General features: G+C 52.2%; 2 protein-coding genes across 4 annotated transcripts in view; one reads left to right on the top strand and one right to left on the bottom strand.

Moving 5' to 3' along the window:
• The window catches only part of CTPS1 (CTP synthase 1), an 18576-nt gene extending 7808 nt beyond the window's left edge, over positions 1-10768 (top strand). The window contains exons 8-18 of the mRNA XM_029964602.1: positions 562-694; positions 2091-2179; positions 3040-3134; positions 3650-3712; positions 4285-4328; positions 5088-5184; positions 5435-5490; positions 5575-5671; positions 5957-6101; positions 8040-8130; positions 9235-10768. Of these exons, the coding sequence (XP_029820462.1) occupies positions 562-694; positions 2091-2179; positions 3040-3134; positions 3650-3712; positions 4285-4328; positions 5088-5184; positions 5435-5490; positions 5575-5671; positions 5957-6101; positions 8040-8124 (904 nt within the window). The 3' untranslated portion in view covers positions 8125-8130; positions 9235-10768. The remainder of the gene's footprint in view (positions 1-561; positions 695-2090; positions 2180-3039; positions 3135-3649; positions 3713-4284; positions 4329-5087; positions 5185-5434; positions 5491-5574; positions 5672-5956; positions 6102-8039; positions 8131-9234) is intronic.
• Positions 10769-13675: 2907 nt separating this feature from the next.
• SCMH1 (Scm polycomb group protein homolog 1) lies at positions 13676-68451 on the bottom strand. Of its 3 annotated transcripts, XM_029964604.1 has the most exons (16): positions 68391-68451; positions 67038-67144; positions 64009-64092; positions 61421-61489; positions 55669-55739; positions 54159-54393; positions 51334-51422; positions 50116-50359; positions 31578-31810; positions 30891-31017; positions 29682-29882; positions 28841-29026; positions 22904-23035; positions 17168-17368; positions 16004-16146; positions 13676-14159 (listed from the first exon to the last, which is right to left on the bottom strand). In XM_029964604.1, exons 3-16 carry the CDS (start codon positions 64031-64033, stop codon positions 14034-14036), a joined length of 2082 nt encoding a protein of 693 aa, XP_029820464.1. In that variant the 5' UTR covers positions 64034-64092; positions 67038-67144; positions 68391-68451; the 3' UTR covers positions 13676-14033. The 3 variants fall into 3 exon arrangements, with proteins under 3 accessions (XP_029820464.1, XP_029820466.1, XP_029820465.1); XM_029964606.1 differs by lacking the exon at positions 22904-23035; XM_029964605.1 differs by lacking the exon at positions 55669-55739.
• Between the last annotated feature and the right edge of the window lie 1434 nt (positions 68452-69885).

The following is a 69885-nucleotide window of genomic DNA, read 5'->3' as shown; positions in this document are numbered from 1 at the left end:
GGTTGAAGGTACCTGGCAGTTCTGAGATAAACACTAAACCAACTCTTGGCTGTGGCCAGGAATGCTGTGTAAATCCAGTGCTGCCAGGTGCTGGGGAATGCAGGTGTAGGCAGCACAGCCCCAGGACTCCAGAATTCCTTTCTGTGTTTGCAGCTGCTGAAGTGAACTCAGTCAGCAGCACCGTGGGAAGATCCTATGCAGTACAAACACACATGGAGTTGTGCTTTGATCCCCATCACTGCAGCCTTTGAATGTAATACAGCTCCCTGAAAACACAGTTTGGTTTGGATCTGCTCAAAATGGCTTTTCAGCATAAGGAGAGATGAGTTAATTTATATGTGGCTTTCTGCAACTGCTTTCCTCTGTCATTGCTTTGGTTTTGATCTTGCTTTGATGTGTTTAAATCATAATTATTATAAAAGGTCACTCTTTCAGAGTTGTCAGCTCTGCTGGACAGACTTTGAAGAGCCCAACTCTTTGTTCCTTGAAAAGCTGAACAGAATGTAAGTGAATCTCATCCTGTTTCTGATGGAATAACCCTCGTGTTCTGGTTTGCTGTAGGTATGACCGTCTGCTTGAGACGTGTTCCATTGCACTCGTGGGCAAATACACCAAGTTCTCCGACTCCTATGCGTCTGTCATCAAGGCCCTGGAGCACTCTGCACTGGCCATCAACCACAAACTTGACATTAAGGTGGGGCTGGCTCTCTGTGTGTAGACAAAATTCCCCCCCTCACCCATCTTCCTTCCACCTGCAGCGCTGCACATCCTAATTCAGATACTCACAAACTCAGAGACAGGAAGGGAGAAGTTCCAAATTGTCCCTGGGTTACAGCATCTAAACAGCTGTTGTCAGGCCTAAAATGGCTTCAGAGCAAACCAGCCCCTCGTGCTGTGAGCTGTACGAGGTGTCTGTAATGGATGGAAGCTCCTCAGTGCTCAGGATTGAAGGAAGGCACTGTCTGCTTTAATTTCTGACATTTGTTGCAAGTGAGGCTTTTTAGGGTTTTTGCCATTAACCTTGTGGTACTCACAGCTTTTATATGCTCCTGCCTCAGGCTTTATTAAGGTTTTCATGCTGTTTTGACTGCATAGGTGCTTTTAGGGGTCTTGGTTGTAGCTGAATGCTCTAAAGAGGTGAAACATGTGTCTGTTGCCAGAAATTTTACTTTCATTTAAATATACTTTTTTTAGTGTTCATCAGTCTTATGTTGCCAGTGAGTCATTGAAATAGGTGGTTGCTTTATAACAGCACTGGTCTAGGTTTGGGCTACCTTTCAGCTTCCAAAATCAGTCAGTAGAGGTGAGAAGAAAAACAAGTAGGACTGGTGAAGTGCAAACCCTGCATGAGCAACTGTGGGTAGTCCCTGACACAGCTGTATCTGAGTGGTTCAGGAGGGGAGTGAGTTCTGCAAGCCTTGTATGTGGAGATCTTATGTTAAAGAACTGATTAGCAGTAGTTAGTTAAAGAACTGACTAGCAGCACTGCAACCTCCCCTTCCCAAAAAAACCCCAAAAAACAAGACAACAAAATGGTTGTTTTAAAGGGTTAACAACCTGCCAGAACATCCAGAAGTTGAGGTACTGGAATACTGGAGATGAGACACTGGAAAAATTGCAGGCATTTTTTCCATTTCCATAGCACCCTTTAATTACAGAGGCCTGTGTTTTACCACATCCTATTTCTTCTGCAGTGCTGCTTGAAGAGGATGCATATTTGAGAGAGTGATCCAGTTTTTTCTTGCTGTGTGGTGGTTTGTGTCTGCATGGCCCCATGTTCCCACCTCACTGTGCTCCATTCACACCTCACATTTAACATTAGAGTCTGGGATTCTTGTCACAGCAGAGCTGCAGAGAGGGGAGGAAAGAATCCTGGTTTCTCTTTGTGCATTGGTGGTAGGATGGTGGGGAAAGCAGTTTTGTTGGCTGACAGGTGGGAAATCAGCCCAGAAAAAACACAAGTATCCATTAGGAGACAAATGCAGAGCTCTCCAGGAGGAATGATGCTATCTTAATTTAATGAGAATTCAGGAGATGCTGTACACTCCTGTGGCAGTATCTCATCATTCTGTTTTTGGATTTCTTCCCAGTACATTGACTCTGCTGACCTGGAGCCCGACACGCTGCAGGAGGAGCCCGTGCGGTACCACGAGGCCTGGCAGAAGCTGTGTGGGGCTGAGTAAGGCTCTCCTTCCCTGGCCATTTCCTGGGAGCATGGCTGAGAAACCTGCTGTTGTTGACAGCTTTGGGATCAAGGGCCTCCCTGGAGACTCTTTCCTTAGGCACTGCACCAGCACTGACGTGGCCCCACACACCTCTCCGGGACACTGAGGATAAGATGTTAAATGGAGAATTGTTAAATAAGTGAGGGAGGTGGTGAAAGGCAGCAGGGGGGATGTGCCCAGACTCACTTGCATGATCAGGGGGAAAGAGGGTGAGAGGAAATAAGGAGAAAGGAAAGGTCCTGATAAAGGCTGTAAAAGCCAAAGTGGGAATGGAAGGTGTAAATGAGGTATAAACTACTTTAAAGTGTGAGAAGGTAGGATGCAGAGGAGTGCCAAGAATTAGCACAAGGGGGGCCTGTTGCCCCTCAGGGTTTGAGTGGGATCAGGAGAACAAAGAACCTCCTGCAGAGTTTGGTGTTAGGACAGCCTGACACTCACTGCAGCCAGTGACTTCCTCAGCACAGGCCTGGCTGGGTGGTGTGTCTGCAAACACGTTTGGTGCAGAGCATGAGTCCCACAACATGAACCATTCCAATATGGTAACCTGTGTTGTATTTGGGATCTCTCTTGGGAGGGTAAAATTGGCATTTATAAAATATTTTGCTGACAGTTCAGTGACATTTTATGTGACTGTTCATGTGGAGCCATATGGAAATGGTGCTGCAGCCAGGCCCTGCCATGAAGGCTACTTCAGAGCCCTTTTCAGGAGGGAGGTCTTGCAAGTCCAAGGTTTTATGGGAGGGAAGTGGTACATGGGTTTGGGGGAAGCACACTGGTGAGCCCATGTGATTGGACTCTCTTCATCCTCATGCAGTGGAGTTCTGGTTCCTGGTGGATTTGGTGTTCGAGGAACAGAAGGCAAAATTCAAGCTATTTCCTGGGCAAGAAAACAGAAAAAACCCTTCTTAGGTGAGAAACATGCTTCATCCTCAAGAAGAAATAAAGCAAGGAAGGAGGTTGAATAACAGCAAGAGCTCCCCTGGTTTTCATTGGTGTGCAGTTGTGAGGGGCTGAGTAGGACAGGAATCTGTGCTCAGCTGAACTGGGAATGCAGCCTCATCCCCAGTGAGCTCTGAAGTGGTTGGAGTTGGCTGGGATGGGATGACAAGGAATCTCTGTAATGAGGGGGTGGGAGTCTTGGAGGAAGTTTCAGAGGAGACTGTAGGGATCTTGGCACCAAGAAACTCGTGACTGCATTTCAGTGAAATGGCTGTGGTGAGAGACTGGAACTGAGGTGTGAGTAGGGCGTGGGGAAAGGGAGGGCAGGGGAGCTGGTCAGGGCACAGACCCCAAAATCCCAGTCAAGGTCTGCCTCCTCCAGGTGTTCCTCTGGCTCGGGATGCTCTGTGAAGGTGTGTGTGCTTTGCACTATGGGCTCAGAGGTGCTTGTCCTGATGATCCATGTGCTGCCCTTCCCTCTGCAGGAGTCTGCTTGGGAATGCAGTTGGCCGTGGTGGAGTTTGCTCGCAGTGTTCTTGGCTGGCAAGGTAATGGCACAAAACCCTTCCTGCCTTCTGCTCATTTCTTGGATTGCTTGAGTAATACCTGTGATTGTTTTTTATTTTAAATACCTGTAACTTTTAATGTTTCCCATCTCCTTTGCTAATTCAAAGGAGAAAGAACAATTGCTTTCTGGGCTCCACTGCTTGGACTGGGTGGGTCCCTGTTAACAAAATTCTGTTCACAGAGTGCTAAATTGAGTTCTCAGCCTGACTCTGAGTCTCACCAGGAGTGAGGGTGGGGAAGAGGTGTTTCTTGGAGCATTCTGCTCCCTCCTTCCCTGCCTTTATTTCTGTATTTGAAGCTGTTGAATGTGTGTTTTTCCTGAATGACCCTTATTGTTCATCAGTGACTGCATGAGGTGGGTTGCCCCAAGATTGCAGCCTCTGAAATGGATACCAGGCAGTGCTGACAGTCCCATTCCTGCTGCCTGGGATGAGCTCTGTGCCTGTGAGGGGCTCAGCACGGTTGGGGATGGGAAGCAGCCGAACCTGGGGCAGGTCTCTAAGTGCCTGTTGTGGTGTGAGGGAATTTGTAATTGCTGAATGTTATGTTGCAGATGCGAACTCGACAGAATTTGACCCCAAAACTGCTCATCCAGTGGTGAGTTTATGGTGATTTGCTTGTAATATCCTTATATACTGTGTCAGACTGCTCTGCACATCCCTGGGCACGTTTGTTCAGAGCAGCTGTGGCTGCCCCATCCCTGGAAGTGTCCAAGGCCAGGTTGGACGGGGCTTGGAGCAACCTGGGCTGGTGGAAGGTGTCCCTGCCCATGGCAGGGGATGGAACTGCATGAGCTTTTAAGGTCCCTTTTAACCCAAACTGTTCTATAATAGTCATAATGAATTCCTTGGAACACTGGTGGACAGATTTTTGAGTCTGCATTTCTTAGTCTGCAGACTCTGTGTGCCTCATGCAGTGTCCACCATAATGATTCTTCTGCTAGAATTCAGAGTACTACTAAAAAGGAGAAAGTCCTCAAAAACCAACCTGTGAAGTTATTTATCAAAGTATAAGTGATTGGGGGTTTTGTTTCTGTAATTTGCTGGTGTGTTTAACATGTAGTTCAGTAAATAGCACAGAACTGGTGTGTGGGATCTGGGTAGACTCTGACCTAGGCTGTTTCCTATGGGAAAGCTTCCTGAAAAACCTTCCATATGTTCTATGCAGCCTTTACTAGAGTAACTTGACCAACTCACCTAGTTCTGTTGGTCTGCCTTGTCAAGACAATGTTCCTTGGGGTGGTTTGCTTGTTTTTTGCTTGAATGTTGGTGGGGTTTTTTCCCTTTAATGTTTCAGTCTGCCTGGGACTGTTATTCCTCCCCCATTCCCACCTCCCTCTCCGAATGTTTTTCACAGGTCATAGACATGCCAGAACATAATCCTGGGCAAATGGGTGGGACCATGAGGCTTGGCAAGAGGAGGACACTCTTCCAAACCAAGAATTCAATCATGAGTAAGGCACTTCTTCCCTCTTCTGGAAATGTTTCCTGGGAATGGCGTGCATGTGTGGTGGGTATGGGGAAGTTAGACCTGGGAATGTTAAAGCATCCTTAAATGGCAGGTGTTCAGACTGTTCCAGCAGGGAAATGGAAATGGGGGAATTTAGTCCCCTCCAGAAGTGTCAGGTGCTGATGGATGCTGTTCATATGGATGTGTTCAAACTTGGTATCACTGCTCTAAGGAACATCTTCCTCTTGGTGCAGGGAAGCTGTATGGAGATCATGATTTCTTGGAAGAGAGACACAGACACAGATTTGAGGTAAAAATGCTCTGGTAGGTATTGAGTTTTTCTGTGTGATCCAGACACAAGAGATCATGGCTTTTCTTGCCTCTGCTCTTGTAGGTCAATCCAGAATTGAAAAAGTGCTTTGAAGAACAAGGTCTGAAGTTCGTAGGGCAGGATGAGGAGGGAGAGCGGATGGAAGTGGTTGAGCTGGAAGGTGAGTCCTTAAGCAGCTGGTTTGTGGGTGTGGGATGGACAAGGGAAAGTGGTTGGAGGATAATTGAGCAGGTTTTTTTGTGGGACCAGACCAGACTCTCTCAGAGTGATTCCATCCATGAAATGACAGTAAAAAAAGAATCCCATGTGCTGTCCATTAGAGACAGAAGGCAGGATAGAAGTGACACTTCCCCATCAGCAGGGCTTCAGCATGATCAGCATTTCAGCTGCAGCTCAGCCACAGGCCTGAGAGATGTGACCTGAATGTTTTGTTTGTTCCCCCCAGAGCATCCTTTCTTCGTTGGTGTTCAGTACCACCCCGAGTTCCTCTCCAGGCCCATCAAGCCATCGCCCCCATACTTTGGGCTCCTCTTGGCATCTGCAGGGAGACTCACCCATTACCTACAGAAGGGCTGCAGGCTCTCACCCAGGTGGGTTTAAGAAGGACCCTGCTCAGCCCTGTCACAGGACAGTGCTGCTTCCTGCATAAGAGACTGGAAAATCCTCTTGGCACAGATTTACTGGGGATAACTGGTGGTGTTGCAGCACCTCTTCTTTCCACTCTTTCTTTGAAGGCTCTTGTCTGGTGTGCTGGGGCTGACTGGGGCCACAGAGCTGTCTCTGGCTTCAGGGAGAGGAGACCTGCAGCCTCATGCTGCAGGTCAGGGGTGTTTGGGAAAACTGAGGCAGGGCCTTGTCTTTTAAATGAGTGGAGACCTCGTGGCTTTTCCCCATGTTCCTCATACAAGTCCCAGGTACAGGTTGGTCTGTAAAAACTTGTTCCTGCTGCTGGTTTAAAGAACAGGTCCTGGTGGTTGCAGCTGACTTCTGCTGACTTCAGCTTTCTTCGTTTCAGTTTGCAAAGCAGCTGATGTTTTGAGTAGGTTTAGTGGTGCAGTTACTTGTGCTGCTGCTCCCCAGTGCCTGCAGTTCTGCTCAGCACTTGGGCACTGAGCAACAAACACCCACCACGTGGTGGGGACCCTTCTCCTCCCAGAGAACACTGAGGAGCTGCTGAGTGCTGACAGGCACTAAACAAAAAAAACAGACTGAATGCCAAGGAGAATTAGCACTGACTGTGTCAAACCCAGGCAAGTGCAATGCCCAGAGGAAAGTGTTGCCTCATGTGTTGAGCTGCAGTGCAGCTGCACCACGGGATTCCTGGTTGGTGTTGGCAGCAGGGCAGTCAGGTGAGTGTGTCAGGGGAACTCCAGGGGAGCTTCTTGTGTGATGGTCACTCACTTCAGTGAGGGTTGAAGGATATTTTTATTACCTGCTTTTGCACATTTGAGTTTGAAATGGCTCCTCACAGCAGAGGAGCTGAAGTTTTCTCTGTGCTGCAGCATCCCACTGCTCTGGGAGTCTCTTGTGTTGTGGTCACAAATAGTTTCGTGGCTGGCATGTAATCTAAAAGTATTGGTGGCAGTTCTAGGCCTGTCCTCCCCGTTCTTCCTGTCATCACCTTTTCCAGTGGGTGTCATTGCCCTGGGATGAGGCTCCATGTGACACAGAACCAGGGGACACACTGTACCCCCGAGGAGGGGCCTGGGCTGGAGCAGGGGGGCAGCAGGAGCCTCACGAGGCTCAGCAAGGGTAAATGCAGAGTCCTGCATCCAGGAATCCCTCACAGTGACAGGGGCCAGGACTGGGCAGGGACAGCTCTGCTCACCAGGGACTGGGGAACAGCAAGGGAATGGGAAGCAGCAGTGGGCAAGGGCAGTGAAGGAGGGACAGATGGACAGCATCCTGGGCTGCCTGAGGAGGGATGGATGCATGGACAGCATCCTGGGCTATCAGAGTGAGCACAGCCAGGAGATGGAGAGAAGTGATTGTGTCTCTCTACTTGGCATTTGTTAAGAGACCCCATCAAGAGCATTCTGTACAGTTTGGGATTGCCCAGCACAAGTCAAACATGGATCAGTTGGAGAGGGATTAGCAGAGAGCTTCTGGGAATAGGAAGCTCAGGAGGATGGAGAACTTGGCCAGTGAGCAGAGGCTGAAGGAGCTGGGCTTGCTCAACCTGGAGAAGGGAAGGTTATGGGGGACCCAAGAGCAGCCTGACGACACTGGCCAAAATGTTATCAAAGATGAAAGCAGGATCTTTACAGAATGTGACAGTGATTTAATTAATTTCATTTAGAGTAACTTTGCCTTTCAAAATGCCTGTTACATGTGTAATCATCTTAATTGACAAACCTCAAAACGGGTGCTGACCCAGCCCTGTTTCCTAAGGGGTGGCTACACTGGGAATTGTGTGTGCTCTGCTGTTCCCCCTGAGCTGGCAGCACTCACACCAAGCCCCCTGCCTGCTGGTGCAGCTCTGGGTCCTCAGACACTTGTGCTCTCTCACCCACCCTGTGCCCCTGCAGGGACACCTACAGCGACCGCAGCGGCAGCAGCTCCCCCGACCTGGAGATCACAGAGCTCAAGTTCCCCTCAGTCAATCACGACTGATCCATGGTAATGTTTAATGATCTCAGCCTCTTCCTTGGGGAAAAAATTACTTGCCCAGTCTTTTCTCCTGGCATCTGACTTGCACATTGTTTGGTGGGAGGCTGGCAGGCCGTGGGGTGTGCTGGTGCTCACACCCGTGTTCCAGCTGTGCTGAGGGGTGGGCAGTGCCCCTGGGGAACAGATGGGGGTGGTGTTCCCTTAGCAAACTGACACATAATGAAGTACAAATACACAGGCAGGAGTTTGGGATTAAATTCAGGTTAAGAACCAGAGCACCACTGGAGCACACACTCCTGAAAATGGGGGCAGAACTGAGCAAGGGGTTCCTGGATTTAGGAAGCTCAGTATTTTGGAAGCAGCCTCTCACTGATGTCAAAGAACATCTTGGAAGTAGCTGTTCTGCCCATCTTCTGGGATAGCAGTTCTGTCAGACCAGGGGCTCAAGCTCTGGTCTGTAGTGGCTGCAGATGTGAAAAATGGAGGTACACAATCCAGGGAAGGAGGGGACACTAAAACCTGGCACTCAGACTGCACCAGCAGGACAGGCAGACTTAAATGTCAAGGGAGTTCTCTGTGCAGTAGATGATCTTGGATGTGACCTTCTCCTGCTCTGGCTGGTCTGTGTGCTGGTTTTGGAGGAGTTGAGCAGCATCTGTGGACATGCCTGTGGGGTGAGAGGAGGCTCCACTGCTGAGTGCCAGGGGACCCTCCTCCCCCTTCCCTTGGTCTGACGGGCACGTCCAAACTGCAGAGGGAAAGCAGGGTCGGCCCCTGTCTGGCACAGGAGTGCTCCCCACCCCTGGGCACAGGACTGGGACTGGATGCTGGGATCACTGCGTGCTGGGCTCTTCCACAGCCTGGTATAACACTTAAGAGCTGAAAAATTCTCCCTGTAAATTTTTATCCTGAAGACACTGTGAACCTTTGGCTCCCTGACAGCATCCTATGTGCTCTGGAGGCTTGGGGGCTGTCCCCAGATGAAGCTGTAGGAGAGGGGCAGTGGCAGTGTGGGGTATCCCCAGGGACATGGCTCAGCCTGACTCCAGTGCTGTGCAGCTCCAGCCTGTGGCTCTCTCCTGTCAGTAACTCCTGCTCCTTTTCCCTCTCCAGGTGTGTCCTTGCTGCAGAGAGGAGTCTCCATTCGGTTTTCCAGGCGTTCTTACAGCAATAGCTTCAACACCCTCAGCTTTGGGCTTTCCTGACTTAAGGGTTTATAATTTTCATTCTGAGATCCTGTCCCTTATTTCCTCAGCTCTTCTGTCCTTCCTTTATTTTCCATGTAGATCCTGGTTATTTGTGGAGGAGAGTTCACACAGGCTCCTCCAGACTTCTTCAGTTCCTTCAGTTTGCACCAGCTTGGAGATCAAAGCAAACTGGGGCATGGGGTTCGATGTGGGGGGAATCCCATGGCACACGCCCTTCCCAGCACAGGGAATGCTGGCATCAGGGTGCCTTGGACACTGACAGTGGAGTTGCTTTCTCCAGCCTTTCTGCTTCCTCCTCACTCTTTGCTTACTAGTGAAATTATGTGGATGGCACAAGTTTTTGGGGTTTGGCTCAGTGCCTGAGCCAGGCTGCGCTGCAGAGGAGGGCTCTGGGCTGGGCAGGCTCATTCAGCCTTTTTGAGGTTTTTTGGGGGGGAAAGAAGGATGATTTATTCTTTTTTGGTTTTTTTTTCAGTAGTATTTACAAACCTTTGGCACTGGTGCTCTCAGTGCATTCATTGCCACAATGAATTTGTAATCAGGAAACTTCTCCTGGAACAGTGTTACTCTGGAACACGATCAGCTCTGCCTGACGTGTCACTGCAGGGATGTGAGTAACTGGGATCAAGTTGGGGGGGTGGAAAGCAAAGCTGCCAGGAAAGCCCTGACCCGAGGGGTCCATGCTCCTGGAGCTGCTCCTTGGGTTGGGACCCTCCCACCCCTTGCATCAAGGGGGAGGTGAGAACAGTGAACCACTGAACCACTTCCACTGCTGCCTTGAGCTGCTCCTGTTGTCCCTGGCCTTGGACACAACAGTTCCTGGTGCTTTTTCATGGATTGGAAGCAGAGCCTTCCACTGCCTTTTTGTACAGTCGGAGCCGTGTGTCCTGTGCTCCCGCCATTCCCGAGGGCTGTTCCTGAGGGAGGGTGTTCCCCATCCCCATGCCCGGCTCTGGGGCTGGGTGATGCTGTGCAGTGCTGAGGGATGGACTCCCTGGTTCCCTGAGGAAGGAAGGAATGAAGTGTCTGCACTGTCTGAGGTGTCACACGCTCAGAACTCGGCAGGGCCCGGGAGTCTGGGGAGAGCTGCACAGTCAGACCTGGCTGAGCCACGTAACCAAACCCTGTCCTGTCCCTCCTCAGTGATCTCCTCCCCAGCCCCCCTTGCTTTAGTCCTCAGTTGTTTTCAGTATTCCCTGTAAAGCTGCTGTGAGCCCAGAGAGCTTTGAGCATTCCTCATGTGCCAATTCCAGCTGTTCTGGAGGAATGATTGAGTTTGATGCTCTGGTACTGCCCAGCCCCTGCCCTTGGCGTGGGGCAGGGTGAGATTGTTCCTCAGCTGCAGCACAACTGTGTTTCCTTTCTCCCAAGATGTTTTTGTTTTGGCCAAAACTGTGCCACTTACTTGGTCATTAAATGCTCATTTGTAACAAACTGAACCAGGAGCCCCGAGCTCGTTCTGTTCCTGCCCTGCTCGGAGGGAGGGAGGGAAGGAGGGAAGGGACTGAGGGACAACTCAGTTTTAAATGAGTCCTCTCTAAGTCAGGGAAAATTTGTGAGCTGCACTCACAGTGGTTCTAGATGTGGATTTCCAAAGGCTGGCTGAAATCATCTCCCCCCAGCAGCAGAGAAACCTGGGCTGAGCCTGCAGGTGCTGCAGGGCAGAGGAGTCACTTCCTAATGGAAGAACAAGGCTGCAACTCCCCGGGAGGGTTTGTCCCTCCTTGCTCCACAGCTGGGGTTGTTGGCCAGAACCCCCTCAGGGCTCCTGCTGTGGGGGTGTGGGGAGGGTCGGCCCCATGGCAGCCCCCGGGGCACGGGCAGTGTACCCAGGGAGGTGAAGGCTCTGCTTTGGTGCCCACCCTGAACTGCTGCATTTTAGCTCCTGTGCTAGGCAGGCAACAAAAACGAGCATTGAAAGTTGAAGATGCAGTGAAATGTTGCAAATAAATTTGGCCTCTGCAGGGCTTGTTTCAAGGGCTTGAGTTTGATGGCTGTGGGACCTGGCCAAGGCACCGCTGTGCCCCAACAGCACCGTCCCTTTCAGCCCCAAACGTGGATGGGTCCAGCTGCCACCCGGGCTCTGCTGCTGCGGGGCCGTGGGGGACCCTGCACTGTGACAGCAGCCCCAGGGGTGAGTCTGGGCCAGAGGCACCTCAACAGGGACCCCGCGGTGCCCAGTAAGCCCTGAGGCTGCAGGAGAGACCCGGGGCTTCTGCCCCCTCACCTGGGGCTGGACCAGCCAAGACATTCCAGCACCCACCTCGCTGCCCTCCCTGGGGCTGGGTGTCCTCCCTCCCTCCCTCCAGCAGCCCCTCCGGGCTGTTCCAGGCGCAGCTCGAGCTGGGACACAAACCCCGGCTCAGCACATGGGGTGAGACCCCCCCGGCCGCGGTGCTGTGGGGGAGCAGCCCCTGGTGTGGGGCCGGGCCGGGCCCGCCTTCGGCTCTGCCCTCCCGTGGGAACGGGCAGCCCCGAGAGGCGCCACAGGGTCTGGGCCGGACCTGGCCCCCAGGGTGGGGTCCCGGGCCACGGCACTGCTTCTTTTGGGGAGCAAGGTGGGGGCTCAGAGCTCATCGTCCCCCCCTTCTCCTCCCTCCCCGTCTGGCTGCAGGGGCTGTTTGCCCACCCCGGTGCCTCAGGGCTGAGCTGTGCTGGCAGCGATGGGTTCAACACCCCCTTCAAGCTCCAGACAGGGACAAGGAGTCACAGAAGCCTCTGTCAGCACGGGCAGCACCGCGAAGAGCAAGAGGGGGGTCAGGCTGGGGGCGGGAGGGCGGCAGAGATCGGGAGGCGCGATGGATGTCAATCCCATCCGCTTCCTCAGCCCCGGAGGACGGGCAGGGAGGGCAGGGCAAGGCAGGCAGGGAGCCGCGGGTCTGTCCTGCACCAGCACCCGCTGCCTGTCCCTGTGCTCCCCCCTTGGCAGGTGCCTGTGGGAGCCACTGCAGGGCCCAGCCCAGCGCTCAGTGCACAAACAGCGGGGAGGAACTTGGTATCCTTTTATTTATAAACAGATCAACGTAAAATAAGTGCAGAGGAAAGCACTGGCTGACCCTGCCAGGCCCCGGGTGCAGCAGGACCAGTGCGGGTCACACGGAGGGGTGTCCCAGGCCCAGCACGGGCTACGCTCTGTGACAAAAAGCCTTTTGCCTTCTCATTACTTTGGGTGTTGGGGTATTTTTTTTATTTTTTAAATTTTTTTTTTTTGCAACTTTGCCCCTTAGGGGTAAACCTGACCCAGTGCAAGAGCCTGGAGGGTTGGTCCCCGCGGGGGCCCGTCCTGCTGCTGGCCAGGGCCCTCGAGGCTGGCCGGGGGCGCTGAGCCGTGGCTCTGGATGCAGAGGGTGAGCTGAGGGCAGGAGGAAGAAGTGCTCGGAGTGGAGATCCCGTCCCAGCCCTTTGGTCACTGCAGGGGAATGTGGCACGGGTGGGTCTGTGTGGGGACACAGCGGGGTCAGCCCCCGCCTGCCCCACCAGCCCTGCCCCGGCTCGGCCGCTCAGGGGTCTGGGCAGCCCCTGCCCCACAGGCAGCCCCGAGCTGGCACCGCTGCCCCCGGGACGGTGCTGGCACAGCCGGTGGCCTCCACACTCCTCGTGCAGCTGCAGGAACGTGTCTGGGACCGCGGGAACCGCTCAAGTGCCATCAAAAATAAATACATTAAACTGCCTGAGACCAAGAGGGGCCCCGGGCAGGACAAAGCCCTCACAGGAAGAGCAACATCGGGACGGGTCACCACCCCGGGATCCTCTGGGCAGACCCAACACCCTCTCACACGCTGAGCTGGGACGGACCAAAACTCTAGAGGAGCGGGAGTGCCCCTGGGAAGACAAACCTTGGCAGCTCTGGCTAAAAATCACCAAGAGTTGCGAGTTCAACATAGGTAGAAAAATCATCTCATCGTTTTAAACACACAACTCCTTAGTAAAAAAAAAAAATTCCAAAAGAGAAAATTAAAAAAAAAATAAAAGGCGAGAAGTATCAGCCGAGTCCTGCAGCATCCAGGCAGCCTCCAACACGTGCCAGGGGCACCCAGCCCTGCTCCTTGGCTCTCCCAGCTCACTCCACGCTCCCAGCCAGTGCCGTGTGGCCTTTCCAGTCTGGAATAAATATGAAAGCTTCCATCCCTGGCCTGGCGTGCCCAGCTGGAGCCGGGTCTGAAGCCAGGGGTAGGCAGAGCTGAGGGGGGTGAGTGGCCCCCGGGCTCCCCCCGCTGTGGAAGGCGGGGCCGGGGCAGTGGATGCTCCGAGCTCACCGTGGTGCCGCAGGGCACAGTCGGGGCACGGCCCCGCTGCAGCCCCCCCAGTGCCTGCCCCGAGCAGGCGAGAGGGAGGAGGTGGTGCCAGTCCCCACGGACTGCCCAGAGCTGCTGCTCCATCCCGGGGAAGCAGGACCAGGAGCCCACGAAGGAGTGCTGGGAGAGACCCTCTGCTTCCAACAGGGCGCCCACGGCTCGAGTCTGGCGTGAAGCCCAACTGCGCCGGGCTCCTCCCGCTGGGGCGGGGGCAGCGGGACCCGGGAGGGCCGGGCTATCGGCGAGGTGTCCGTCTGTCTCCTGGGGGGGCCGGGCTGTCAGCGAGGTGTCCGTCTGTCTGTCTGTCTGCGGTGTAAATGGGGTGTGTGCATGCGAACCTGTCGGCAGGTGAGCGCGGGTGGGGGTGGCCAGGAGCGGAGCTTCCAGGATCTGTCCTGCCAATGTCCTCTCAGAACTTGCCTTGCTTTAGCTTGTCGATGTGGTAAGTGAGCTTCAGGGCTGGCCCCAGCTTCAGCCCCATGTACTTCATCATCATGTCGCTCCGCAGCAGGAGCAGGGCCTTCCCGTCGATCTCCTGCAAGGGGGAACCAACAGCGCTTGTGACGCCCCTTGGAAGCCCCTCCCTGCTCGCTGAGCCAGGACAACAGGCAGCAGCGGGGCTGGGTGTCAGCCCTGCTCAGCAACATCCCAGCAGGGACATCTCAGCATGGACAGCACTGCATCCACCCTGCTCCAGCACAGGCCTCAGCCCCAGACCCCACGTGCAGCGGGGAATCTGCTGGGTGATCAACATCCAGGAGCCTTGACCAGAGGGGCAGCAAATCCTGAAGGAGGTGGGGAGGGAGGAAAAGGGAGGTTTTGCTGACAGGGGAATGATGGAGGCAGGGGAGCAGTGGCTCGTTCCAGGGCACTTCACCCCAGCACAGGAGCAATGGTGACAACAACCCTGCCATGACACACAGCCCTGAGTCACGGATGGAGATGGAGGTGAAGGAACAGACCCTGAAACTCAAAGTCTGCACTCTGTGACTGGATATCATGAAAAAATTTCTTCCCTGAAAGGGTGGTCAGGTACTGGCACAGCTGCCCAGGGCAGTGGTGAAATCACCATCCCTGAAAGTGTTCAAAACCCTGTGGATGTGGCACTTGGGGACATGGTTTAGTGGTGACCTTGGCAGGGCTGGGGTCTTATTGGACTCTATGAGCTCAGAGGCTCTTCCAACCTGAATGATTCTGGGTTTCTATTCTGTGTTTCTGGAGTTCACAGCACAGTCCCAGCCACTGGCAGAGAGTGGTGAAGCTCCTCATCCCCAGCAGGGCTGATTCCAACACAGCAGCTTCCAAAGCAGCTGATGCTTTACAGCAGAGTCCAGGTGTGTCCCACCTGAGGCTCAGGAAGGGATGGATCATGAGCTCAGAAAAACTAGAGAACAGCTCTGTCCTTGGCATCTGGAAGTGGAAGTCTCCCAGTCCTTTTCAGTGCTCCTTTCCATCACCCAGTCCAGGATGGGGCCAGAGCTTTGCACTGGACAGTTTTCCACGAAAAAATGTTAATGGACTTATAAAAGAAAAATAAAAATCACCACCTCAAACAACAGAATGTCCTGCCCTATGTCAATGCCCAGTTAGGTTTCAGCCTGATGAGATCTCCAGGGATCTCCAGTACCAGGTTTGATCTGGTTTTCCCTTCTGCAGATAAAAGCAAGGTTCTCCCCAGGACTTCCAATCCAGGGCACCTCCCACCCTTGGCAGCTTTTGCATAATTAAAACAAACATTTTTCAATTACTGGTGGTTCTAAAATAGAGCTAATTAAAAAAAGGAGTGTTGTGTCAGCACAGCCCAGAGCAGGATGCAGTGCTGGGTTTTTGCTCCCAGGGCTCTTCCGACTTCCCAAGCAGCACCAGATAGAACATGGACTCAATCAAAACACAGAGGGAAGACAGTTCTGGCAGGAATCAGGACATGGAGCTGCCAAACCTCTTGTAGCTTTAATGGTACAAACTCCATGCTGTGTCTGCAGCTGTTTTACACTTACAGATGTGCACAAGGAGCAGAGCCTTAGGGGACTCCCTGCTATAGGAAACAGAGTTGAGCAGCGATGCACTCCATGAATCCCACTTGGAATGTGCTTCTTGACAGGAGAAATTTGCCATGAGGTGAGTATTAGGCTCCAGGGTGAGCAGGGTTTGTGTTTTCAGCACTGGGATTCAAAGCTGCCAGGTCTGCCCCTGAAGGGGTCTGAGTGAGGATCCCAATCCCGGACAGGGGATGAGCACGATTTATGAGGATATTTTTATTAAGCACAGAACTCCAGCTGGTCCAAAGTGCTGCCATTTTCTGACTCTCCTGCGTTTTCCTTGTGTGCTGATTCCCCCCCCACGTGACACACACGTTTGCCCACAGCCAGAGGCACTCACGTGCTTTCGGAAGAGGTCTGCGTGGGGGCCCAGCTGCGGGTCGGACTCGCGGATGAACTGCATCACCTCCTCCACCGACCAGGACGAGGGGTCGCGGCCGCTCAGCCGGGACACGTCCCGGGGGCCCAGGTACCTGTCGGAGCCTGCGGGTGCAGACAGGGCTGTTAGTCCAGTGGCCACAGTAACTGACCCTCAACCTACCACTCAGCCTCCTCTCCCACAGCAAGGGCAGAGACACAGCAAGGATCACATCCCAGTCAGGCCCCCCATCCTTGCAGTGCAGGTCTGGCACAGAAGCCGTATTCCCTCTCCTTTTCAGGGCAGCCTTCTATACTGAGCCCTTTTCCTCTCTCTCAACTCCAATTTCCCCTTTTTTGCCCCCCCATTCTCACTCCTCCTCGCCTATCAGCTGACAGCTCCCACCTCTGCAGAACACCCTCCCCACTCCCACGTCTCTCCTCACACACAGTTCCTCCTCCACTCCCAACACCTTTAGCACATTTAACACAGCAAAGCTGGTTTATGTTTTCATTTTCTGACAGGTTGAGCCCACAGGTGACATCCTGTGGTCCCAAAGCACGGTCCGAGCTGACACAAGTCCTGTTCCCAACGTTCTGGCATCAGCACAGCCCCTTGTCCCAGCTCTGCCCTCACACGCAGGTGGGGGGAGGCACCAGCAGCCTGAGCTTTTGAGAGGCTTTTATTGACACCATGCACCCAAAATCACACTTTTTGCAACCTGATATGCTGATGTGCTGTACTGACCAGCTCAGCTCTCCTGCCCCTCTCCCTCCACACAGAGGTGCTGTTCACACATCCCACCCTCCCAGCCTCCCCCTCAGCTCCAGCCTCTCCAGGCAGCTCTCGACTCCCCGGCCATTCCCGATCCATCCTCACGGACCCAGATGCCCATCTGTCACTTGGACACAGTTCAGCTCCTGCCTGCTCCTTCCTCTCCACTGACCTCCAGGTCCCCCCAGTCACCAGCCACAGGAGCAGTGTCACTGTCCACACTGCCCCCCGCCCAGGTGCCACCACACCTCACAGAGCTGGGGGGCTGTGCAGAGCCCAGGCTGGTACTTGCTGAAGTCAGAAAGGTGTAACTGGAATTAGGAAGGTCCTCTATTGCCACTGTGCAGCTGCAGGGCTGTTCTGAGCTCTTACCCCCAGAGCTAGGCCTGCGCAGGGCAGAGGTGCCCTGGCTGAGGCTCGAGGGTTGGTGCAGGTGCCTGTATCCTGGCAGGCGACAGTCTCTGGAGCTCCTGCTGTGGCTGGAGGAATTGACAGAGTTCAAGGCAGAGTCCATAGGGTCCAGGCGAGGCTCCAAGGGCCCTGGGAGGCCATCTCCCAGGACAAAGGTTTCACCTGGAACGCACCAAGCTGCAGTCAGTGCACCCGAACCCCACGGCCCAACGCTCCTGCTCGGGGACAGAACTGCAGCACTCACTGGCTCTGACCCCTCTCGCTGGTCTCCTCCACAGCACAGGGATCAAACCAGGCACTGCCTGGTGTTCACCTGGCAAACGCCAGTCCAACTAGTGGGCAGTGACAATGGCTGGTGCCCAGACTGAGGCAGCAGCTCCTCTGCTCGTGCCACCACCAGCTCTGGCCCAGCCCTGTGCTCCAATGGCCCTGGACCCCTCCGTGGCAGGGCAGGCCTGCTCCATCTGGATGCCAACAGACACAGGACTCACACATAGCCCTGAGCAGGGAGGGAAGGGGAGGTTCCCTGGGGGATCACACACTGCACACCCTCAGCATCAGCGTGCAAGGGACTGGCCCCGGCGGTTGGGATTGGGGTGTGGGACACGCGGGATCCCGGAGGGCAGCACCACATGCAGGGCAGGAGGGGCTGCACTGTCATGGCCAGGCAATGCTCCCATGCCATGCTGGTCCTCCAGCCCCAAAAGCAACATGCTGGTGACCAGCTGCTCATCCCTCCTGACCTCCTGCCCTTTTCCAGCCTAACCACGTCGGAGACCAATTCCCTGTGCTGGCACGTGCCCAGGGGGGACTGGGCTGAGGGTCCTCCCCAGGCAGGGTCCCAGGGCAACAGCAGCTTCCTCACCTTCCTCACCATTGAATTTCCAGCTGTTGGTGGCACTATTGGGATGGAAAGGCTGAGGAGACTATCCAGGGTTGTATCTGAGCCAGCAAGACCTGCCTCTGCTGTTACACTGTGACAGCATCACCTCAGGGCCACGTGTCTGTAGGTTTTACTATGGCACAACCAAGTCTCAGCCCACCTGGCCCTTGAGCCTCCTGAGTCATACCTGCATTCTTTCCTAGGAATTACCTGGCAAGTTCCTGCACCAAGGAGGAAAGCAGCTCCCACACTGAGGGGCAGGGCCAGCGCACTCTGGGGCCAGCACCCCCGGCCAAGGCTGGGGCTGGGGCTGGGGCTGCAGCTCCCCTACCAGGGTCTGCAGAGACCCTGAGAGCAGCTCACAGCCCTGAGCTGCTGCCACTCCAACACACAGCAGGTGACAAGGGGCAAGAAACCTGAGCCACTGCTCTGGCTAGGCCCTGGGTTTGCTCCCTGGGGCTTCCCAGACCACAGGAGCAGGAGGTGAGAAGCAGCACAGCAAAGCTGTGCTGAGCTGGGTTGGTGGTGAGGGTGCAGAGTCGATACTGCAGCCTGAGAGACCCAAAAGCTGTTGAGATTTTCCCAAATTCCCTGCTGACATGGTAGTGCCAGGCTCCAGTGAAGGGAGGTGCAGAGCCCGAGCCTAACCCTGAGTGCTGCTGACACAGGGTCCCACCCGACTGGAGAAGCTCTCCTGAAGGCACCTTATTTGCTGTGGTTTCTATAAACTATGGGACTGTTCTGTGAGCTGGGGTCCTCTGGTCTCAGTGTTCTGCTGTCTGTGTTTGAGTAGAGATCCCAGAGCCAGTTCAGCTGGAAATACCCAGCCCTGACCTTCCAGAGCTTCAGCTCATAAGGCTATGGATTGGGAACCCTCTTGTCTGGCTGTTGGCCAGTTTGGTGAGGCCAGTGGGAGATTATCACCTGGGTAACTGCTGTTTTTCCACCTCGGGGGCTTTGTCACTCTGCACTTGAGGCACTGCTGCCTTTTTTTGCTTTTAGGTCTCTGGGACATGCCTAAAAACAGCAGCACAGCCCTGCACTCTCACTAGAAACTGCTGGTGGTAAGACTGTACCCCCCTCCGGTGACCTGTCCTGTGTCACTCACTTCCCACATGGGCAGGTGTGTTCTCACCTGCTCTCAGTGCATAAAGGGTGGTTTTCTGACTCATGGTTTTTCCCAAATAACTGTGAACCCCTCCTGCACTCCCAGCATCCCATTTCAGCTCCAGGCTGGACACAAAGCCAGCACAGAGTGGCTGCTCTGGCCCTGGGGTGGGTGGAGATCCCCTGCCCAGCCAGATCCACCACTGGCTGTCCCTTACACCAGGGGGTCTCCACTGGAGCTGCTTCTGAGGAACTACACTTGGTCTCCTCTTCAATGGGACAGTTCTGCTTAAACCCTAAATGACTTCCCATTAAACATCTGGGAGAGGGTGCTGTCTGACTGCCAAGGAAGGGCAGAAGCAAGAGAGGGGGCAGTGGGCACAGCCCTGTGCACTGCCACAGGACAGGTTGTGGGCATGGGAACAGCTCCATGCTGCACATCTCCAGCCTCCAAGGAAACACAGCCCCCCTCCCCCCGAGGTGACACACAGGGACACTCACCCAGATGTGCTGGGTCAGGCACACGTGTCTCTAACTGCTCCCCAGGACCCCAAAGCTCTCCTCACTGCCAGCAGAAGGCCCAGCTTGGGGGGTTGGGGGAGCACATGCACAGGTTCATGTTGGTGCCATGCTGAGGATCCAAAACTCAACCCCAGAAAATACTTCACTCAACAGTCAACACACTGTTGTTATCCTGATGGGAATGTGATGCATTCTGCAAATATGTGATCCTGTTCTCACAGGAACTGTGATCACACACCCAGAGGCCATGGGTGAGGCCAGGCCTGGGGGCACCACGTTGCTTTGCCAGGAGGTGGAAGTGAAGGTGCACACTGACCCCCAGGTTCCCTATCCCAGCTCAGGGCAGTGCTTGGCTGGGCTGTGAACTTTGCAGCAGAGCTGGAGGCTTCCTGGCAGGGGCAATGCAAGAGAGATTGAGGGTCTTCCTAAAAATACAAGTACACAGAGAACTGCTGAGATGAACTGACACCTCTAGGAAGGGGAGAGGAAGATGAGGCAAGAGGGCAATGATTACTGTCCCTGTGAGTCATCTGCAGCAGTAAACAACATGCTCCTGGGCATGGGCAGGGCAAGACTGTGCTCAGGTACTATCCAGGATCCTTCACCCTCCACAGCCAGCGTTGAAGGAGGGAGGAGGTGGTTGATTCTTAGGCAGATTTCCCTACACCAACTGCTAGAGTTAACTAAAGGCTGGCAGTTGGCACATTGTAGGGAAACACACCACAATTAGTGGCGGAGAGGCAGGGAGCAGATAATTAAAGTTTAATTAAACAAATAGTGCTACAGACTCAACAGTGCCATTTTACTGCTAAAACACAGGAGTTTGGCCACAAGCACAAATCTGATTTGCACAACTACTGAACACCCACTGCTTCCAGCAAATGCTGGGCTGTGAAGGCAGGTCCCCACTGGGCTGGGACTGCAGCGTTTCAGCAAAAAGCAACACAAATGCCACTGGATGCAAGAGGAAAAACAATGTAAGAGGTGAGATCCCCTCCTCGTCTCTCTGCTTTGCCAAAGGCATGGTGAATGGGATATCCCACTGCTGCTCACAGCCTTCCATTTGGCAAACTGGGAAGTGTTCAGGGGCTGCTGTCTGTCACTCTGCTGAAGCCAGAGTTAAGCTCCATGAAAAGATGTACTCTCTTGCTCAAGAAATATTCAATATCCAAGCATTTCAGGCGCATATTCTTAAAATATATCCTCTGAAATGCAAGTATTCCTGCCTGCACTTCAATTTCCTGGTGGAGGAGGACGTATTCATTTCAGCTTTTAGCTATGGGATAAGAATGAATTTCTAGATGGAATCTGGAACTGCACCTCATTCCTCCCTGCTTGGACCAAGCACAGAACCAGCCCGAGCCGCTGCAGGAAGGTCACACACCGACAGGATCACCCCCCTCACACACAGACACACTTTCTGCCCACTTGTCTGTGTTTTTCTGGAAGAGGCTGGAGTGTATTGCATCCAGATGGCACAACCCATTCAAAGGCCAAGGGATAAGTGAACAGACTTTGAAGCAGACCAAGAATCAATCTTGTAGACAACCTAATGTAGATTCTTCCTTGGAATTACCCATTATGGAAGCCTTCTCTATTCGCTGACAATACAGAGTGTGCAATATTCACCACCCAGCTAAGGCACCTGAACCTTTGGAGCAGACCAGCACTTCCAGAACAGGCTGAACTGTGTGTCCCACCTGCTGGGGGAGGAGGAGGAGCTGGGTCATACTAATAGTACCTCAGCTGATGGATCAGAGGGGAATGGCAAAGAGACCAGCATGGATGTGTATTTGGAGGTGAGAAACAGGGGGCCTCAGGGAACAGTTTCTGACTTGTCAGTGTGCTGGAAGAGATGAGACAGTCCCCACATATCACCTTGGGTTTCATTTCAGCTCTGTGACAAACCTACAGTTGTTCTTACTGTAGATACCGAGGCCACTAAAAACTGTCCACCACAGAATCACAGACTGGTTTGGGTTGGAAGGGACTTTAAAGCTCATCTCATTCCACTCCCCTGCCATGGGCAGGGACACCTTCCACTAGCCCAGGTTGCTCCAAGCCCCGTCCAAACCGGCCTTGGACACTCCAGGGATGGGGCAGCCCCAGCTTCTCTGGGCAACAGGGTGCAAGTTCAGAGCAGCTGTGCTTAGTGACAGGGTCACAGGACACAGTGATGGATGGAGACCAAAATCACCCACAGTGATGGCAGGCTGGGCACTCACACCTGGGATCAGCAACCCCTGCAGAGCCAGGGAGATGGGAATTCTAAAGGGACAGCAACAGAGCACGAAGCCATTGAACTGTGAGCCCACCCAGGAGTCTCCAGCACTTTTTCAGGGATATATTACAAAGAACTGTGATTAACACCTTGGCAGATTTCACCATCCATTAATTAAAAGGCATCAGTAAGATTAAATCTCCAGTCTGCATTATGGAGGGTTTGCAATTCAGAACAAAAGTGGAAGTATTTTTACTGAAGGTTGCTCAGTTCAGGGAGTCCTCCAGCTACTTGGACCTCCTGGAAATGTCCCACCTGCACATGCAAGGGATACCTGTGGATCAGACAGCAAAGAGGACATTCCAGCAGCTGCTGTTGGGAACATGTGGGCCCAGCACAACAGTGGTATCCCAAGGGACTCTGTGGGAAGCAGCAGCAGGATGTGAATGATCTGGCTGAGCCAGTGGAGCACATGCCAGTGAGACCCCCCAGTTCTTTCAGGGAGGACTGTGAGGAACAAGATGAGATCCTGGGAAAGGGCAGTAGGTTCCTGGCTGTCCAGCTGCACATCAGCATCTGTACAACACACCCCAGCAAACACTGAGGGAACAAGCCAGGGCAGATTGACTGGAGCAGCTGGGCAGTTTAAGGATGTTAACACCATGCACGGCCACGGAAGCCAAACCACGGGTGATTAAACCCCAAATTACACGGTATGAGAGGATGACTATCAGGGTTAGAAGGAATTCCCACTGCATTCCACATGCCTTATGCATCCGTGTGGGGAACCTGTCTCACCACAGAGCAGTTCCCTTCCCTCTGGAACACCAGGCACAACCCATGCCAGGGACAAGCAAAGCAGCTCCCTGAAGCCATGGCTCAGTCTGGCATGGCAGAGGTGACCCTGCTGAGCCAGGACAGGGCACTGTGAACAGCCAGCTTTGGGAAGAGACGCTGTGCTCACCTTCCAAAGGGTGACGGTCATTCTTTGGTAACTTGGGGGAGAGAGGAGCAGTGTATGGAGGGGAATCTTGGGAATAGCGCTTTGTACCCCGGCCTGGTCCCTGCAGAGAGCCGTCTAACGAACTGCTTCTGTCTAGGAAAAGAGAACAAGCCCTATTTAGGAGTGGAGATGTCCTGGGAAATTCAGTCTTGCCAGAGTCCCTTGAGCTCTGCGTGCACCGCCAGCCCTGCTCAGGCTGCAACTCAGAACATCTGAGAGGGCTCAACAAGTGTTATCAGAGAAAAAGGGTGGCGAGAAACCTAACAAAGAATCTTAGCCATATTTTGCCATATTTTACCCCAAATATCACCCCTAGTTGACTTAATTCCATTTCTCGTCATTCTACCCCTTGGCTCATCCCACACAATTCCTGCTCATCTCACTGTTCACCTTTCAGATGCACGTAACACTTGGACAATTGGCAAACAACCCTGGGATGACTTACACACTCTCTGTGCCATACACAGTGCTGGATTAAACCCCACTCCAGTTTGCAATCTTCCCCCCAGTGCACCCCCAGCTGTGGCTGCTGCTCCTTTCCAAGCACACCCCAAGGATGGGGCTCTCTGTGCCGCGCGGGGCACGCGGGATGTCGGGATGGGCTGGGACAGCTCCTCGTACACACAGTGTCGGTGGGTGGATGGACACAGAATGGAAGTGCCAACACTGATGGGGACAGAGCCAGGTGAGCGACACAGGGGGTGGCAGACCATGTCCCAGCTGAGGTGACCCTCCACTGCCCCCTGCCCACATGGGCCACCGGCTCCCAGGCCCCTTCCAGTGAGCCCCCAGCACTGCACGCTGGGCACAGAGGGGTGGAATGGCACAGACACATGCCAGGAGCCACCACCAGCCCAGAGCAGCCCCCAGAGCTGGCACAGGGTGCGGGAGGGGGGACAGGCACGGCGGGGACCGACACCAAGGGGATGCATCACACCCAACACACGGAGGGACAGGCGGGTGGGAAGCACCAGACAGGCACAGTTGAGCTGATTAAGGTGAAACACAATGGTAGAGAACAGGACCTGTTGTATCAATATCCTTCAGGGAAAGGAAAGACAAGCTGCTTGCCCTGGGACTCCATGTGAGTATGACCAAAAATCACTGTGACATTGTTAAAAAGACAAATTCCATCCTCAGGACAAGTCCCTGTAAGAAACATTTACTGCCCAGCAGAGATGGGAACAAATGCTCTTGGTAATGTCTCTGGATATCCCTGTGTCACCCAACCTTCTTCACCCCACAGCCACAGAACCACAACACGAGGTGATACTTTGGAAAGGTTTCATCAAGTTTTGGTTTGGGTTATTTTTTTAAAGTAGTTGATGTTAAAAGTCATGCAAACACAGAAGGTCAGGCTGTAGAAGACAATTCAGCAATCAGAAGTGAGGTTGGTGTAAATTCATGAAAGGATAAATCAAAAATAGAATTTTGGTTTTAAAGGACAAATTTTAAGAAAATAAAGAAATGGAGTAACATCCAGAGCTGCACTCAGCAGATTATTGGGGCAAAAAAGAAAATACCTTCAGTTCAAAGGTGACATAAATGTCATGAATGTGAATCATCAGAGAGAGAATAATCTGAGAGGGAAGGAACCCCAAATCTCAGTGGACAAACGCTCACTTTGAGAAGGATGCCAAGAACAAGCAGATCATTTAGTAGGATAAAAAGGCCCTGCTCAGCACAGAGCTGTGCACCTCAGAGCATGGGGAGTGCAGGGAGGAAGGGAGGCTTTGAACTCATCCTGTGTTTTGAGACAGTGCAAAGGCAAAGACAGGCCTGTGCTTCAGCTACAGAAGGAACGAGCACAGGGGAACAGAGTGAGGGGACTCTGTGCACAAAGGTAAGGGTGAAGAGAAAAGGAAAGCAGGTTGTCCTTGCCTGCAGATGATGGGACAGCTGCGAGGGGCATTTCACATCCCTGACTCGGGAGCCTGGTGGGAGAAAGAGAAGCCCACCTGCCCATGCTTGCATGGTGCTGTGGGCCACCCCAAGGCCATGGGATGGACACCTTCACAGGCAGTCAGAGTCACTCACCTCATCCTGTCAGGCCAAAGTCACTCCAGGCTCCCACTCTGGGACACTGTGCCTTGCACTGATGGCACTGGCACCTCCTCCCTGGCTGCAGAGCACACCTACACACCTGGCTCAGGTGTTGCTCCATCTGTGACACCCACCTGCACTCAGTGTATTTCAAGCTGAAAGAGGGTAGATTTAGACTGAATATCAGGAAGAAATTCTTCCCTGTGAGGGTTGGGAGGCCCTGGCACAGGTTGCCCAGAGAAGCTGTGGCTGCCCCATCCCTGGAAGTGTCCAAGGCCAGGCTGGATGGGGCCTGGAGCAACCTGGGCTAGTGGAGGGTGTCCCTGCCCATGGCAGGGGGTGGAATGAGAAGAGCCTTAATGTCCCTTTCAACCCAAACCATTCTGGGATTTACTTCCATCTGCAGCCAGGCTGAACACTGGGGCAGGGCTCAAAGGATAAGAGAAACAGGACAGGAATGAAAATGTCCACCACTGACTAAGTCAACTGAATGTTCTCAAACCAGGGACATGAGGGCGCAGAGGAAGCCAATGATGGTGCACCTGAAACTCTGCAAACTCAGCAAATTGTAACAGAACTCAGCGACACACTACTCAGAGTGACTGGAAACATGGTGCCAACATTTGAAACAGAAGGTGAATGATTTTGGCAACAAAATGCCCATGTGTGACCTCAGCAGCACCGCAAGGCTTGTGGCAGGCTCTGAAGGAAAGGGCAGGGAAAGTCCAGCAGACTGACCCAACAGCTTCCCTACTATGGGGAAATCCTGATCTGTCACATGAGGGAACAGAGGTCAGTCTCATTTCCCTGGAATTCAGCAGATGTCAGATACAGAAAGCCACTGGCTGAGACTGAGAACATGAATTACCAGAAGCCTTGTTCTATGCACAGAAATCTGATTTGAGAGGAAAGGCAGTTGGCAGCACTCAGTGACACATGAGGCTGGGGAGCAACTGCCAATGAATCTGCTTGAAGATCATTCTTGAACCCAGCGTCATTTAGTATTTTTATTTAAACCTTTGGCGGAAATTTTAGAGATTTACTGATGAAATCTGCTGATGTCTTCCCATGTCAGGCCAGACAACGTAGCATTTGAAATTAAGCAGAATGAAGAACCAGTCAAGAGGTAAATCCAGCAGCCAAATGAAGATGTGCACTTGAAACACTGTCCCATGAGCTGGGAACCAGCAGGTGACAACAGTGGATGAGAAGAACAAGGTATGTAACCAGGACAGGCTGGTCATCATTTGTTACAAGGACACACTGACTGAAAGTGGTTGTAGAGAGATTTCTTGTGACCATGGTGGTGCCAGTGCTGTGGTACCAGGTCCCCACGAGCTCCTCCCCAGAGGGCTGGGTGGTACTCTGGTCACCCCATGAAGTCAAACCAACACTGGCTGAGGAGAGCAGAGAGCAGCCAAAAGGTGAGTTCCCCAGAGGGTTACAACTGCTTTCCAACTACTTCCAGAAGAAAGAGATCCAAGTTGAGCTAAAAGACAATGTTAAGACCGGGAGACACAAATACCAAGTTGCCCAAGAATAAATTTTGGCTGGAAACTACAATATAGTTTCTAAATATTCAGCAAAAAACCTTGGAGCGGCTTCTAGTGGAAGAGTAAAATCTGTAACTCCAGAGTTAGTCAAAGCAACCCCACGTGCTGTGGTGCCTGTAACAGCAGGACCCAGGGCTCAGGGGGCCAGAAGGTCCCTCCAGTCCTGTGTTTTCAGATGGCTCCAGGGCAGATCTACCCATTCAGAACATTTCCCAGCCCAGGCACAGCAACTGAATCCTTGCAAACTACTGTTCCTGATGTACAACTTGACCTGTTTCCATGACCATGCCTCACTTGGTAAGACAGAATGGCAGAACACAGCTGACCCAAGGGCTGCTGCAGACCTTCCTTCTGCCCCAAGCACACACACCAATTCTCCACAGCAGCCCCAGGGGTGCTCCTGGAAAGCCAGTTTGTTCTGGGAACTGAAAGTAGCTCCCAGCCCTACCCAGTGGCTGTTTACTGGAAGAACCAGCCCCATCCAATACATTCCCATCCTGCAGAGGAAGCAAGGCAGGACATGCAGAGCTGAAGGTGAGACCACGGCACCTTGACACTTGGCATGGTTTCAGGATGTACAACTGCACTCTCATTCCTCCATGACCAGCCCAAACCTCCCAAAATCGCCGGTACTGTTCCTCTGCCCTCACCAGAAGCCACTGGAACATGTAGATAGTTATGTTTATCATCTTCTTTCAGGTGCCTGAGAAAGGTGTTAGATGACCAGATGACCAAGGAGCTCTGAGACGTCAGTATGAACTGCAGGACTAGGTGCTGTCACTTCTCTAGACTGTGGTTAATTTTTCTTTAACCCCTGCAACCATTCAAGAGTTCAGGATGGGCAGGTCTCAGCATTGTGTCAGAACTGGTGCTCTGCTTGAGCTTCCCTGAATTCTGACTTACACTTCTCCACCCTGCCTGGCAGCCCAGCTCTTGGCAGAGCCACCACTGACCTCTCTGGGAGGCTGGAAACCCTGTGTGTGAGCTACAGGACACTCTCATCCATGCCCACACCTGAGTCCTCTCCCTCCCACTCTGGTTTTGCTCTATCTCTCAACGACAGGGTATCTCCACACTGAAACATGGAGATTTCTCCTATTTGAGGGTTCCCCAAGGGGCAACCTCCACTCCCAGTAACTGATCATGCTGCTCCTGTCCTTGCATTTCCTACAGCTCCTCACAGCACAGCACAGCACAGCTCCCTGCTCCTGGCACTGCTGGCTCCAGCATGGCTCTACTCAGACATGGAGGAAGCAGAGGATCATCCTCGCTCTCTAGACTCTCTCTAAAGATCCTCTTGCTCATCCCCTCCCCGAGGCTGCTTTGTGAGGTGCAATGAACAAAGCACTGTGGCATTTGGCTGTTGCCCCTACACCTCATGTTTAGCAACTTCTTCCTAAGTGCTCATCCTTTTACATTCCAAACTCTTGCTTTTCTTGTCAGAGCCATAATTATCCAAAGGATTAACTTTGGAAAGACCTCAAAGAACACAATAGCTATTTGCTGACTGGGGAGGCAGAAAGCAAGACAGGAAAGGAGATGAGCACTTGTCAGCCACCTAAGAGGGTGCAGACAGCTTTGATCCTCTCCACAACCGGCATTCCTAGAGCAGGAGCTCCCCCAGAACCCCCAGAAAGCCTGGAGGGGCAGCCAAGCACCAGGATTGCTGCCACTACCCAGCACTGTGGGGGGAGCTACTGGGCTTGTTTTGGCTTAAGAGCAGTTTTGCAGTCTGATGACCTGCACTGTGGCATAAACTGTCTAGCTGGGGCGTGCCAGTCAGTGCAGCAGAGCATCAGCCATGGCAAGGACAACAAAACCACCTCTGCCTCGGATTGCTGCACGAGCATCACCCGTGAAGGGCCACGCTGTCACCGAGGGCTGGCTGCACTGGCAGCGGGTCCACGGCCAGTGTGGCTCTAATTCATTCCTGATTCCAGTTCACCTGCTGCACCTTATCACTCTCATGCACTCGCTCACCTTATTCCTCACTGTATGAAGTCACCATAATCAGATTACAGGGAGCAGGGAGAACTGGGGGATGAGGAGAGGAGGGAAGACAAGGAGACAGCACGGATGAGCGGAAACCTAGAGCGGAGATGGAAATCAAACTGACAGGCAGAAAATGCAGCTGGATTCCTGCAAGAGCCCTGCGGGCATGTGCACGACACTGGGTGTGATGTAATGAACCCTATGAGAGGGCTCTGGAACACAGCCCTGCCTCCAGAGATAGAGATAAAATCTGGGTTAAGACATGGAGCACTGGGGGTCCCTACAGCGCCGCCCCCGCCCCAGCTCCTACCTGGTAGATACCTGTCGTGGTCGTACTCGTGTGAGCGCTGCATGTGGCTGTTCTGAGAGAAAGGCTGGTTCCCAAAGAGGTTGTCACTGCGCAGATTGTGGCACAGCTTCTCCAGGAAGCGGAGGACGTAGGTGATACTGTTTACTGCTGGCAGGTTCAGAGTGTGCTGTTCCCGATCAAACACAGCTGGAGACAGAAACAAACAGAGCCCAACACGTGAACCCCCCGCCGAGGCAGAGGCTACGCCCAGGGCCGCACAGCTCCTGGATCTCGGCATCGCTGGGCTAGTCTGGAGCCAACAACAGCCACTGCCTGGGGCTGGCACAGCGCCGGGACAGGCCGGGACCAGCCTGCTGCTCCCAGCACCGGGCGGGCGGCAGCGCGGGGGAGCCACGGTCCAGGGAACCGAAAGGATTCCAGGAGGGGCCTGCACTCCCAGACCCGGCTACACACGGGCTTAAAAGGACCATTAAAAACCCAAAAACTGGGGTAGTTCTTTTCTTTCCATGAGGAGCTGTGAGAATCCCCCCCGTTGTGCCTCCTCCCGGGGCCGGGGCAGCGCAGGGGACGGTCGGTGGGGCAGGATGGTGCCCAGGCTGATGCCAGGGCTGCTCACTGCCTGCTCCCACAGCTGTGCCCGCAGGCCATGGGAACTGCCCTGCTCTGAGTCAGCCACCAGCTGCTGCTTCACTGACACAGATGTGTGGCAAGAAAGAGAAGACAGAACTCTTCTGTCTGCCCCTGGCCTGTGGCTGCACCAGGCTCCAGGACAGACGTCTTCCAACGAGAGAACTCTTGCAACGACCTCTCTGAAGGCAAAGTGCTGTGGGCCCATTCTCACCTGAGATGACCTCTCCCCCGTGGCCTTGTTTTAAGAAGGAGAAGACTGTTTTCTGATGATAAGCACAATCAATGCAGGCCTGTACTGCTTGCTGCAGGACAACAGAAGCTCGAGCTGGTCCAAAATGGTCTGGCAGCTGCTGAACTTTCTTCTTGTCTAGGTGGGGCCCAGTGCTGCTGTTCTTGTTCAAGTAAATGCAAACTGCCAAGGTGAGAAATGTGTTTGCCATTAACCCACTCAAGAAAGCAAGAAACAGATGCCTAAAATCCAACTTGAGAGATGCTGAGATTTTAAGATTATCCAATGGCTCACAAGGGGTAATCCACCACGACTGCCTGTCTGCATCCTCACAGCAGAGCTGCTTCTACAGGGGAATCGCCTCCAAAACCTTCCTGCCTCACGCTCACTTTCCAAGCTGCTGCTGTTTCTCCCTGCAGTCAGGCTGTAAAGTGGTTTCCACACCAGCCAGGTCATGTTCAGAGGGGATGAAGGAATGCAACTCCCACTTTTTAGGGGTTCCTACAGTGTTTTCTTTTTAGGGAAACTCGGTTCTTTAGGTTCCTCTGAAAACTGGCCAATTACATTCTGGGGAAACAGAGGGCTCAGCCCATATCCAAAGCTTGACTCAACATGTCAAAAGCAGCTTTGCATTAAGACTTTCCTGGCCAGATTCATCCTCAGCTGCACTCACATCTGCAGCAGTGCACATACTCTTCACTGCCACTCCTCCCTCCTCTCCCTGAGTGCCTTGGTATCCTGGCTGGACCTGGACAGACCACAGCCCTTTGGTAACTGCTCTGCCCCTTGTGCAGCTCCAGCAGCTGTGCCTGGCACAGTGTGGGAGAGCTCAGGAGCTCACAAGTGTCGCTGCACACTCGAGTGCCCCCAGGTAGGAAGGGCCATGAGCAGTGTCCCTGGAGAGCTGTGGAGTCACCAACATGCACGTGGAAACTCAGGGAAAGGGGTCTCTGCACTCAACAGGGGGCCTTGCAATCTTCCTACGACTCCATTATTTCCAAATAGACAGAGAGATAAACGAACAGCTGATCTGGACTCAGTGCCTCTCTCAGGCCAGCCCTCCTGGAGCTGTAAGGATTGCTGGTTTACAGGCTAGGAAGAAATGGGACTCTCCTGGGGTGTCACTGTCTGCCTGCTGCAGTTCCTAACTGTGCAATCCTGTCAAGAATGTGGTCTGAGACCCTTCCTTACCTGTGGGAGCCTGCATGGCAGAGCTGGGGATTGTAGCAGCGTCCTGGGGCACAGTGCTTGTGTCTGGCTCTGGGGTACTGGTTGTTGGAGAGGTGGGTGCTGGGTTCAGCAATGTCCTAGGTTTCCTCTGCAGAAAAAGAGGAGATATTTCTCCTTTTATCCCTGCTCTCCTTTACCACCCGTGATCACTACACTCTCTCCTCTGCATCCAACAGACAAGGCACTGTGGAACATGACACATTTCTGATGGTGATGAATGATGGGGTGTCCCAAGAACGTAGTAATCAATAGGTGTGTATTTTATAAACTACAATCCTGAAAAATAACAAGCCTGAGATCTGCCACCTCGGTTTGACTCAGACCAGCCACATACGAGGACGGGAGAACTTATTTTACCGTTTGGCCACCCTGTCGTGCTCCCAGCATCTGCCATGCTACTCCACAGCCAGTGCACTTCCCAAGACACAGTTTCTTGATGGAAATGATCTTTAGGACACAGACATTCTCTACAGCTCTGGGGTTGGACTCTGAGGATGCTCCCAGCCCACATACCCCTCGGGTCTCCTACTTGCTGCAGTCACACAGCCAGAGGCTGAGACAAACGTGCACAAACACACGCATGCACCATCCCATGGCAGGACCTGCAGCACCTGCTGTTCACCCGCCTGCATCAGCATCAGCTTTTACCTTACTGCCAGGCTTGGGGCCTCTCTTTCTGGGGAATTTCAAAGGCTCCACTGACTTGGAGGGTGTAGGCATGGGGTGGTGGATTAGCGCTTTGGTCGTTCGACCACGCTTCTTCCCTGTTTTGCGACGCCTTTGCCCTTGTTGATGCCCCAAAACAGTCTTTGTGCTACTGTGCATGCTAGGTTTCTCCGAGTTTACTTCGGAGGCAGGTAAAGGGCTCTTTGGAATCACAACTGAAATAAAAAGAGAAAAAGCAAATATAATTAAATCAGGCGAGAATCAAAACAAGAGCAGCCTCCATCTTTTACAGAGTCACACGGAAAAACCTGGAGTACTCACAGCCCCCTGAGCGGGGGCACTGCCCTCCATGCCAGAACAAGAACCAAACACACAGATCCCTGGCTTAGCACTCGAGCTGTGGGACACTGGGGCTTGGCCTGGATGGGCTGAACTCCAGAAGGATCACGTTTTCAGCCATACCTTCCTTCCTGAAAATAACTGGCACCTACAGCTCTTCCTTCTGCGAGTGGTGACCTGCCAGCGACCACGTAAAAGGCTCTGAGAGCATTCCTAGGGAAGGATCAGCCAAGACCTGCCTGATAGTCAGGACTGTGCTGGAAATCCCCTCCCTCAAGGCTGAAGTCAAATTTGCTCTGTCCCTAAATTTCCACTGAACTGCAGTGGAAGGGACCAGCTCCATCCTTGATGCCTGCAAGGATCACTGCTCCTGTAATAGCTCATCTCAGCTGGACCAGCTGTCCTCTCCTCTCCTCTCCTCTCCTCTCCTCTCAGGTACTGCCAGAGGCAAGTCTGTGCCTTCTTATCTTCTCACACTTTCCACAACAAAACCGGGTTTCTGGTAAATTTGCCCACAGATCCTCTAAATTTGGTCATTCATCTTTCCCAAGTCCTGCTAAAGGCTAGAGATTAGCTGGCCCAGCTCAGCAGACTGATGTTTCCTTCAGTTTTAAAATTCTGCTAAAAAGAAACAAACAAACATCCTCTTGTATTCTGAAAAATGCAGAGTGACCTTTAGGATGTCTTGTTTCTCACATCTGGAAACCTCAATGTGTATTCAACATAGGGGCAAGGAGCTAGAAAGACATAAACACTTTTGAAGTGAGGGGCTTTGTAGTTAAGGAAAAAACCCTTGGCCAAGGAAACAGAGTGCAATAAAAGATTGATGCCAGGATGGCACAACTGTGGGCACATACAGAGATTTTTAGGGTTTCTTTAATGAGGATTTTATGAGCAGTTACTGTGAGCAAGGAGTCATTCCCTTGGCACAATGAAGCTGTGGCTGCCCTATCCTGGAAGTGTCCAAGGCCAGGTTGGACAGGACTTGGAGCAATCTGGGCTAGTGGAAGGTGTCCCTGCCCACAGCAGGAGGGAGATGAGCTTTAAGGTCCCTTCCAACCCAAATAACATGGTGCATGCAGGATCCAGCCCCATTTTGCTTGTCATGTGGGCAGGGTAAGATTTAGTTTGAATTTTATTTCCTTGCTTTTGTGCATTAGCATTCTGTGTCAAAAGCTGGGAAGAAGCACACAGTCACTCAGAATCTGTCTGACTTCCCAAGTAATGACTTTTTTGTGTCAGGCTGATACAAGGAATTGTGGGAAAAACAGGGTTTTACTACTCCTTGTCTGAAATGTTAATATTAACAGCAAGACTTTGCTGGTAAGAAAATGAATATGATAGCTCAAGTGCTTCTTGCAGCTGATAGTTTTCCAGGAGAATCAGTGTCACCTGCTACAGGTGACATCTGGCACTGAGCAGGGAGGAATGGCACAGGTGGGAATTGTGGGGGCTCTGGCCTTGTGTGCATGGCTGAAATGTTTGCATTACAGGATTTATCAGAATCCCCCAAGTTGACAGAACAAGGATAAACCCAAGTAAAATGGAACAGGTTGCCCAGAGAAGCTGTGGCTGGCCCAGTTCTGGAAGTGTCCAAGGCCAGGTTGGACGGGGCTTGGAGTAACCTGGGCTGGTGGAAGGTGTCCCTGTCCATGGCAGGGGTGGGACTGGATGAGCTTTAAGGTCCCGTCCAACCCAAACCAGTCTGTGACTGCATGATTCTAAAACATTCCATACTTCAAAGAAAATGTCAAACATCAAAGTGATGTGGAAGCGAAGGTGGGGGGCATTTCATTTGAGATGAAATGCACAATGCTCAGTGTCTAAACCAAGTGCCACAACGAGCTTTCTCTAACCTGGAGGAGAAATTGAGGATTCTACAGACAAGCAAAATCACAGTGATCTCAGTTTTTCCCGTGACAAACCCATAGAAATGGTACATTTGGGAAGTTGGGATGCAGTAAGCAGAGCAGCTGGACTGCACCCTTGGCTCCCAGGCTGGGACCACATTCCTGGGAACCCAGTGCCAGGGAAAAAGAAACTGCTGCCAGGTGAACTCCTGGGGTGCAAGACCTCACTATATAATTTTATAGTAAAAACTGACTTCATCTTTTGGTGAAATAAATGCAAGAAACATCTGGTGCCCACTTCAGCTGTGAAGACAACACAGGTAATGGTAATTTGCCAGGCTTAGAGAATTGGTTTTGGGTTTTGGGCAATAAAAGCCTGTAAGTGGGTGCAGGCAGATCCCATGATGGGACACCTCATGTCATTCAGCTACCCAGGAGTTCCCACTGTGCCTGTGCCCCTGGCAGCACATTCTGGTCCCTGCCTCAGCCACAGCTCCTGCAGGGATGCAGGAGCTGCCACAGCTCAGGAGGTTGTTCAATGGAACAGGGAAATGACGTGTGAATGTGCAGCCAGCTCAGGACAGAGACAGCCTGTGAGCTCTATTGGTGCTGTGTGCCCAGCAGTGGTGCTGAGCACAGCCCTGAGCACAGCCCTGAGCACAGCCTGTGAGCTCTATTGGTGCTGTGTGCCCAGCAGTGGTGCTGAGCACAGCCCTGAGCACAGCCTGTGAGCTCTACTGGTGCTGTGTGCCCAGCAGTGGTGCTGAGCACAGCTCTGAGCACAGCCCTGAGCACAGCCTGTGAGCTCCATTGGTGCTGTGTGCCCAGCAGTGGTGCTGAGCACAGCCCTGAGCACACTGCAGAACAGGCACTGCTCTTCTCCCTGGGGCTGCTGCCACCACACTGATGCAATGCACATTTTTCTGACCCAGAGTGCTTTAATGAAATGAGGTCTTCTATTTCCACAATCCAACACCACTCAGCAGATTGCCTGGACTTTTGTTGGATTTTAACCAGAATGCAAGAAAACAACAGCCGGTGCTAATTCCTTTCTCTTGCCCTGCCCGATGCAGAGCTGCACTCATCCTGAGGAGACACCAAGAGCTCCAGAGCAGAGTCATCCCACCAGCTGCACCCACACAGCCACAGTGCAGCCCCCAAAACACAGGGATACTGCTGCCCATGCTCTGTCTCATCCCCCAGGCACTGGGGTGACTGGACGCTTCCTAAAGAAGTCTGAAGTTTCCCTTCAGTGGCCTGTTATTTTCCTGCAGGATTTCAAGCCCTGCTGTCACGTGGACCTGGTCTAGAAGCACAGGATTGCTGTGGAAGGAGCAGTGCTGAGCACTCAGCCCTGTCTGCACCCAACCTGGCATCCACAGAGCTCCAGAGGTGGGAACAACTGTGCCCAGCAAGCAGGATTATCTCACAGCTCCAACCACTGCTCACATCTCCTTTAACTGCCAAAAGTTGCCATTTACTGCAACTTATTCATATTATTACTGCTTCTTAATTATTAAGAAACTAAAGCTATTAAAGAGTGTCCAAAGAAGGGCCACGAAGATGCTGAAGAGTCTGGAGGGGCCACACAAGGAGCAGCTGAGGGCACTTGGTGTGTGCAGCTGGAGCAGAGCAGGCTGAGGGCAGAGCTCAGCAGGGGCTGCAGCTCCTCCCCAGGGGCAGCTCCAATCTCTGCTCTGGGGGAGCAGGGACAGCACCCAGGGAACGGCTGGAGCTGTGTCAGGGCAGGCTCAGGTTGGATCTCAGGCAAAGGTTCTTCCCCCAGAGGCTGGTTGGGCACTGCCCAGGCTCCCCAGGGCAGTGGGTACAGCCCCAAGGCTGCCAGAGCTCCAGGAGGGTTTGGACAATGCCCTGAGGGCCAGGGTGGGATTGTTGGGGTGTCTGTGCAGGGCCAGGGGTTGGACTCAATGATCTTTGTTGATCCCTTCCAGGTCAGGATCTTCTGTGATTTTGTGATTCAGCTGGAGACAGTGCCAGCCCAACAGTGAGCAGCTGCCAGAGACATCCCCGCTTCCTTCTTGTAGAAGCCACTGAGAGGAGCCACGTTTTCAGAAAATCAAGCAGGGCCCCTCTTACTTAAAAAATCCACAGTTTGCTGTTGCTGAGAAAAGCAGCATCTCTCTGCTTTGGTGCTCACCTGAGCTCTGAGCAAACTTAATCAACTCCAAAGCTGGCCTTGCTTTAGGTGAGGAGCTGAGCCAGCAGCCTCCAGAGATCCCTTCTGACCTGAATTATTCAGTGATCTGAACTCATGGTTAACCATTTCAGCTCATTATGGGAACAGAAAACTACTCAACAGAAGTTTTCTGCTGGCTGAACTGTCTTGTTTTGGGTCATACAGGCATCCAGCACCAGGGCAGACACGGGACAGTGAGCTGGCTCCTCGCTGGGATGGCTGGCATTGGATCCATTTGGCACAGTGAGAAACATTCCCCTGAACATCCAGGACCAAAACCAGCTGAACTTAGAGCCGAAGAAAAGTCAGACACCACTCATGGTGTTATTGATCACTGAAGGATTAGTTTACACAAGAATTCTGAGCTCCCTGCAGACACAAAGTGAATTCAGGATTTCAGGCTCTACTTCCTAATGCCAGTGTGTCCCCTGCCAACTGACACATGGCACAGCAGCACCTGCAGCTGCCCACCACACTGTGACTCAAACTGTCACCTACAGCAGGCTCTCACAGTTGCTATCCACACTCTGAGGGTAGTCAGAGAAAGCAGCATTTGTCACCCAAGCTTATCTCAGGCTTGGCACAGCTTGAAGAAGACAAAATTAAGTCCTTGGGACAAGAATTACAAAGCCAAACCATGTAGGAAAATATGGAACAGAAATACTGAAGTTGCAGAAGGTTTCCTGCCTTTCTCTACTATTTACCAGCCCAAACTCCACATCTCCATTTTCTGTGCCAAGAGCTCTGTACTCTCAGGTGCAGTTGGAGCTCCCACACTTCTCCCTGGAGATCTCAGTAGTGATCACTGCAGTGTCTGGAGGGGTAGGGGGTGGTTTCTGAGCAGCCTGAGCACAGCACTCATGCCCATCCCAAAGCCCCTCTGAAGGTTGTCCTGCAGGCCACCCCTCCAGGGGTTCTTTGGTGCTCAGCTGCCCCTTGTCCCATCCTCAGCACTGCACAGGAATCAGAGGTGGGTTAGAGAGACACTTTTAAGAAAAGCAAATTTGCCAGAGAGCAGAAATCTTGAGATCTGGCTGAATCCTTCCCTGGATGAGGCATTTCAATCCTAGACATCCTGAAGGCTGGAGCTGGACAGGAACCAGAGCTCAGTGCCTGTCCAGAATAACTTGTGAAAGCTTCAAACCCCTGTGATTCTTCCCCAAGCAGAGACCATCATCAATGGCCACCATGAGCACAACTGGGACAGAAATACAGGCTCTGGGAAGGCTCCAGACTGGGACAGTCCTGAGCTCTCAGCAGGCATGGCAGACAGAACACAGGAGAAAGGGTCAGAGCATGGGTGGGAGACATGGGCTCCTTGCAAGGACAGGGATTCAGAACAGGACTCCAAAACCTGGAATTTAAAAGTCAGAAGGCAACTATTGTGGTAATTGAGTCATTCCTGCAGGGATTCCTGCTCTCCAGCCTGGAACACCTGCTGGAGCTAAGGCTGAGGTCAGAGGAGATATCCAACACAGCAACACAGCAAGAGGATACAAGAACTGCTGGATTCTACCTGTTCTCACCATCAGCAGTCTGAACTCCCAAAGATAGTCTCTTTTTACACAAGACTTGTCTAGTTTCAGCTTTCCACTCCTGAACTGACGTTCTTTATCCACTGATCCTCTGCCAGACCTCACTGGCCAGTGGTTACATGGAAGCACACAAAGAAACCCAAATCCATAGTCCCGAAAACAGTCTCCATCCTGCTCATCTTGACCATCAGGCTGCATTTTAATGTCTTTTTTTGGGCAGCACATTCACAGGCACATGAAGAGTTGTTGCTTCAAACGAAAGCAATGCCTTGCACATTTACTGAACCTGAGACAGGCTCTGAACATTCATCATGAGTGTCCCACTTCTTAAAGGCTTAGAGATCTGCATGGTCCAGAGCAGCAGTTTTCTCATCTTAATTGCTGGCATGTGCTCAGATGAGCTCTGTCACTGCAGATGCCACTGTACACCCACTGGCACCAACTCTGGCATTTTTATGGTTGTTTTGTTTTTCCAGTTGCTATATTTACAAAAATTTATAAAAATAAAACAATTGGAGAAAAAAAAGAAGTCTCAGGAGTCACAGTGACACCATCAACTGCCGTTTGCTATTTGCACAAGTCTTACATTTTCAGCTCTCACAGCAGCATTCCCATGTGCCCCAAACCACCCTGGCAATTACCCCCAGCTCTCTCTGAAGCAGCACAGAGGGATCTTGAAAGCCTTGTCAGGTGTTGCTGCACCTTGTCCCATGTCCTAGTGGTGCTGGGCTGCATCCCCAGCCTTGGGGACTTGCCTCAAGTGCCAGACCAATAACAGCACTGCAAAACAGCCCAAGTGTCCTACCTCTGGTTACAACCACCCATGGATATGTGGAAAAGAACAACTGGAGACTGCAGTCGGTGCTACTGGAGCTGAAGACCACAACCCCCCTATTCTGGACCTGCAGGGTCTGCTTACATCAATAAACACCAGAACTCAGACCTCTCCACTCCCAAGTCTGCCCTTGGTGCATCACCAACCCCCATTTACCCAGACACTTGCTGAACCCAAGGAGCTGATTCCACCCAAGCACAAGGTGCCTCTGGCTAAAACATCTTCCAAAACAAAACAGAGGCTTTATCCAATATCATGGCCCCCAAGAGGAATCTGACCTACTTGGGCAGTGTCAATCCAGCTGCTGTAACAGAAACCTGGAGGGGGCTGGACTGGACAGTGCCCATGTGGATGGATGTGACACAGCCCACCTGCCTTTCCACAAAGTCTCCAAGATCCTCACTAAAAGCTTTTATAAAAACCTCCAGAGCCATGGGATAAGAGGAAAGGTTTCTACAGGGACAAATCAAGGATTAGAAGAGGTAGGGGTAAAGAACCATTCTTGCAGAGGAGAGAGATGTATGTGGGGAACACAAGAATGCACACCAGGATCTGTTCATCCATGAGTGACCTGGAGAGGGGATGAGAGAGATGAGGAAGCCTTCTAATGATTCCAAGGGCAGATAGGACTATGGCAGCCCGTGAGCAGAGACTGAGTTTCAGGGCAAGAACACAGCAGGTGACCATGACACTGATAAATGGAAAGCAGTGAGTGTGGAGAAACCCACTGCTCCCTCCAGCTGCACAACACTGGGCTCGGAGCTGCCTCATGCCCCTTCAGGACAGAGAACTTGGGCTGCAACGTTCACTGCACAAGAACATCAGCTCCAAGCACAGCAGTGGCCAGAGAGAGCCAAGGAGAAAGAGTCCCCTTTGGAAAAATGAGAGATCAGGACATTGGATGTCACCAGTAGAAACCAACTCAATAGAAATCCTCATTTTACTGGTTACAAATCAAACAAAAAGCCCCAGACCTGCAGCTGATTCCTGGAGTCTTGTTTCTACAAAATTGCAGCCTTTCTGGGGACATTTCAGCCAGGGCTCAGCTCTGCCTTGCTGAGACTCCCCCAGTCTGCCCTTCACTGGTCCTGTTAAAACTCTTTGATCACATTAAGCATTTTTGAGAGTTCCTTCACACTGCTTTGGCTCTTCTGCTTAGCCCACAACATGCAACATCTTTTAATGGTTTTAACCAGTTTCCAGCATCATTTCAGAGGCAGTGACTCTTATTGTTACTTAGCAGTAATTGATGCTTTTTAGAGTATAAACATCCGTGTGCAGATACTCCTCAGGGAGGGGAAAAGTGCTTTGAAACTTGGCACAAGAAGTGTGGCAGGATGTGCCACACAATAGAGTATCCCCCAAAATGCCCCAGGGTCAGCACCGCCCCTGTTCTGCTGAAGGCAAAACAGAGAGAAGGGACTGGCTCCTGATCAGAGACACACAGGGACAGCCTGGGAAGAGCAAGGGTGCCCAAACTGTTGTCCTCAGGAAAAGCCATTTTCAGTTTTGTGCTGAGCACACAGATTTCCCCAGTCCCAAACCCAGGTCTTCACTTCTCCCTATACCGGAAAGAAATGGACTGCTCTGTACCTGCTGGGCAGCATTAGGAAATGAATGGGGAGACTGAGTCACACACCTTTTCTGTAAAACCCTGCAAAGGCTGGTGCTTGGACAGGGAAAACTGTCCCATGCCCTGCCACTGGAGCAGACAAGCACATTCTCCCCCAACAGCAGCTCAAAGCCCCTCATCTCTCAGCGTATTTCCTGTGGAACACCTGCACAACCAGCCACAAATGTCTCACTGCCAATTACACCTCTGGAGCTTGGAGGAGCAGCACCTTCCTACTCCTTCAGCCCCTCTTTTCCTTGCCATCCCCTCTGTGAGCTCCCAGAAGGCAAAGGAGCAGAAAGGTCATCCTGGGAATGAACCCAGCGCAGGAGAAGAACTGCAGTTCTGGACAGCAGGGCTGGCTCGAGGGACTCAGTGTGCACACCTGGACTGCACAAAGCCCTCAGAAGAATTACAGCCCAGACTACAGCAGGGCTGTTATTTATTCTGTGTGTGCTCATCAGCCACAGAGAAATACTCACCTCTGTGAGCCAGTGTCCAGCAACCTGTGCAGCCCCAAGCTGGTGGCCTTGGCTCACACTCTTTGTGCCAGCATCATTTTTTATTTCTCCAGCACTCAGACTATTGAAGTCTAGGTCCAGTTCTCCAAGGCCTGTCAGATGTTCCTGTTCAGGTGCAGCCAAGAGCACAGGGGGCACCAGTTCCCCCAGCCTGCCTGAGTACAGCTCCTCCTGCCAGCCCAGCTCCCAGGCTGGACAACAAGGAGCTGCAGAGACCCTACTGCAGCACATGGTTCAAGGGCAGAGGGAGGGAAATGCCAGATTTGTCTACAGTCACCCTCTTCACTTCAAAAATCAGCAGTTTTCCTCCTGTCCCCACCCCATCACCTCTTATTTCAAATAAACTGGCTGCAACACAACCTGGGTTCCTGCTTGCTGTGATCTCCCTCTATCAGTGTCATCTTCTCCACTGCAAAAATAAAGCTATTACAACAGTGTGTTGTTTTAAGCAGCTGTGAAAGCAGCTTTGGAATTAAAACAGAAATTCTGAACTACAGAAAGCAGATGAGAACTGAGCTGGGCAGCTCCAGCCTGAGAAAGCCATCAGCACAGTTGAAACTCAAGCTCCTGATGGAGGGGATGCACCACTGGGTGAAAGAAGAGATAGAGGGACAAAATCAGGGAGTTCCAAGAAAAATGACAATGCCGATATTTACTGGCAAAGTCAGAGCAGAACCAATTAAAAATCTGAAGCTCAGTACCCAAGCTTAATTTGATTACCCCAAAACCAGGCTGAGACCATCTCCATGGCAGTGCCTGTGGGCACATGGCGAGTACCCAGCAGCAATGACAAGAGCCCACCTGTGACCCCTGGAGCTGTTCAGCAGATGGACCATGAGCAGAACTGGTATGTTTGGTCCTGACACAGACAACACAAATCAATTCACTTCCACACCTTAGGAAAACCATCACTGCAGCTCTGCCAGGCTTGGTGCTTCGAGAGGCCACAGAGCCCGTCCCCACAGAGGGCTCCAAAAGCACCAGGGACGACTGACACGCCTGGTCCTCAAGGAAATCCCAGAGTCAGCTCTTGTCGAGCACCCAAGCCCCAGGCTGGGCGAGCCCTCAGCCCGGGCAGCACATCCAACCCACCCGAGCCACTCCTGCAGCAGCACAGAGAAACTGCTTTCCTCACACATTTACACCTGTGGAAGTTTGCATGGTTTTAGTGCTGTTTGTATCCAGTCAGCTCAAGGACACACATCAGTGACAGATGTGCCATGAAACCACCACGGCCACACCGACTGACACGTCCTCTGCTCCTGGGAGGGAACTGCCAGTGGATTTCCAAAACCCCCTGCTGGGAATGGTTCTGTACTCCCCCCATATTCAGGCTATTCAGGGCTGTTCCTGGGGCTTCTGCTTGTTCTGGTCTTCTCTGAAGCTCTTTTTTTAGCTTTGGCTTCTGGGTTAAATATTAGCAGAACACCTTCACCTTATCAGTGCACAAAGAATGAGAAGACTGCCAGGTGGGTGCAGTTTGTTCACCTTCGGTTCTTTTTAAAGCTGTTCAGAAGTTATAAAAATACCAAAGATCAAGAGAAGAGCATGACAAGCAGCAAAAGGTCCGATATTTGTAACAAGTGGGGCTGTGTGTTCAGGATGAAGTTCCCAGATTCCATAAAAACCCACACTGTGGCAACACGGACCATTCACCAAAGCCAGGGTCAGAGCTGGGCTCACCAGCATTTACTTCCCCTCTCCAAAAAACAAGGAAAAAACCAAAAAAAATGAAGAACCCCCCCAGCAGGTCAAGAAAAGATGTTGTAATGTTCTTGCTCCCATAGAGTCACTGTCAAAAGTCCCACCACAATGGGGCTGTTTATCCTATATACACATGATCAAATCCTGTCCCACTAACCAATCACAACCATCCCACTGTGGATGCTCCAGCCCTGGAAGTGTTCAAGGCCAGGCTGGACAGGGTTTGGAGCAACCTGGACTAGTGAAGGTGTTCCTGCCCATGGCAGGGGGTTGGAATGGGATGGGCTTTAAGGTCCCTTCCAACCCAAACCAGTCTGGGAGTCACCGTGTGCAGCCTTTACAGGCCTGTGTGAGAAGAGTCAGGTCAATCATTCTGGCTCCTCAAGCACTTGCCCACATCAGAATCAGCATCCCTACAAGGGGCCAAGCTCCTGTCCCCCAGGGCTGGCCATGTGTGTTGGTGACATGGTGTGGAGCCCTAAATCCTTGAAGTGATGCTTTGTAATACTGAGTGTTTAAACCCCTTCATTTTGATGGGAAACTGCTGTCCCTATTGCTCCCCTAAAGATATACAAACTGTCATCCTGGACACACTTCAAGCTTATTGAACTCTGCTTCCAACCCCGGCAGCAGAGGACGGTTGTGCAGAGACACCAGCCCTGCCTGTAACATGCAGCTCAGGACATCCTGAGTCTGACAGTCTTAGACCCCCAGAAATAAAAGCCCTGGAATGCTGCTCTTCCTTGAGGTTGGGCAATTCCATCTTGAAAGCACTCAGACTTCGACCTGCACAGGCACAGCTCTGCACCATGTCCCAGTAGGAGGAGTGTTGTTTCTGGTCAGAGATCCTGCAGAAATGGAGTGGTGACCCCAGTGCTATTCACCCAAAGAGAGGGAGGTTCCAACAGCAGGGTCCTGCTAAATCTCCTGCCAAGCCTCAGTAAGGTTCAGTTGAGATGCTGAAACTTTGTTTTGGACCAGGAAGCAGGGTGGAAAAGGGAAGGAAACATCCTGAACACAACCCAGCCTCTTTGGGATACAAAATACTTTAGAATAAAAAACATGAGGAAAAGTCAAGCTAGGAGGGAAGCCTAGACACTGCTACTAAGGACAGGCAGAGAGAATGAGGAAACTCTGCCCTTCCTAGGTCAGTTCTTCTTCTCAGGAGGCTCTTGCCAGCCCGAAGACATCCCACAGCAACCTCAGGTATCTGACACACCACATTCATGGTTCCCACTAAGCCACAGATTTGCTGTTTGCTGAGCCACAGGCTCTGTCAACATCTCAAGAGGGTGGCAGGAACAACACATCCTCCTGCAGGGCTGGGCTCTCTTATCCAAGCCCCCAGACCTCCAACCCAATGCATATTCCAGGGCACACATCCTAACCAAGCCAGGATCACTGCTAAGAGCCTCTTCTCTGTGCTCCAAACAGCCCGTTTCTTCCAACAGCCCTCTCACAGGCAGCTCCACCCAGGTACCACAGCTGCTCCTGCCTCAGACTCAAAGGTAACACCACGAACTCCTGTGTGTACCCTCCTCCCCCCACCAGTGCAGCAGCTCTACCTGTGTGGTCCCAAAACCAGCCACCCAATGCAAAGAACATCACCCAGCTTGATGTGTGAGCTCCAAACCCCAGCTCAGTCCTGAAGTGACAGTAATGACTATTTTCCCATCTCCTCCAAGCAGGAAAGCACATGAGTTCACCTGAGTGCTGCCCTGCCAGCTACTCCTGACAAGGCTCCTCCACCCACCACTATGTTCCCACCCCGAAGAAGGAAGAGAAACCAAGCAACATCCAAAATAAAGTCATAAAATACACATTACCTTCACCCCTGGGCAGGAAATCTAGCAACTGATCATCATCTTCCTTTGAGGACACCAAGCAGTCAACCAACAAATCACCCAGTGAGAGATGAAGAACTTCCCGTGTCTCCTATGCAGGGTCAGCATCTCATAACCCCCGGAGTCCCTGCTCCTGGCACACTCCAGCCCCTCGGCAGCACGGCTGAGTAATGCACAGCTGGTGAGTCCAGGGAGAATGGGAGCTCCACTTCAGCCTATCCCCATGGTAACTATCTAAACCCATTAACTTTTGCTGGCTCTGCAGGCAGAGGGAATGCTCTGGAGCAGCCAGCCCAGGGCCAGGGAGCAGGGTGCTGACAGCCTGCAGCAGACCCATGCAGGCAGTGCCTGCTGCTAACCAGTGTCCCCAGTGCCCTCGCCACAGCTGCCACCAGCCCTGGCACAGCAGCAGAGGACCTGCTCTGTATTAGCTCTGCTCTGCCCTGCTGGGCTCGGGGTATCTCTGCCAGCTGGGCTGGTGCCAAGGCAGCAACTCCACTCCTCCAAATTCCAGTGCTGGAGCTGCTTCCAGCTCTGCCCTCTCAGCCTTAACGCTTTCACTGCTGCCCCTCTCCCACAGCCAGCACGAGCATCCACGGGGGTGGAATAGGGAGTAGCAAACCCACTGGGGAACTCAGAGGAACTCGGCATCAGCTGGGGGCACAGCCCAAAGAGGAATGGCACCTTCTGAGTGACAAACACTGAGGACAGGGGTGTCCCTGCATCCTTGTGTTCCCAGTGACAGTATTTCCCTGCCCTCCAACAGTAACACAGGAAACATGGGAGCAGACATAAGGGACATTGTTACAGTGGAAGAGGGGTGTGTGTGTGGGGAAGGTCCTTTCATAGGTATGGACTGAATCTGGATTTCTCAGGACCTAGAAAATGAGCTGCTTCTCAAGAGCCCAGGGAAGACTGTCCCTGCCACAGCATCTCCCAGCAGCAGCACTGCTGGGATCGTGCACACAGCCACTGGTACTCGGCTGTAAGAGTGTCCTGCAAAGGTCTCACTTTTTGAAACAAATACCATCTAAAGTTCCTGATACTGTGGCAGAAACCCCAGAAAAATGCATGTGTTTCTTCAAAATTTAAAGCCAGTGTTTAAATAAGAGCCCTATCTGCTTTCTTGTGCAAAGACCCAGATCTTGCAGAAATTCTCAGCTGCCTGTGCCCACAATCACAGGTCACAGAAAGCCCCCATCCCGCCTGCCCAGGCCCTTTTCCCAGCCCTGTGCCTTTACCTGGCAGAGACAGACCCTCCAGTGCCCCATCTCCTCAGGTGAAGAGCTCAGAGCTGGAAGCTGCCTCACAGAGGTACCTGCTTTGCTTTCTCTTCCCCCAGGTGCTCACAACTCTCCATCCCACAAACCACTTCAGAAAGGAAAAAAACTTCTCATGGATCCTCTTCCAATGTGTGATCCTCTTCCCTGACTACAAAGAACTGAACTTTCCTCTACTCTGTGATGGGTTGTGAACCCCCCATTTCCCAAGAATTACAGAGGCAGACACATTTCTCTATAAGACCATGCCTTGGCTGAGGGGGATTTTCATCATCCCACCTCCCAGCTGAGGGCAGGTGGCCCCAGAAACTACAATCATTAACCAGCCTCTTATCTCTTTCTTCTTTCTTCTCACTGATTTTTATCACAGTTATTTCCTTCTTCGTTTCCCTGAAGCTCAGCAGCAGCACCCCCACTTCTGTGTGAGTCTCTCTCTCTCTCTCTCTCTCTCTCTCTTTCTCCCCAGCCATGATTTAAAGTAACTAAACAACAATTCTTATTCTTTAGGTCGATCCTAAATATTGATTTTCTGTAGTGCTCATAATGGAGAGGGACTTTCCAAAGCAGCTTCCCCAGTCCATGCTCCACTTACGGCAGTGACCTGAGAACAGGATAGTTTCTGTCCCGTTTAAGAGCCCACAGGCTCCTCAAGGACCAGGAAGGTTAGCAAAAATAAAATGCATGTAAAAGTTTTCCAAAAGCACTGGGTCTGGCCAGGCTGAGTTAATTCTCTGCACTAACAGCTTGGGGACTGCTGTGTCAGGGCTCACAGCTCACCACGGCTCAGCTCTGCCGGGCCAGCCCTGCACAGAGCCAAGCTCTGCTCTGGCCTCATGGGCAGTGCCAGGCTGGGGGGGCACAGGGAGCTGGGAGGGGGCACAGCTGGGACCCCACTGCCCAAGGGATATCCCAGAGCACAGGGCCCCACGCTCAGCATGTGAAGCTGGGGGAAGGAGGAGGAAGGGGGATGGAGTGGTGGGGTTTGTTGTCCCCAGTGCCTGTCCCGGGGGTGCTGAGCCCCTGCCTGCAGTGGGGAGCAGTGACTGAGAGCCTGTTTGGCCCTGCACCTACAGCTTTTGTTTCCCCTGGTAAACTGTCTGTACCTCAGCCCATCAGTTCTCACCCCTTTACCCTTCTGATTCTCTGCCCCATCCCCCTGAGGGGGCTCAGCTGCCCCCCGGGACAACCCACCACGCCTGACACCCACTCCTTCAGTCTCTGCTTTCCTCCCAGATCACTGTTCCACCAAACGCTGCTGCAGTGCACAGACCTGTGCACTCTTTATGTGCATCACAACATCTAAACCTTGAAGCTCTGAGCTTGAGGAGCATCAGCCACCTCCTGCATGTACCTGCTGTGATGGCAGCTGGGTCACAGTGTGAAAGCACACAGACATGGCAGGGGTGGGTAACTCCTTCCCCACCCAACACACCTTCAGGGCCTTCTGTTGACAAAAAGCCACGTTGTTAGTAATGTGCACACCGTGTATTCTGGCCTTGCTTTTGTGTGGTGCAATATCTAAAGATGGGGAAACATCATTCTCTGCTTTGCCCTAATTCTAAAACTCTGCAACAGAAAGCCCAAACTCTCTGCAGGAAGTTTGAAGGGTTTCAATGCCCCATGAACCTTAATTGATAAATATTTCTCAGCCAGTATTTCTCTAAGATGAGTACCTGACTCAGCAAGAATGACCACGCAAACAGCTCTTCAGAAACAGTAAAAAAAAAGTAATTTCTGAAAGTGACCTCCCAGGTGCTGAGCAGCTCCAGAGCAAGGCAAGAGCAGCAGCTGTCACTGTCACTGTCACTGTGACTGCCCAGCCTGCCCTCTGAGCAGAGCTCCAGCCTCCAGCTGCAGCTTAACACAGAGTCCACCTTACCTCGTATTCCTAAAAGCCCAGATATGTGTTTAAGGGTAAAAAGCACATGTGTAAGAGGCATGAAAAGCCATGTACGATGCTGTACACCACATGTGAGGAATGGAGTGGGGGTTCCTGGCCAGTGGACAACCCCAGGACGCCCTGCTGGTGTGAGTGGGATGCCGGAGGAAGTCTGCTGCACACCTACAGAACTGCCCCTCCTTTTGGGATGGCCACTGGGACCTGCCTCCCCCTGGTGGCTGCCTGGCTGGTGTGGAGAAGCTGAGGATGCACAGGATGAGCTCTCCCACATTCCACCTGGCTCTGCAGCCCAGCAGAGCTGAGCTCCAACCCTGGCCCGAGGCTGACGCGGAGACATGACCGGGACCCACCGTGTGAGGAGGCACCCCCAGAGCTGCATTTCCCCTGGGTCATGTGCTGGGTTGGACCCCCAGCTCCAAGGTGTGCTGCATCCAGACAGGAGAGGCTCTCCCAGCAGGCTGCTGCACAGCCAGCAGGCAGCAGTGGAATTACCAACCCGGCATCCAGGCTGCTCCTCCTCGCCACCTGACCTCCCTTTCCTCCCCTCACACACACTCGAGTGCCCCCGGGAAAGCTCCCCTGGGCATGGCTGGCCAGCCCCAGCTCCACCAGCACCCTGCCCACCCTGCCCAGCCACCCCAGCTAAGCAAACACTGGTAGGAGTGGGAAGCCCTGGAGCCAGAGAGAAGCTGTGCCTGGGAGAAGCCCTGCACTCCTCCACCTCCACTGGCGACCAGCAGCAGAGACAGATTAGAGCTGAATGAAGTTACCAGCAGTAAGTAAACAAGCCTGCCCTCTTTGAAGTTCTGCTTCCCTTGAACATGAGCTCATTCCAAGAGGCCTCTTTTTGCTCAGCCCCAGGAAGCCATCAGTCTCCATGGAGTTAACTCCTCACAGGATTCCTCAACTTCCACAAGACCTCACACAGTCAGTTCAGTATGTGAGCAGAGACTGGTATAACCATGACTGACCCCCTGCATGTCTCTCCAGGTCTCCCTCATTTCAGAGGAATTCCCACCAGGAAAGAGAAACTGCCTGACTCCACTGCATGGTCCTCCAGGCTCCAGGCTGGCACAGGAAGAAAGTTTATTGGAGCAGCACTCTCAGGCCTGGGAGGATCATGCTCAACCCTCCTCCAAAGCAGGGCTGAGGAGTGAGGAAACAAGGGAGGAATTTCATAAAGAAAAGAAGGTTCCCAGTACTCCTTTCTTGTGGTTTAATCCCACAAAGTGGAAGTCAGAAAGTCTTGGGCAGGAAAGGGAGGCGACAGCCACAGAGGGGGAAGTAAAATACCACAGAGACAAGGCTGATCTCAGCTCCATAGCATTTTTGCATGGCTATGCAACCCCTGCCAATGCCTGCTCTTGTCTCAGGAGTTCAAAAAAAATGGGAAAGAGAGCAGAAATCTGCCTGAGAGTGAGGGCTGCCTCTTCCTGAGAGTGGGGAGCCGTGACTGTGGGGGCCACTGTTCACGTACGTGCAGAGTCGCTGCCGTTTGAGCTGATGTGAAAGGGAGAACCTGTCCCTGCCACCTGCCAAGGGGGAAGCACATGCTTCCCAGGATGGCTCCATGTTGCCCCACCATGGGATGCTGGTTCTGGATGATTAACTGGGCTCTGCTCACTCACAGCTTCAGCCTCTGGCAAGGGGAGGCTGGGCAGGAACAGAGCTCCCTGTGCCAGTGGCCACAGGACAGACGGACGTTCCCACTCTCCTGGGAAGGTGTGCTCCTGAAACCTTCCACCCCCAGTCTGCTGCCAGGAAAGCTCCCGCCAGCACAAATGTCTTCAGCCACTCAAGCAGTACCTGAGAAGTACCCTGGAGAAATAAGGTGAGGGCTCCTGACCCCAGGGCGCTGCCAGAGGGGTGAGGCACTGGCTGGGAGGGCCCCAGCTCTGCAGAGCCCTCAGGGCAGCAGCAGGCAGGACACAGACAACCAGCAGGAAGAGAGGGAGAGGCTGGAAACACCAAAACACAGAAATACAAGATAAACAGGAATCATCCCACCCAAGGGGAGCCCCGGCTTGGCCTGCACACAGGCCATGGGAGATGACTCTGGGCCATCCACTGCCACCGGCCTGGCAGCACAGAGCACAGCCCTGGGACACACCAGGGGACACAGAACACCACCAGCCTGACAGGGCAGCACCAGCTGACCCTGGGTTTTCCAGAGGAACAGTCTCGTCAGAGAAATGCCTTTCCTAAGCAATCCTTCAGCTCTCCTGCCCCTCATTTCAGTGACAGGCACACGCAGGGCTTGCCAGCCAGCAAACACCAGAGGGATGTGCTCGGGCACAGTGACAGCTCCCCTGGGCCTAAACACAACTGCAATGTGAGCAAGCCAGAGACACGTCCCAGAGTCCAAACAGTCACTGCTCAGGCCTTGGCAAGGCAGCAAGGCCCCCAGTCCTGCTCCTATCCCACAGTCACGGTCCTGTGAGCAAGGCAGGTACATCTGCTCCATACCTGCTCTCCCCACGTTCACAGCACAAGGCAGAACAGGGAAACTGTCCCAAGTACAAACAGGCACATTCCTGCAACTCCACAGTTCTCATTATCCCAATCCCCCTGAGAAAAACTCCACGGGAATATGTGATTCAAAGACGCAAGAAGGACTCCAAGGAAATCCCTGGAGCAGAGCAGACCTCAGCAGTGTTGTACAGCACAGTCCCTCCCCAGAGCCATCATCCTGCCCATGTTTATGGATAGCTGCTCCTCGGCACCTCAAGCCAGGCTGCTCCAGTGCTGGGGGTGTGATCACATGTACCTTTCCCATGCATGAAGCAGCACAAGAAAGCCAGACCGGGCATCCGGGTGTCCTTGCTGCCAGCCTCTGCCTGTTGCGCTGCATTTAGAGAGCTGAGTGGAGGAGAAAGAGAGCAAAGCAACAACGTGGGCCTTACCTTTTGTACCAGGGGGCTGCAGATTATCTCCAGTCAGCGAGCACCAGCCTACGGGAAAGATGTCCCGGGAATCATATCGGCACCAGTAATCGAAGGCACCTCTCCAGCCATCAAATGTTATGAGGACCTCAGAACCTCTCACCTCCCCAATGGTGGCCGGGCAGATGAAGTGAGGGTTCTTCCTGTCCACTGCCTCCAGCTTCATACCTGTCTTGAAGAAGTTTTGGGATGGAGATGGTGGTTCCTACAAGAAGAAGTAGAATATGTGCTCAAAGGGGACATGCCAGACCAGGGCTGTGCCCTCATCAGCAAACTAACCTTCACTGAAGGGAGTTAGTGGGCTGGATTTGAACCCCAGTAGGTGTGGGGTTCACTCCACAACACACTGGCTGAGCTACACAGCCCCATGCCCTTAACCAAGAGGCAACAAAGTCCACTATGGCTTGCTCTGCCCTCAGCTGGTTGCTGGACCAGACCCAGGATGTGCCATGTGAACACTGTGCCCTACAATAGCTCTGTCATGGACCACAGGCAGAAAACAGAGCTCCAAAGAAAGAGCCTCCAGAGGATACCCTCACCTTATTATCTCAGAGCTGGAAACCCTGAGATACGACAGTGTCTCTCCATCATTCTTCCCCCACCTTCAGCTTTGCAAGACGTGAGAAATTCACCATCCACCCTTATCTGGGGCTTGCTCCTGAGATCCACTAAAGCCTCTCCAACCATCCCATCCCATCCCATCCCATCCCATCCCATCCCATCCCATCCCATCCCATCCCATCCCATCCCATCCCACACGTCTCTAGCCAGCTTCTCTCTCTGACTGCACTAAGGGTGTGAGAACACAACCCATGAACTCATACTGTTGCCTCACAGCAGTATCTGCTCTACCTGCAAGCTCTGGCACATTAAAAAGTTTCAGAGAGGTGCTGACTTCTCCACCTTGCATTCCTCACTTTGAGCAGCATCTGCAGCCCTGGTGAAAAGCAGACTCATGTCTCAAGCCTGAACACTGAAGCCCAGGCCACTTGTTTAGCACAGCTCTGGCTGCATCCTGACACTGCTGGGGCACAACTGGAGAGGGCAGAGGTCTGTCCTAGAGCAGCAGCACCAAGGCAGAGCTGAGCAATGTCACCTCCCCTGGGATCAGCAGCTGTAAGTTGGGTGTTCTGCAGCAAGGGGGCCATGCCAGAAGGATCTGCACAAACAGTAAAATACCTTGTGAAAAATCCGGACAGGAGCCATCTCTGCTCCATTCAGAGTCTTCAGAAGGAACATGGGCCAGGAGGAGGCATTCAGCCGGAAGCCTGAGGAGAAGGAAGCAGAGAGGGAGACTTTTAGGCTGTGGGGGCCACTGGCTCTGGCAGCACATGCCTGCTCTGATGGGAACTCACACAACTGTGATTCCACACCACCTTCCTCCTCATGCTGCAGTCAGGTTTGACCTTTTCCAAATACTCTGAATGCAAAGTACTGTGTTGTTGAAAAGAAACATCTGGAAACAGCTGTCTGACTGCAACATTCACTTATCATAACAAAAGCCTGCCCATGGAACATCCAGGCAGAGCACTTTGTGCCAGTGCTCCAGGGATCCTGCTACAGGGAGACATGAATCAGCAAGCGTACACTCAGCCTATGGAATTTCTTCAGTAGGGAATCACACCTTCTGGGTGGCCTCCTCTACCTTTACTGTGAGCTGCAGGCAAGCTAACCTGAAGAAATAGAGGCTGTGACTTGGCTAGGAAACAGATTTAACCCCTACAGGGAAGGATGGCAGGTTTTGGCTCAACACCTTCTGTTAAAAAAGTAGAGAAATAGCAAGAAGGGGCTTATGGGAAGAAAAAAACCCACAATTTCACAAGCTCTGAGTCTACGGCACTGAGTACAACTCCACAACTGACAGGAGGCCCTGGATATCACAAAGCATCTTCTTTGCTAACTGTGTATCTTCCTGCACAGGCAGTTTCTGCTGCTCAGCTGTGTTTGGTCTGTGTTTGTGGGGTTTTGAGGGTAACCCTGGGACTGGACCTGGACTGAGAACAGCCCATGACGAGCAACATGGCAAAGCTTTGCCAGGGTTGCAAGGCTCAGCACAGCCCCTCTGCAGCCCTCAACAGTCTCATGAGCTTGGACACTAACCCAGACAGCCACGAGCTCAGGAGATGGGAGAGCTCAGCTCCCAGAGGTGCAAAGATAACATTTTGTGTGAATCACAGAATCACAGAATATCCTCAGTTGGAAGGGACCCTCAAGGATCATCCAGTTCAGCTCCTGGCCCTGCACAGACACCCCAACCATCCCACCCTGTCCCTCAGAGCGTTGTCCAAACCCTCCTGGAGCTCTGGCAGCCTTGGGGCTGTGCCCACTGCCCTGGGGAGCCTGGGCAGTGCCCAACCAGCCTCTGGGGGAAGAACCTTTCCCTGAGATCCAACCTGAGCCTGCCCTGACACAGTTCCAGCCATTCCCTGGGTCCTGTCACTGGAATTATCTATGTAAAGAGGGAGCAGCAGCAGATGTGTGCACATGGAAAACACCACAGAGAACACAGGAAATTCTTGCTGGATTTTCTCAGCCCTTGCACTCTGCAGGCAGGAAGGACAACTGCAGCACCAGCTCTGTTACCCATCTTTATGCTTGGTGCACGATCATCCCATTCCACCCCCTGCCATGGGCAGGGACACCTTCCACCAGCCCAGGTTGCTCCAAGCCCCATCCAACCTGGCCTTGGACACTCCCAGGGATGGGGCAGCCACAGCTTCTCTGGGCAACCTGTGCCAGGGCCTCCCCACCCTCAGAGGGAAGAATTTCTCCCCAGTATCTAATTTAAAGCTGCCCTCTTCTCTGGTGTGAGGTTAAGCAGGTGACACAGATTAGAGCTCCCAGACCTGTCCCAGAGCTCATCCCTCACCTCCAGCACAGCCAGGAGTGAGTTTTATCTGCAGCTCCTTAAACTTGATGCTATCTGCTGGCAAATTCCAGGCAAGGTACAGGAGGAACCCACAGCTGCCAGCCAGGAGAGGTACCCACAGCTGTTGGGCAGGACACCAGAGCTGGAACCTGCACCAGGGACTGAAATTTCTAAGAGCTGGACAGCAGCAGGCATGAAAGGAACAGAGAAAATGGCAGCTCTAGTGTTAATAAAATCACAGAACGGTTTGGGTTGGAAGGGACCTTAAAGTTCATCTCATTCCACCCCCTGCCATGGGCAGGGACACCTTCCATTAGACCAGGTTGCTCCAAGTCCTGTCTAACTTGGCCTCGAAAATATTATTTGAGGATGTGCTAATTGAGAGACATTTATGAAGACACTAAAACTAATGGGCAGCAGAATGCAAAAGCAGGTTAATCTTGCTGATCATCAGGAAAGAATCAGCAAATCAGCTCATCATTTGGCTAGTGTCAAAAAAAAAAGGAAAGAGTTGTGTGTGTTTAACTGAAGACTAGACTGGAAGAACTGTTGGACTGTCCGGTCTATTTATAAAGCTGTAGCCAAGAAAAAATAAATAAATAAGTGGGAACTACTGCAAGTGTCCCTTCACATGAGACAGAACTGAAATCACTGGGAACCTTTTCATATGTTATGTCTCCTGTGCAGGGAACCTGCTTTTGAGTCATAGGACAGTTTGGGTTGGAAGGGACCTTAAAAGATCATCAAGTTCCACCCCCCTGCCACAGACAGGGACACCTTCCACTAGCCCAGGTTGCTCCAAGCCCTGTCCAACCTGGCCTTGGACACTTCCAGGGATGGGGCAGCCAGAGCTACCCAGGGCAACAATCTTGAGCTTGAACTGCAACGAGGGCAAGCAGCTCACCTTGGTGCAGAGACCTCTTCCATCTACACTCTAAAGCGTCCTCCCCATCCACGTCACAGTGTCCACATGGAAATACAGGCCTGGTCTGGGAAACATCTGTTTCCATATCCTATCTCCCAGTGTAGGCAGGGGCAGGCCATGGGCCTCTGTCCCAAGCACAGATCTATAAAAACCCCCCAGTTTTGCCCATAGTCAGCGTAACCCTGGCTGGACAGCTGAACTCCAGCTCACCCAGGGGAGGCTGCAGCATCCCTCCATTCTTCTCACAGTTGCCAATGGGCTGGATCTCGGCAGAGTCCACCAGGCGCCAGAAGTCGTTCTTGTTGTCGCTGCCGTCGAGGCGCAGGCGCAGCCGCGCGCCCGTCAGCCCCACCACGGTGGCGATGCACGTGGACGTGGTGTTCCGGGGGTCCTGGGCTTCCAGCTTCATACTGATCTTGAACTCGTTGGCAGGAGGAGTGTATGACTGCAAGGAGAGGAGCGGGGAGCTGGTCAGAGCCAGGACTGCCAACACAAGCACCCGCTCAGGCACAAAGCTTAAGCGCTAAGGGCATAAGAACGGGGCCCAGCCAGGACTGAGGCGTCCCCCGGGCACAGCACAGGAACAGCACCACAGAAAGGTCAGCTCTGTGACACACAGCACTGTCCTTCCACACTGCACCAGCTCAGCAACTACACTGAGCCTGTTCTCTTGGAATCACAGCATCACTGAGGTTGGAAAAGACCTCTAAGATCATCGAGTCCAACCATTCCCACAGCACTGCCAAGTCCACCACTAACCCACGTCCCCAAGCACCACATCTACACGTTTTCTGAACTGCTCCAGGGATGGTGACTCCACCACTGCCCTGGGCAGCCTGTTCCACGGCCTGATCACCCTTTCAGTGAAGAAATTTTCCTGATATCCAACCTAAACCTCCACTGGCACAACTTGAGGCCATTTCCTCTTGTCCTGTCCCTTGTTCCCTGGAAGCAGAGCCTGACCCCCACATAGCCCCACCCTCCTGTTATAGAGAGTGAGAAGGTCCCCCCTGAGCCTCCTTTTCTCCAGGCTGAGCCTCCCAGCTCCCTCAGCTGTTCCTTGTGCTCCAGACCCTTACCAGCTCCATTCCCTTCCCTGGACATGGATCAGCCCCTCAATGTCTTCCTTGTTGTGAGGGGCCCAAACAGAACCCAGAATCTGAGGTGCATCCCTACCAGTGCTCAGCACAGGTAGGGCTGTGCCTGTTCTTGGAAGGTTAGCCCTGTTCTTGGAAGACTAATCCAGCCAACCCCAGACCCAAATAAACCCCTCCCTGTGCTACTCCCCTCCACCCGGACCCATGTCCCATGGCAATTTATCCTGCAAACCCTGTACTCAGCAAAACCACCTCTGTGCTCACTGCCTGCTGCCCAGGGAGCTGCTATTCCATTCACAAAGATGGGTGAATTCTGCAGAAAATCTCCTTACTGGGCAGGATCCACCAAAAGCTGGATCACAGCCTACTCAGGACACTTTCTCCAAGGGCCTCTGCTCAGCAGAGTAAAGGCACACTCATGCTCCCATTGTGCATATCGAGTAAAATCTTCTCTTCTACTCTAAATGTATCTCTTGAATCTTTACTTCAGCACACTTGGATTTCTGTTAAGTCTCCAATATCCTTAAGTGTTTTCCTCACCAAACCAGGGGCCTATCCCAGGTACAGAATTCGGGGGTCCCCAGTGGACCATCACCCTTGACCTTTCTTGTTTTCACCCTTACCTGCTTGAAGCAATGGGCAGGAGCTGGGATGGCACATGTCTCTTTCAGGTATTTCTCCCAGGTGAAGTGACCTGAGAAGTAAAAACGAAAGGAATCAAACAGGAATTGATGAGCAGATTTCTCAGAAAAAGAGCTGGCTGGACTCCTGACGCCGGCAGTTCTGCACTTCTCACAGAGGAGGTGCTCACAGGCAACATGTTTTCATCAGGAACCTCTGATGTTTGTGAGCACAGAAGATTTACAACTGCAAGTGACAGGCAGAACAAAGCCCAGTGCTGCCTTCGGCATCTTCCTGCCTCTGTGCTGCCGAGAAGGGGCTGCACAGAGCCAGGGTAACAACCTACAGCCTAATGGAAAACACCCAGCACAGATGGGAATCTGCAGGGTCTTCCAGACAACTGTCCCTTAAAAACCATTAATTAAACACATCACTCAGTCTGGGGCTTATGAACAGTCACCATGGGCTACAAGCAGCCCAACCTGGGGGCTGGAACAAGATGATCTGTAAGGTCCCTTCCAACCTAAGCCATTCTGTGATTCCATGATTCTAAATCAACAGGAACCTGCTCTGTAGTGACTACATGGTCCCCCTGGTCCAGCACACACAGCCCACCCGGCAGCTCGGAGCAGGGATCAGCCCAACCCCAGCAATCAGTACAGGCCAGCAAACAACTCCCTGAAGTGGCCAGGAAGTCCACAGCACGGGCAGGATGGGAGCAGGGATCCTCCAAATGGGGATTTACTGAGCTCAGCACCTCACACCCAACACAAGTCCCCTTCCACCGAGTGCAGCGCGTTTCCTCCTGCCTGCCCCTTCCACACGTCCAGCAGGAAGGGTGACAGCAATATGCCACCCAAGGAAACCTGTTATTAAATGAGGAATTGAAAGCTCTTGTGATCTGAGCAAATCATGACTTTTGCCATTTACACTGAGCAGCTGGGAGAGGATCCTTCCAGGCTGACATTCGCTTGTATTCATCCCAAGGGCTCCCAGGAGGCCGCTGTTTGCAAAGCATTTCAAGAGCACTGGTGGCAGCACAATTAAAGTCAGCTACTACTTCCCCAAGTCACAGGCAAGTTCTTAATCAGCCTATTTTCAAAACAAAAGCTACATTAAGAGCCACTTCAGCTACTGCAGCACACACCACACCTCTGAAAATTCAGGCAGTAAGATCAGCACACATTGCTTCAGAGCTGCCTTGTGGGCACAGAGGAGCCTTCATCATCTATGAGCTCCAAATAAATACAAGGAACACTGCTTTCTTGCCACCTCCCATGCAGATGACTAGCACACTGTTAAATACAGGGAAAATTAACAGAAAAAATACAGTTTCATTGCCACACTGGTTGAATATTGCTGTTTACAGACTGACAGCAGCTCTCCATGCCCCAGAGTACTTCGTTCCATCCACTGGTACATATTTTCCTTTCAGCCACAGCCTCACATTGGGTGAATGAAGAAATTCAGTGAGTTACTGCAATGATGTTCTCATAAAACCAAAAATTTTTTGGTTTAATTGAAGATACAATTTTACACTCAGTTATGTCAATGAAACTCGTTGTATGAATAAAGTGGAGGCAAAGCAAAGCCAGGCACTCCTGGCCTAGAAATGCCTTATGCATCTCACCCCTTAACTCTGGTTGCTGATCTGGGCTTATCTTAGACCAGGGTAGCCCTCCAGAGGTCCTGGAGCACAGGGGATGCCCAGCTGACAGCACGGGGCCCTGATCCAGCAGCTTGAGCAGGATCAGCTGTGCTTGACAATTTTTTTTTAAAAAAACCCACCGAACCCCCCCCTCTCCTCAGCTGGCTTCAATCCATTTTAATCTTTCCACTTTTCACTCCCTCCACACCAAGCAAGGCCCTCCTGCTTCCCACAGCAGCTCACCCCAGAGCCAGGATCCACCCTGCACAATCCCAGCAGGAGCAGGGAACTCTTGAGACAGCTGTGGGCCTCCAAAAATAGTGTTTGGACATGGAACTTATTTGAGATTAATTCTAGAGCCCACTGGGACTCAACCACCATATGAAGACACACACAACACTAGAACTGCAAGTTCTTTAGGACCTGAGGGAATGCTGGAGCTGTGTCAGGGCAGGCTCAGGTTGAATCTCAGTGAAAGGTTCTTCCCCCAGAGGCTGGTTGGGCACTGACCAAGGCTGCCAGAGCTGCAGGAGGGTTTGGACAATGCTCTGAGGGACAGGGTGGGATTGTTGGGGTGTCCTGTGCAGGGCAGGAGTTGGATGGATGATCCTTGAGGGTCTCTTCCAACTCAGGATATTCTGTGATTCTCTGAGTCTTACGACTCGTGGTTCTGGTGATTTATTTTGCACAGAAAAACAGGAGCAGCAGAAATACTTCTAAAAAAAGACTGAGCTGATACAGCAGCATTCAGCCTTCCCTCCCTCCCCCTCTGTTCACTACTGGCCATTCCCCTGCACAGATGGCACAACTAGCACAGGTAGAGCCTGCACTTCTTTTTTAGGATTACTCTCAAACCAGGATAAAACCTGCAGACTGGAGGCTGTCATCACTCCTTTAGCATGAGAGGAGATCCTGCACAGAATGTAGGGAATGGGTTTAAATGAGTTCAGTAATAGTATCACAATATAATATTTTCAAGCAGGAATTTCAAAGTACATTTAAAGTTAACCAAATATAATCAGCTTCAACCTAAAGACTGCAGGAAGAATCAGACAAAAATGGCATAACACTAAAGTTGGGTTTTTTTACAACAAAGCGTTGGTTGCCAATAAAACAGAAAAAGCAGGATGCATTGAGGGTTGGTTAACAGGGGAGCAGAACACAAGCCCTGAGCTCTGTCCTTGAGGAAGGGCACGTGGTTGAAAAGGGACACATCACGCCCGACCCTCTCAACCTCAGCTCTCCTGTACCCAAATCCTGCTCACCACACTGATTCTCACTCACTTTCCACACCCAGCTCCAGACAGGTCTCCCCTGGAGCTCCACACCAGCCGTGCTGTCAGCCAGGACACCATCAGCCTGTGCTGCTGCTGCCATTCCACAGGCTCCCTGGGGATGGAGGTGCAAGGCCAGAGGGAAAAACTGACAGTGTGCTGCCTGGCTTTCTCCTTAGCACTGACCAACTGTCTCATATTTTATATTCTCTCAATATTCTTATCCATATTGATAAATTGGATGCCTTATTGTGGAGGGACAGGACATTTTAGTCTGCAAGATGCTTGTTTCTGATCTGGCCTGGGCATGTAACCCTGGTTCCCAAGGGTTGGTCAAAAAGCACTGATGACTTTTCCCCACTTGCCAGTGAATCCCTTTGCTTCCTGAAGAAACATCAGCCAGTCCTTTTTACTTGTGATAGAGCAGGAGTGTCCAAGGCCAGAGCTGACTGTAGGGAATGAAATCCTCTCTAGCCCTGAAAAGCAAAGGGGAATGCTTGCTCCACTGCTGCTGGCTTCCAGTAGCACATACAAACTCTCCTACCAGCCCTAAAATCACCCTCTATTTCATCTGGTCTCTGCCTGCTCTTTCATGTTCCCTCCCCTGCCTTGCAGAACACACCACTGGAAGGATCCCCATTGGAAAGGACTGTTCCTCCAGATAACACACACAGAATCACATGATAAAATGGTTTGGGTTGAAAGGAACCTTAAAGCCCAGCTCATTCCACCCCCTGCCATGGGCAGGGACACCTTCCACTAGCCCAGGTTGCTCCAAGCCCTGTCCAACCTGGCCTTGGACATTCCCAGGGATGGGGCAGCCCCAGCTTCTCTGGGCAACCTGTGCCAGGGCCTCACCACCTCATAGGGAAGAATTTCACCCTAATATCATCTAATATCATCTAACCTAATATCATCTAACCCTGCCCTCTGGCAGTGGGAAGCCATTCCCCTTTGTCCTGGCATGCCAGGCCCTTGTCCAAAGTCCCTCTCTGCAACTCATCAGATCTTTTTCACAGGAAGAAATGGGAGAAAAACACTTAATGAGAAACACCCCATTTTTGCAATAACATCTGTGAGTCAAACAAAAGCCAAGGACTGTGAACCTGAGTGACTCCCTGGGACTCGGCCCTGGAAATGCCACTGTCACTTGTCACTTGTGCTTGCCTTGGGGAAACTCCCTGACATGTGCTCATGCCGAAGGGAGATATTACTTGCAGGCAGAGAGTCAGATTTGGGCTCTGATGTCTTAACCTTCAAAAATATTTACTCCTAACAAAACACTCTGCACACCCAAGGGGTCAAACTCCAGTAGTCGTGAACAATGCAGCCCTGCACCCTCATGTTTGGATTCTCTTCATGTTGCATTTAACATTGAACCTTTGCCCAGAATTTAAATGAAGATGGAGTTTCTGTTTATATCTTTAACTGAAGTCTGGTTTGGGCTCCATTAGCATTTTGGCTCCCGAGGGGTCATCAATCCAACTGAAACAATACATGTGCGTTTCAGGTCACATCTGTGAAGGAGAACGTGCCCTGCTCAGATCAAGGCATCCCATTAAAGTCTGCAGCCCATATGTGTGGCTGCCAAGGAGCAGCAAGGCAGCACATGAAAGCAGCCCAGTATGAAAAGGAGCAGAGCACTGTCTGGGCTCGCAGATCCTGGGCCATGGGAGCTGTCCTTGATGTCTGAACGTGGCTCCCGGGGCTCAGCTTTGCCACCGGCTCCGCACGGTTCCTGCCTGTCCCACCGTTCCCATTCCCAGGCACTCTGCCCAGCCATCAATCTGCCTGCACATGCTCCACTGGGAACAGCTACAGCCCACAACAGGAGCCCCATCACTCCCTGTCCTGCTCAGCAAATGTGAGAACGTGCGAATCAAAACGAAGAGGTTTCAACCACCTGGACTGTCTGGTCTGCTCTGTTCCTCCTTAGAGGAGTCCTAATTCAGTGTTAGCTTTGAACAGAAATCCTTCCAGCCATGCCAGAAAGATGCTGCAGTTTCACCCCCTCACTGTATAGAATCACAGAATCGTAGACAGGTTTGGGTTGGAAGGAACCTTAAAGCCCATCTCATTCCATCCCCTGCCATGGGCAGGGACACCTTCCACCAGCCCAGGTTGCTCCAAGCCCCGTCCAACCTGGCCTTGGACACTTCCAGGGATGGGGTAGCCCCAGCTTCTCTGGGCAACCTGTGCCAGGGCCTCCCCACCCTCACAGCCAAGAGTTTCTGGCCAGTATGCCACCCAACCCTGTTCCTGGCAGTGGGAAGCCATTGCCCCTTGTCCTGTCACTCCAGGCCCCTGTCCAAAGTCCCTCTCCAGCTCTCTTGGAGCCGCTTTAGGCACTGGAAAGGGCCCCAAGTTCTCTCTGGAGCCTTCTCTTCTCCAGGCCCCAACTGTACCAGGATGTACACCCCAGTTTCGGGCAGTGATGAGCTGCACAGAGGTTCTTGCAGGGAGGTGACCCCTGATCCTCACTGCTGCACCATGCGCTTGTCGAGCAGCCCTATGCACCCCAGCTCCCCTGCAGCCCCCCTGGGCCACAGCCCTGGCATGCAGTGGGTGCAGGGTTGGCGTGCTGGGTCACCAGGAGCGCTGCATTTCACAGGAAGCTCCATTTCAGGTCAGTGTGGCCACTGAAAAACAGCCCATCCTCTGCCATCTGCAAATGGAGCAGGATGTGGAGCACAGGGAAACTGCAGTGGAGCCCCCAGCACCCCAAAGGCTGAGTACACACAGCCCATGTTAGCTGGGGGAGAGAAAGAAGGGGGAAGGAAGGAGGGGGAAGAAGAAGGGGGAGGAGGAAGGGGGAGAAGGGAGCTCTCTTACCTTGGTACTGGGAGGGAGACTCTGACGGGCGGCTGTACTTGTGCTTCTTACCATCTTTCCAGTCTATGGCTGAGACAAGAAATAGAGCATTTGTGTGAGGGAAAGGAGCCAGGTAATGCACCCTTCAACACTGCCTGCCTTACAGGCCCTTCAGAGGAGCAGAGTGAGCTCCCTGTCGTGCCCCCAGGTGACATGGATGATTTGCCCCCATCTCTGGGGTGTGCTCCCTTCCTCCCCGCAGCTCATGCACATACCTGACACGAGGTACCTGCATTTGCACCTTGGTCCCTGCCTAGACCCCACCAGCCACTGTTCTCCCCCAGTGATCAGCAATAAGAGAAAGAGCAGCAAACTGCTAGAGCTCCATCATTTTAGCCATGAGAAGAAGAGCTCGAGAGAACAAACACAACAGCCACTGAAAACGGCTCACATGGATCTTGGGCACCGAGAAGTGGAGCCTGAATCTCTCCTTGGGTATCAACTCCCGGTCATTTCCCACAAACAGCCTCGGCCCTCTCTGGAGATGGGGAGAGGACCTCCCTGAAAATCTGCACAACTGCCCTTTCCACGTACAACACCAGGTTTCCACATGTCCTGCCCAGCTCAGAGGAGAGCACAGCAAAGCAGCACCAGCTCTGGAGAGCAGCTCATCTGAGCTGCCTTTGCTCACGACAGCTTTGGGCCTCAGAGTTCCAAAAAAATTAAAGTTCCCAAAGACAGCTCTGGAAAGGGACAGAGCAAGGAGCAGGGAATGCTCATCCCTGCCTCCAGCAGCCTCCAGCCCAACGGAGGGATGGCAGACCAGGCTCACCCTGAGCCAGCTCCTCCACCTGCTGCTGCTCGACTGGGCACCCTGGGAGTGCTGCTGCACTCCAGCTCCTTTATTTTACAGAGCACTTTAGGGCTACTGTAAATGACAATTTGGCAGTGCCCTTTGTGGTGCCTTGCCCCCACAAAAAGCACTTCCTTGTGAAAGGAAGGACAACAATAACAGGAACAGTTTCAAAATCTCCTGACAAGCAGCTGGAAGAGGTAGGCCATGAGCTGCTGCTGGAGTGACCTGGGGTGTCTTAATATGTCTGGAATTGCCTTTGGACAATTATTTTTGCAATCTTCTCTTCCTGACATGCTCTTTTTAGCACAGAGGACAGGATGGCATACAGGTTTTACAGCTCTGGAAAGTGATAGAGCAAGAAGCAGGGGATGCCCACCCCTGCCTCCAACAGCCTCCATCCCAACGGAGGGATGCCAGATCAGCATCCCTTAAATGAACATGAGGGACATATGGAGTGTGGCCACAGTGTCACCAGACACAGACCAGACAAAGAACCTCCTTGGAGAGACATAAATGAATGAAAAGGATTGAAGGACACCCTTCCTACAAATGCATTACCATGAAGGACAGTATTCTGCCACCTCCCTAAGAAAGCGAGAATAAAGGACATAAAGTATTTAAGTCAGAAGCAAAGAGCCCCCTGGGTGGGTAAGGCTCCCCTCAGTGCTGCAGGACAGCTCTAACAGCATCTGTGCACTCAAAGGAGCCTCTCACCACCCTCTGCAGGTGAAGGTACATTTTGTTCTTAACCTTTAACATGCAAAAATCCTCATTAAGCATGATACAAAAGCAGCAGAGAGAGAGAAACACAAGAATTTCTGCAGACAAATAAAGAAACAGTGAAAGTTCAATGCATTATTAAAAAAGCAGGTAAGTAGGACAGAAACCCACGTGTGCACGATGCAGGTGTTGCCTTTGCAACCTATGTCACAGCACTGGCGGCACAGGGCACACAGCCAGGCTGGCTGGAGGCACCAGGCTCCATGAGCCCAGAGAACAAGCTGTGTATGAGGCTAAATCCAGTCAGCCCAGTCCACAGCCACACTGCTGACTAATCAACCTGCCTCCTTTATTGCCAAGCCCTCCAGCTGCCTCGCAGCAGGGTCTCCCCACTCCCTGCTCTCCTTCATTTATTTTCACTTCATTAAAGGACAAGCAGTGTTAGGAAGAGGCTAATGCTGCCGTAAGATGAACCACCACAGAAGCAAAGGAGACACTTAAAAAAAATAAGGGAGGAGAGAAATGGAGCATAGAAATCTCCTGCAATAAACCTTGGGAGTGTGGAGCAGATGTGAACAAAGAGCTGCGGAGGATGCTCTGTCCTCCCGCCCTCCCTTCCCCCAGCCCGGGAGCGTGTGATGAGATCACTGCAGCCCAAGGCACAGGCAGGGCACAACACCAACGGAAATCAATAGTTCTGTGAAGCACAAGAAGCCAGAGCAGCTCAGCTGCAGGCAGCAGGCTCGGTTGCACCCTTTCTGTTGGGGATGCACATCCCAGGTAGCACGTGTGCGGCTGTGAGGGGCCGAGGGACACGAGGGAGCCTGGGACAGATTTCCTCTCCACAAGGTAGGCTGGTCCCTGGTTTCATGCCTCATTAGAACGGGGAGGCCTGTGCCAGCAGAGCCAGTTTGCCTCACACTGGGAGCACTGGCAGATGGTGTGTGCCGTGGGTTCTGCAGAGCACCCTCGCTGCTGACACCGCACCCCAGCTCCCGACCAGCCCTCGGCTGTGCCCAACGTCACCGCTCACCTTTCTGAGGGCCTGGTTTCCGCATTCTACCACCTGCTGCTGTCCTGCCCCGGAACTGGCTTGCTCTTAGAGAACTGAAGGTGTCTAGGACAAAAGAAATAAAGATGAGAAAATTCCCCATTCTGGAGCACACTGAACCATGAACTCATCCCACAGAGGAGGAAGCACATGCTCTGTCACCCGAGGTTGCACAGAGCACTCACAGTTCATGTCACCCCCTGAAACTACAAAACTTCCTCCAATTTGTGGACAACTTCAAATTCATGGCAGCAGGAGCAGCATAAATAAGCACAAAGAGCACATGCCCATCTCTGTGCTCACCCTACAGTGGGTCTGGAGCGTGTGTGTGGAAGGAGAGGCTACTCCCACTTACTAACAAAGGGAAGCGGAGCTGAGATTTATGAAAGAAAACACATGGAAACATAACATTAATTCTGGCAAAGCAGCACAGCAATCCTCAGCTCTCCACTTGCAATTCAAATTGCTCATAGAAGTTCTGGGGAATAAGGATGAGAAACTGGACAATGATCCAGGAAATACTTTTGCTGTTAGCACTGCCCCGAGTGTCCAAGTTGTGCTGCAAATTCTTTTTTCCTGGTTGGAGGAAAACTGGCTGGACTGTCCCCAACAAGTAGAAGCGTTTGCATTCTTGTTATAAGCAAATATTCCTGAGAATCAGGGCTCTTGGGAGATGTGTGCTGGGCACATAGAGAGAGCTCAGTGCCTGGCACAGCCGCTCTCCCAGGGCAGTGCCCACTGCACACACCGAGCCTCACCAAGGCCTGCCAGAAAATATCCAAATGAATGGCTGAGCCACAAACAAGCCCTCGGGAAAGGCAGGAAAAGCATGTTTTGACACTCCACTAAGTAATGAAAGATTAATTGTGTCAATATAACTCCATTTTGTTCACAGTGGGGCAGTCAGGAGGAGGATGGAACAGGAAGCTGTCTCAGGACACAGTGCCGAGTCGCTGCTTAAAGGGTTATTTACAGCTCCAACTTGGCAAGAAGTTGGGATTTTGAAAACCAAGCTTTTTCCAAACCTAAGAGAAATAAAGACTTTAATTTTCTGTAACAGCACCATAAACTACAGCCTTTACTTGCAACACTGAGCAATACTCTGAGAAGAAAAATACGGAAGGAATTAAATACTAAAGGAAAAAAATCCCTGGCTGTTTTTTAATCCAAATCAAGAGGTGCACAGTAGTCACTTATTGCCTCTCTTCTAAATACTGTGTGTGTCTGTACACACTTGTGAAAGGAGTAAAGTTTCTTTCCCTTTCAATAGTGGAAGGTAACCTACATGTGAAAGGTTATTTACAACACTTAAAGCTTCTTTTCATAATTTTCTTCATTCCTTTTTATTAAAGACTAGCAGTCTGGCAGGAAAAGTCCTCCAGACATAAAACCCAGGCCGAAAGGTGTTACATAAAGGCACCAGACAAGCATTTGCGATCTCTGGCACTGCCCCTCTTCTGTCTGTGGGACTTTCTGAAGCACCTACACACACAGGATTGTGGAAGCCTGTGGCTGGAGACGAGGGTACACTCCTGCACTCTCCACTCTCAGGCAGGGAATAACCCTAATGCGGCTCAGGGAGCACCTTCTCACTCTCTACAGCTCCCTGACAGGACAGTGGAGCCAGGTGGGGTCAATCTCCTGGGTAATCAGTGACAGGAGAAGGGGAAACGGCCTCCAGTTGTGCCAGGGGAGGTTCACGTGGGACATCAGGAAGAATTTTTTCACAGGAAGGGCTGTCAGGCATTGGAATGAGCTGCCCAGGGAGGTGGTGGAGCAGAGTCACAGTTGGAAAGGACCCAAAAGGATCATCCATCCAACCCCTGGCCTTGCACAGACACCCCAACCATCCCACTCTGTCCCTCAGAGCATTGTCCAAACCCTCCTGGAGCTCTGGCAGCCTTGGGGCTGTGCCCACTGCCCCGGGGAGCCTGGGTAGTGCCCAACCAGCCTCTGGGGGAAGAACCTTTTGCTGAGATCCAGCCTGAGCCTGCCCTGACACAGCTCCAGCCACTCCCCTGGGTCCTGTCACTGGTCACAGAGAGCAGAGATCAGAGCTGCCCCTCTGCTGCCCCTGGGTTTTACTAACACAGGGCTTGGGAATTGATAATTCCCACTGATTGTAATTTATAGTTGCCCAGAGGAGCTGTAAAATCTCCACCCTTGGAGATATTCCAAATATCACCAGCTGCCTCCCCAAGCAGCCTGATCTAACCTTGTAACTGAGTCTGATTTCAAAGTCAGGCCAGCTCTGCATGTGGTGCTGGACAGACAGCCTCCCTAAGCTCCTTCCAACCTGAAACACCCAAGGATTTTATCTCCCTGACAACAGATTGGAAGGCAAGAGGAATCACTGTAAAGGTTTCACCAAGGCTGAAATGCCCCAGTGAGGACAGATTTCAGTGCAGAGGGAAGAAAGGGACTGGCAGAACAGGCTCTCAGGGCACTGCAGGACAGGAGCACCGTGGTACCAAGGGACAGGGCCTTTGCTCTGCTCAGGCACTGCAGAGCAAAAAAACGTGGAAGTACTAAATAGTAGGAGATACAGTTTGGTATCTAAGGGGGGGAAATGATCCATCCACAGAGACAGATCTGGAATGACCTCAGACACAAACATGCCGCTGCTGGGGACCCGTTGGCTCGGCCCATGGCACAAAGGACACAATCTTCCTGCTGCATCAAACAAAGCCTCTGAGATTCCCACAGCCCAGCACACACTGCAATGCTCCATCTCCAGAACCTGACAATTATACAGAACTGCACACCGGCGTTAAAACTCCCCTTGTTTTCAAAAGCTGTGTTTCTCCTGCTTGTGGAGATCAAGATAATCTCCCAAGCACGGACCACAGTGTTAGTGTTGGTTTCCAGAATTTATAGCCTGAAAGGACAGATCAATGTGCAAATTCATTTCGGCAGGATGCTACCTTAAAAATGGAAAAAGGCCAACTGATTTGCTGCCTTTAGTAGCAGATAAAGTGCCTTTCCCACAGTTTCAAACAACTTTCACTCACCGAGATATCAAAAGTGCCAAGGGCTCCACTGAACTGTCATGGGCTCTAGTTCCCCATCACTCCTCCAAGACAGCAGAGTCAGTACAAACACTGCGGCATAGCAAAACCTGAAAGCAGAGAGACAAAATGAAAAAGTTTGCATTTAATTGCAGAAAGGCTACGTTACCAGCTGCATTATTCATGTTCATATTTAATTCATTTAAAACATCCAAATTTAAATTTAAAGACAGCTGTAACAAACATTCCCACTTGCCATCGCAAAGCAGTGCAGAACTTGACACAATTTAAGTTCAGCTTGCAGTGAGTACACGGGACTGCGGCTCTTAAACACCTTTGATATGAGTAAGATCACATCAACTGAGCTGATAGAAACTAGTTCAGCTTTTGTAAAATGAAACTATCACACAAAGGAGGATTGAAAAGACTAGACCTGATTAGTAATGAAAAGGAGAGAGATCACATGAGAGGCACATAAAATAATGAGTAGCATGAAGGGAGTGAACTGGGGACTCCAAATTATCCCTTCCCAGTGCAGCAGAGCAAACCTACAAAACTAAAAACTCCCAAGTATATACCAGGGAGAAGGAAATGTTTATTGGAAATTAACAGATGTGCAACTTTGTCATGGAGGAAGTTGTCAAGAGAAGCAAACCTTTAAATAACCTTAAAAATGACAAAGACATCGAAAAGCAAATGAGCACTTATAATGGTATCAAAGTACAAGATGCACAGGCCAAAGGCACCCAGACCCCAAGCAAGAGCTGAGTGAAGGTGGGGTGCATAGCTGGACCCTGCCCACCACATCCCTGCCTCAGCTGGACCCTGCCCACCACATTCCTGCCTCAGCTGGACCCTGCCCATCACATCCCTGTCCATCACATCCCTGCCTCAGCTGGACCCTGCCCATCACATCCCTGTCCATCACATCCCTGCCTCAGCTGGACCCTGCCCATCACATCCCTGTCCATCACATCCCTGCCTCAGCTGCTGGGTTTGGCGAGGAAAAGCCAAGCCCTTGCCTGGCTGTGGGTACCGGCTCACAGCCAGAGGCAGGACACCAGCTCGAGACATGGTTTGTTCACACCCTGGTGACCCCTGTGCTGGGTTACACCGAGTTCCACACCTCTGAGGCATGGGCTTTTTCCTTGGGCAGCAGAAAGGCAGCCAGGGCTGGAAGAGTATCCCAGGGCATGCCCAGCTCTGAGCGTGGCTCCCTCTGGCAGCCACAGAGCACAGCCCACAGCACAAGCACCGCTGAAATGCATCTTAATCCAATTAAACTCTCACCCCCACTGCTCTTACCAACAGGCTCTTCCAAAAGCTCATCCCTAAGGGGAGACAGATTCAATTTACCTGTGCCAGATTGGAAGGGACCTGCAGGGTTAGAGGGGAGCCTGCTCCGCAACATTCTTCCCCCAAATGTGGCAACTGCAATGGCAGTAAAACAAAAATGAGAAAATGTGGGTAGAAGACGCTGTCCCGTCTCTGCAGACCTCATGAGATGCATGTAATCCCTTTATCTCCAAAGCCTCCGCTCCTTCGGAGCGCATAATTATGAAAAGAGTTAAAGCTGAGGCTCTTAATGTCTCTTCTAGGCACTTCTTTATTCCACTCAAGGCACCAGTCACATCTGAATTATTTCCTGGGGTTGTTTGGACTTCCTATTATACAGGGATGATTATGGTGAACCTTGGGATGGAATCCAAGTTGGATCTCAGCATTACCATGTTTGATTGAAAGGGGAGCTGAAGGTTTGTTGACAGTGTGCCAAGCTTCAAACCTCGCTGGACAATGCTGCTGCCAGCAGGCCAGAGGCTTCCAGAGAGGAGAGGGAGAAAACTACCCACAGTGAAGCTGAAAAATGGTTTTATGAGGTCAGATGCATACCCCACAGATTAGGATGGGGGGAAAAAAGGGAACTGTGCATATTGCCAGAGGACTGTGAGAATGACGCTTCTTGGAAATCCCATGGGACAGCCACGAGAGAATCCTGATGGTTTCTCCGGATGCAAAGCGCCTGGAGTCATTGATTTTTTTCCCCACGAAAGCACAGGTCTGGAGCGCCATGACCACTGCAGCCAGTAAAAATCCCTTCCATGCAACCTCTGCTTCAGCTGAGGTTTCCCTCACAGTCATCTTTCCATCAAACACAATTAGTGTTTCCAGCAATAAAGAGCTGTCCTTTATGATTCCCTCAGGAAATGCCAGGGCAGCACTGTAAGCTCCTGCCCATCGTGGGTGACGGTGCTGCTGCCATTCCAACCTCCCAGCTGGAGGCTCTGGCTGTGCCAGGTCCTGTTTCAGCTCTGTTCTGGAAGCCCATCTGTGCACCATGGGTTACATGGGAGCATCCAGTGGCATCTCAGCCCCATGAGAAAACCAGCATGGACACATGATAAGCAGATCATTCAGTCATAGAACTGGAAGGGACCCAAAAGGGTCATCCATCCAACCCCTGGCCCTGCACAGGACCATCCCCAACAATCCCACCCTGGCCCTGGGAGTGTTGTCCAAACCCTCCTGGAGCTCTGGCAGCCTTGGGGCTGTGCCCACTGCCCTGGGGAGCCTGGGCAGTGCCCAACCAGCCTCTGGGGGAAGAACCTTTTCCAACCTCAGCCTGCTCATTTAACATCTTCTTTTGCCATTTTTAACCTCTGTGGTGGAGAAAGAAAGGCACTTTCAGCCTACCTGAGAAATGAGAGGACTGTCAGTGCACGATCTGACACCTCTGATCACTTTTGGTTTTCACAGCACACTTGACTCAGATTTCTGCCTAACCCGTGGACACCAGAACTTTTGCTGGTCTAAACCCACAAACCCCAGGTTTTCCTCTCAATGCTCTGGTGAG

The sequence above is a fragment of the Manacus vitellinus genome, unplaced genomic scaffold, assembly GCF_001715985.3.
Source record: "Manacus vitellinus isolate BGI_N305 unplaced genomic scaffold, ASM171598v3 scaffold_75_pilon, whole genome shotgun sequence".
NCBI lineage: Eukaryota > Metazoa > Chordata > Aves > Passeriformes > Pipridae > Manacus > Manacus vitellinus.
The sequence above is the reverse complement of the archived record's forward strand: the minus strand, read 5'-3'. Positions and strand labels throughout refer to the sequence as shown.

Coding starts and splice junctions, on each gene's coding strand:
- SCMH1 (XM_029964604.1), bottom strand. CDS start 64,033: ATGCGGAAACCAGGCCCTCAGAAAG. Junction 61,490..64,008: donor GAAACCAGGCCCTCAGAAAG/GTGAGCGGTGAC, acceptor TTCTTGTCTCAG/CCATAGACTGGAAAGATGGT. Junction 31,018..31,577: donor GCCCCAAGCCTGGCAGTAAG/GTAAAAGCTGAT, acceptor CTTTTTCTGCAG/AGGAAACCTAGGACATTGCT.